The sequence below is a fragment of the Danaus plexippus genome, chromosome 14, assembly GCF_018135715.1.
Source record: "Danaus plexippus chromosome 14, MEX_DaPlex, whole genome shotgun sequence".
NCBI lineage: Eukaryota > Metazoa > Arthropoda > Insecta > Lepidoptera > Nymphalidae > Danaus > Danaus plexippus.
In genome coordinates, this window is record NC_083546.1 from 5,164,650 (window position 1) to 5,236,738 (window position 72,089).

At 29.2% G+C, this 72,089-nt stretch overlaps 2 protein-coding genes across 2 annotated transcripts; one reads left to right on the forward strand and one right to left on the reverse strand.

Moving 5' to 3' along the window:
* Positions 1–2,931: 2,931 nt before the first annotated feature.
* Positions 2,932–10,963, reverse strand: LOC116769736 (circadian clock-controlled protein daywake-like). Its single transcript, XM_061522651.1, has 10 exons — positions 10,810–10,963; positions 8,806–9,025; positions 7,269–7,402; positions 6,860–7,015; positions 6,516–6,661; positions 5,034–5,097; positions 4,668–4,887; positions 4,081–4,211; positions 3,336–3,491; positions 2,932–3,140 (listed from the first exon to the last, which is right to left on the reverse strand). The coding sequence occupies exons 1-10, from the start codon at positions 10,862–10,864 to the stop codon at positions 2,989–2,991; spliced, it is 1,434 nt and encodes a 477-aa protein (XP_061378635.1). The 5' UTR covers positions 10,865–10,963; the 3' UTR covers positions 2,932–2,988.
* Positions 10,964–43,699: 32,736 nt separating this feature from the next.
* LOC116769515 (toll-like receptor 7) lies at positions 43,700–48,159 on the forward strand. The gene has a single exon (XM_032660635.2). The coding sequence runs from the start codon at positions 43,988–43,990 to the stop codon at positions 47,873–47,875; it is 3,888 nt and encodes a 1,295-aa protein (XP_032516526.2). The 5' UTR covers positions 43,700–43,987; the 3' UTR covers positions 47,876–48,159.
* The last annotated feature ends 23,930 nt before the right edge of the window (positions 48,160–72,089 follow it).

A 72,089-nucleotide genomic window follows, 5' to 3' on the forward strand; every position in this document is an offset into this window, starting at 1 on the left:
TATGAATTTGCATAAAATAAAACCTTTACAAAATAACATGACAAAAAAAAAATGTTCTTTAGAAAGCTTTTCTTGTCCGATTTAAAATGTCTTTGCTAATTAATAATAATAATAATAAAAATAATGTTGTGTGTTTTAGTAATCAGATAAAATCCATGAACATATTTGATTTAAACTAGCGTGCTCTTAATTAATTATGCAATAACTCATGCAATTTGCTGAATCGCGTCAAGTTACTTAAGATAATTATAATATTCACACGAAAAGTAACGTGACGAGCTGTTGGTTCGGTGGTCATTTGTTCGTAAACAATATACCATGCATGCGAGTTATTTTTCAACATAAAACTTAAACAATTTCTAACAATATTTCACAGTTTGATTTTAATAACAAGGCTCATGCGACATGGAATGGTTTTCTCTGACAACCACCAATCATCGTTTAAAATGAAATAACATTGTTTGTTACGGTTACTGTATGTTTAATAATACATTTTATGAAGGTGTAATAGAGTCTTCAATTCGATGGCGTCCGTTTTTGAGTAAAGCTGTCGAATCTGATTTCGAATAGGCAAGTCAAATTGAAGTTCAAAATGCATATGGAATAAATTGCCGTAAAAATAACTGAGCTTGCAGGAAACAATTTAACAACCTAATTAATGACAATGTAATACAGAGTAGAATATTTTACAAAGATAAAATTATATGGTAACAAAAGATATAATGTTTTTTTACGTATCAAGAAAAAGTTAACGTGACGGGCATTTGGTGGTCAGTTTTTTTCCTTTATGACTCGACACATTTCTCTCGTCTCACTTTGATGTAATTTGAGAGGGTTCCAGGCTCCAGACGACAACAGGCTTATACGATCATAGATAAGGCTAATTGAACTAAGTGATCAGGGAAAACAAACAGCCCCGTCATTCTGTACCTCAAAAATAAATTACTATTCATTCAAAATCCATTTTTCAAATTAAAATTCTTCAATATTAAAAAAAAACCCTAAAACGAATTATATTAGTTCCATTTGATCTATTAGTTTTTTTGACAATAGCGGAATAAAATGTGGCACGTCCAACTAAAACTCCCCTTCATGTAAACCGCAGGGAGATTCGTTAGTAGTTTTACATGAGGAATCCTGGCAGAAGTCGCACAAATGGCCGTGGCACGTGCCGAAACGCCCTGTGATACCAACGATACATTTTGTTATATCAAAATGTGCAAATGGAGCTTACCGCTAAAATCTGTTTTAAGTGAAGTGAATAAATATTCTACGATTGCAATATCGAATAATCACTGTTCTTGTAATCATTTACAAGAACAGTGATTATTCGATATATAAGACTATTTTACTGGTTCTATTAATGTTATATCTAAATGTCAGAGTACGTAAGGATGACTAAACATAAGTTAATCAGAAACCCTTGAACGTGTTTTCAGAAATCTAACAGTAAAATACTTATACATCAAAATAGCGTATGTATATAGTAATATCATTTATATTATAATTATATGGAGACAGTATTAAATGGAAAGTGTCTTCTATGTCATTAAATGAAATTAAATCTATACAATCATATTGAGGAAACCGTAAAGACTGTTTTGGCACTTATTAACTAATTCTTCATAATAATTATCTGAATAACAAAAAAATTTTCGAAAAGTTAACATAGAATAGGGGGTACAATTTAATTCTCATATGTTTAAGTAAATTTATAATTTCCTTGAAATTGAATAGTTATATATATATATATATATATATAGAAATTGCATATATATATATATACATCAACTATAATAACACATTTGTTGACTATTTCATATAATTTATTTAAACATATATCTTCTGATTTACTTGATTTCAAAAAAAGACAAAGAATACGTGACACATATTCGACATTTATTCTATTAGTTGTAGTAAAAAAGTTTTACGATCTAAAAGTATCTGAGACAAATAACAAAATATAGCTTTAGTAAGCGTTTTGCAAAATACTATCACGTGTCGTACCAGTATATGTGCTTAAAGAACGTTGCACCCGGATAAGTGGTTTGTTTTTAGAGATTCCTTCCAGCACATAGAGTAACGTTTTTTTAAAATTAAATTGAAGTATTTAAATTGTATTTTTACATATACAGTATATTACAATTAAAACAAATATTCGGAAAGACGTTAAGGTATAACAAAAATGACAGTATTTTTGCAAGAATTAGCGAGTAGTTATTTTCAGGGGTCATTAATATAGCGTTATTCACATCTCAAAATAAGTAACAAGCTATTTGCGGGGCCAATAAATCGCATGTATTCGATTGACACTATTGTTAGGACCCTAGCCGATAAATCAGATTCATATTGATTGGCAGTTAGCGACGCCCTGTATAAATTGTTTGGTTGCCAAGGGTTCTTGATATTCATGGGGTCACATTCTTTATCATGTTAATGAATTTGGGAGGTAGTTTGAGCACATGTATCAGTTTCGTAATTTTTTTTAAGTAACTTAATCTATAACGCATCGAAAACTCAATGCAAATTTATACATATTATACAATATTTTGTATCGAGTTTAATCAATTAAGCTGTTTTAAACTATAAGTTTGGTTGATACGAAACTTAGTTTCAAAAGCAACATTAATTTATTAGTTTTTTTGTAACCACTATAAGACTCAGCTTTATCCCGTGTCACGGGAGGTTTGTTCCAACCATATGTTAAGAATATTCTCATTTGTGTTGACATTTTTATGCGTTTGTCTGCGTGTGAAGATCCGATATAATTGTTCTTTTATGACCCAACTTGATGCCAACGCACAGCGTTTAGTTCACGTTGACAGTTTCATGCTCGGTAATGTAATTTACTGCAGAGAGTTTTATGTCCGTAATCAAATTTAAGGAAATGTTTTTATGTCTATTTTAAACATATTCAATTAAATACGCCCATTATCTTGATGGATATAGTATATTAGCAATGAACACATATTATCACATATTTTTATTTTAATTTTGAACTAATTCCTCAACAGGTACTGCTGTATAGAATTGTCTCATGCTGTCAACGACTTTGCCAATAATGTATTCAATGATAGGTTCTCCAACTTCTTGGATTATTTCGTTGCCATTGTCTTTTATAACTTCTTCAGCGGCTTTACCTATAGGAAAATATGATATTTGTAATAATTGCAATAAATTAATGTTATATATTTTTCCGCAAACAAAATAAATGTAGGGTAACCAAAATATCAATAATATGATGCTTATATTAAGTTAAGGGAATTAAGTTTAAAACGTTTACAACTCGCTGACCTAAGACTGTTTTTAAACTTTATGATTTAGTTCACACTCACTTAAAACCTCGTTTCCATTAAAAAGGTTTTCGAATATAATATTCGATTTTTCTTTGAGTTCATATTTGTAGGACCACTTCGGAATAATCCAATGCTTTTTCCCATCTTCCAAGATATTTTCGGCGACATCAGTTTCAATGACAAACAGGGCCTTATCTGTATAAAAATAAATTATAAGCATATAGTAAGACTTCCCTTCTGAAATTTTAGTTTTGAAGAACCATTTTTTCAAGATAATTATTGTTAAAATATCATTATACGATATTTTATTAAAATTCGTAATATTAAATATAAACATACTTATTTGTAGCACACTAACTTTTATATATTAACTTTTCGTATTTGCAAGATAATCCATTGAAGTAGAGCTTATAAAAATCGTAGGTTTAAAAAAATACTGTATATTAAAATAAAAGAAAGCAAATTTTTCTAAGCTAAAATAATATTCAGAAAATTTAATTGAAGTCTGCCCAGTAGTTCAGCTGTGCTGCGCACTCAACCGTACACCGTTATTATATTTTGTATAGTTTTTTTTAAATATATGATTTTAAGTGTGAACGAAATTTAACTTTAACTTTATTTGAAATAAAAATAAATGTTGGTTTTAAAGGAATGTTCTGTGTAAGTGTTACCGTTATTTGTTGTCGCTGATGTTTAAAAAAAAAAAACAAAATAAAAACTATCGTTCGTGTTCATTGATCATTGAATAATTGTAATATGATTTATACCAGACACTTGAACTTACCTAACGAAACATGATTTCTTCCCTTGCCATTTATCGGAAGAATTAACAGACGACCGTCCATAACATACTGGCCCTCCAAATTTACAGAACACATGAGTTTAAACAAGAACTTATTTTTCTGTAAATCACGTCTGAAATATAATTTGCATTTGTTATACATGAAATCATGTTTATAGAGTATTTACTAATATAGCTTAAAGTATTACATAGAGTATATTTCACAGTTCATGCATGTTTAAGCAAAAACGTTATAAATGGTATAGTGTAAATTGTTTTGTACATACAAAATAAGATTCTAAACATGAAAAATTTTTATGTTTTTTATTACTGGTAACAAAATATTCATTGAAATGTTAAGTGTTAGAGGAATATTCTAACAAAGAACTAAAAGAACAAAATCCCATTAAAATATATCACGGGAATAACAACTGTAGTTTGAAATAGTTTGTGTTTGCTATACAACAATACCAAACAATATTTGTTGAAGTACTACAATTTGTAAGCGAAAGAAAATTTAACACATACATCAACAAACAGTAGTTTGGCTATAAAATGTTTAAGATAATCGTATAAAAGAAATTACTCACTTGGCTTTTTTAACAACACAATCTTTAAGACCTGTTAGTGATATATCATTCAAAACAAGCTTAAGATTAGGAGAACTCGCATTTATTGTTTTAACGAAAATTGGATCGATTGGATCTACTTTCATAGATGGGTCTCCCTTGGCGAATAGTGGTATCAAATTTTGAGTGAAGTCTTTCAGACATTTTGTGTCTTCATCCGAGCATTTCGTTATTACAGACGCTGAAAAATGCAATGCAAACCTAAATTATATAATTACACAAGAAACGAATTTAAATAAAATAAAAATTAATTTTTATTTTGTAAAATTTGATAAAGAATTTGTAAAAATATTGTTTAGTTAATATAATATTTTCATAGCTACTCACCAAGATTAGCTGTTGCGTAGGAAGTGAAAAAAAACAAAGCGACAAGGCGGAGATACATTATCATCTAAATATTAAAACACACTAAAATCATTCTAGCAAAATTTATGTATATATATACAGTCAGCGATGATATCACAAATATTGATTTAAACACTCAATCTCGACAAACATGTTGGTTTGGTCAACAAAAGCGGACACACAAGTATTTTACTGTTTTATTATTGCAATGTTAAAAATTAAACAATCACGGTATAATAATTAATTTACTGCATGTTTTAACATTAATACTTAAATTTAATAATGAAATCAACTGATGTGTATTGGAAACCTTACTCGGGTGAGTTATGTGTAATAAATATAAGTTTTGTACTTGAAATAAAACAATAGTATAATTAATATTGACATACTCTTGAATGAAAGAAAACAACAAAGTCAATAAAATATTAAATAAATAATAAATTGTTTATTGTTTTCTATATTAATAAGAAAAATTGTGTTATGATTTTTGATATTATTGATTAGGTATTTTGTATGACTGGTCGTCCGAGTGATATTTCTTTTAAACACCAATCCTTTCAAGCAACAATACGGTTTGAAAATATTTCAATTATATTTACTCAATAAAAAATAACTGATAATTTTTGAACCTAGATTAATCGAGATATTAAATTATGAAATGAATTTAATAGATTTACGGAACCTTTTTTTGTTATGCGAACACAATTTTTTATAAGACACTCGAAGGATTTTTTGTCTTCAAACAAATTGGGGACTTATAACTATGTAAGTGATAATTATATTTCGAAACATTAGGTGATAATTATAGTTATTTCGAAGAAAATCGTGGATTAATATCCTATTTCTTTGTTAATGAAAACTTTAAAAACTAGTTTTAATTTGCATTTAAAGTATACTAAATCTTAACCATGGATTCAATTTTAACGCAAAATTTTCTCTGCACAAAAAGTAGCCTTCAAGAAATAAAAATTCTGATAAACACAAAAACTTGCGCATGATATTAAATGACTTTTTTTATTATGAGTATTATATAAAAAAAACGGAACACGTTACTTGTTTGACAACAATTTTTTAAGCTTTTTATGTAAAATATGAACATTTAAATTGTTTATATTAACAATTCCTTATTATGAGAAAAAATAAATATGTATATTGCATATTTTTTTGAAATTTAATTCGTTTTTTTGTCGTCAAGAATAATGATGCCTTGTAGGTGTTAAGTAGAAAAATAAACATTTCATTAACAAAGATTGTTCAGATAATAAATAAGGATATAAAATTGATTGTAAGATTTAATTATTTATAAAATTATTTTTATTATCTTTTTTGGCCGACGATGGGTGAATGTTAGCAAGATTCTTTATCAAAAGAAGGAAAATAAATAAAAAAATGTTTCTTGTATCTAACCTTTATTTAAACGATATTTTTGATCGTAACATTTATAAAATCTTATGATATTTAGGCAATCTTTAGGTCGTCTAGGGGTACAGATTTGAGGTATTTATTGACGTTGCTTATAACCTTCTTCTGTGTAGCATACCATGTGGGATCCTGTACTAGTTCAGCCACCTCTTGCCAGTTCTCATGAGCAAATTTGTGAACGGCATCAGCTAAAAAAAACATTGTTTATTTTCATTTATTAACTGCGTGATTTTTGCGTTGGTATGTGATGTTAAAATAAAAAAAAGAGAAATATTTACCAGAAAAACCATTTTTTTAAGTTAAACTTATGTATATTTAAGTAGTATTTAAGTGGTTTATTATTATAAGTATATTATGGTTGCTAATTATAAAACTAAATAACTTACATAGATCTTTTTGTCCGTTAAAAAGATTTCTGAAGTCGTATTTAGTTGGAGATAGAGATTTGCACTTCAACTTAAAATTTTTGATCTGCAAGTGGACTTTTCCATCTTTACCAGAGGATGTTTTTAATTCAGCGTCAATATCGATATGGTATTTGCCTAGATAAAACGAGAATCAAAATTACTTAATTTATAATATTTGTAATATTGTTTGAGCATTATCTGTCATGGACATAATTCTTTAAATAAACAAAACTTATGGTTAAAGAATAAACTTCTTTTATGCAATAGTACTTATTTCGTACGACATTTGGGATTTTGATTTTTGTCCCAATATTTAGTCAAAATTATTAAAAATGTTGTCTATCATAAACTATTATAAAATTCTATTATACATAATCAATGTGTTTACCTGTAATTAACTCATAGTCTCCAGATCCTTCTACCGGCAATATGACGAGACGGCCACTAACATCGTATTTGCCAGACAGTTTAAGTCTATCACAGTCAAGTTCGTAGTGCAAATTGGTCACGTCTGGTGATACCCTGTAATACATGAATATTTATTTTACCTAACAGTTTTATAGTAGGGTTTTATTAAAGTAATAAAAAAATGTAATTTTATTAAAAATTTAGAATAAATACTGCAGAGAAAACATGTCTCGTAGAATAATAAGGGCAGCCCAAAATAAAAATTTCATTAATAAAGTTTTTCAAATGTTATATCATTATTAAGTTAAGTATATTAATATTATGTACGAATATTATAAATGCAGAAGTTTATAAAGATGTATGGTTGTATGTATATATAATTAAAAGTATGTTTGTTACTCTTTTACAAAAAACATATTAAACGGATTTTGATAAACGCTACGGTATTTTAAGTTAGACATCAGAGTAAGACATATAAATAATATAATTTATGCCGGAATGCTGAGTACTTCACGCGGTATCACGGCTTGTCAGTTTTATTTTGCATGAAACCACGTCACACACTCTAGATGTATATCTCATTTCTATTGTTTTTTTTTTTTTAAGTCACGCGTACGAAGACGAGGACAAAAACTGGTATGTCCATAATTTATAATAAATGATAAAAATTCTCATATTTAACCTCTGAAAAGTCGAGTTCCAGTTGCATTATCATTTGAGTTTCAAATTGGCCTCGGGTCAATCCTTTTTCATTTTATACTTTTTATTCAATAATTAGCTAAACATAGCATTAGTGTTAAAAATATTTATGCAATGTTTCATTCATTTATTTCATTACGAAAAAGTATTTTTTTGTCCGCAGAAAATCGTTTCATATGAAAGGCGAATATTAACTGACATACAATTATATTTGGCGCTACATTTAACATGCGAGGCTATTTCGACGCTTCCGCACAAAATAAGTAATTAAATGAACAAAATCTGTATTAACGTATAATTTGACATTTTTCAGCTTAAATTAATGAATGTCCTCAAAATATATTAATAAATCTTAAGGACTCTTAATTACATAAAAGGTAAATAATTATGATGAATAATTAATTTTAATTTTAATTTTCCTACATATTAACTGGTTATTATCTTGTTGTCTTTTGTGATGAATGAAATGAATTGCAATAGTAGTTTAATTTTAAGTTAACAATAATTAGTTGCTACAATTTTTAAGCAAAAGCAAATCTATCAGAATATATATAAATAATTAGAACTAGATAGACTTTGAAGTCTCTTTTGCCATAATAATAGGTAATGACATCACATGTGTTTGTAAATGTACTAGTGGTACTATCGACGAAGAGCAAAAAGACAAGTCATCTTGTGTTGTTTTCACAGTTTTTTTTTCATATATATGAATATATATATGAAAAAATAACTATGAAGTTTAAAACTATATATATATATAACTTACAATCTTACTCAATAAAGGATGTAAAATGTATAATATATTGGGCGTTACTTACTTGATGTTACTAATTTTGCATTGTTTATAGCCTTCGACGGTGGTGTTGTAGAAAATATATTTAATTATAGACAAATTTCCTTCAATTTTTTCAACAAAGAGTGGATCCGAACTTTCTACTCCCAGCTCAGGAATCCCAGATAAAAGAGCTGGTATAACGGCTTGGGTAGATTTGGTTATACAATCTCCGTCTGTCACTTTACATGGTGTAAATAAACTACCTAAAATATGGATTGTTGAATGAAAATTTCGTATCCTCTATCGATAAGTATTTGCATCTTTCATTATTTTTTAAATACAATTTATTTCAAGTTTTGGTTTATTATACAGGATGTCCCAAAACGACCACGACAAAAAAAATTAAAAAGTGCGAATATCTCGAAAACCGTGACATTTTTACTGAGGTCAAATTGTGATTTTCTGATAGATCTCGAGCTCATCTAACTCCTGTGTCAATGGGACGTGGTCATTTTGGGACACCCTGTATACTTAAGCTGTATCAGTCTTTTGATCTAACTTTATAACTCCATGTTTTTCTTTAAGGAAATCAGCTAATCAAACTTTTATTTCAGGCACTGATTTATTCAGAATTGGCTTAAATTTGTATTTTAAGCACCTGAATATTAAATGACTACATGCAAAATGAGAAGGCTATTTGCAAATTTTATTATGCTCTTTTAAAAAATACATAAGTCATAACATATATACTATTACGACAAGTTGGACTGGTTTGGTAACCTTGGATTTTAGGAGGAAAAACTTTTTATCACAGCATTACTTAACCTAAGATTATAAAGTACAGACTTTGTGCGCTCAAAATTTTGATATTATTAAAAGTTTGACTCAGTTACTATTGATTTGGACACAAACAAAAAGATTAATCTTTTAATAAAGATTAATCTTTTATAAATGCATATTTCTCCGTATCGCTGATATCATCTACATATTTTTTAATAATTTTTAAAGATTATTTATATTATATATTTAAATTAAACTATAATTTTCGCTGATACTTTGCTTTTTTTTAGTTTACGTTTTTTCGCAATATCTTGTCTTCAGTCTTGCCTGCCTTTGATTACGTTTACTCTTAAGAAGTTGAAACATCGGGAATAAATATAATTTAATAATATCGGGAAGAGAACTACAATAATCATAGTTTTATTTGAATGTGAACTAGTTCTTTCATGAGCCTTTATTTTTAAGGTCTTTGTGCATCGTTAGTCTACCTATAAAGACTGAAAGCCTTTTATGCCTACAACCTCAAGAAATCTGCAGTCATCAATTAAATATCATATAAGAATCGATTAGGTTGTTATAAATAGATATATGGATATTCTTAACTTGTAATTAGATATCTCCAGATTAGTGTATTCAGTTGGAAATCTACGGAATGATATAAAAGGCCAAATATAGGAGTATAAGAGTGAAAAATATGGCAAAAAAAAATTGTACAACACAAAGTTACGTCATCTTCTCCCACATTTCTAAATTATTGTCATCCTTTTTCTTTGTACCAATAACATAAAAAAATTTAACGCGTAAAATCATCGACTTACAGTATCAAATATTTTTTTTTTTTGTGAATAACGATACATTAAACAAGAACGTATAATTACAATATAATATTCTTAAATATTCTATAAAAAATATGCGCCACAGTACCTATTATATAATGAAATAATAAAATTCTACTGTCATTCTGACATCAAATAATGTCTCTAAATTAAGATTAACTAATATTTTAATTTATTATTTCCTTATTTTTATTATCATAATTTTTTTAAATTTTATTATAAGGGAATTAAATTATATAACAAAAATAGAAAAAAATAATGAGGTGTTATAGTTCATAAAAATGTATAATAACACAAAGAATCTCTTTTTTACCTCCAACAAAACAAAATTATTATTAAAATAATTTTAATAATAATTTTGTTTTGTTGGAGGATCAGAGACGTGTAGTTGCCACATTAAAATATACATATAAAATAATAATATAACTTACTTGACAGAACGCTACTTGCAAAGCAAAGGATTAAACACAAAGTTTGTTTATACATGATGTCTTTCTTGTTTTAGTACTGTGTTTACAATGATAAACTAAAGTGAAGAATTCAAACTTATATACTGCAAATATCTAACTACAGCCAAGAGTGAGATTAACTTTTATACAGCGGGTTCTAAATTATTATGTTTTTATGACATTGCACATATATGATTAGTTTTGTTTGAATTAAAAATTTAATATAATTAATACATTTAAGTTTTGTTGCCCTAAAAATCAATGCAACAAACTCAGTAACAAAAAAAATATGATATATATTGAGATTAATAAAAATTTTTTTTTTGATGTAGTTTTTTGGTGTAGTTTATTTCTTACCCCTTTCAATAAATATCTTCTTCTAATATTCCTGACTTGTATTCCAAGGGTGATCCTTATTACCTAAATCTAATAACGTAATAACCTCGTTTTAGAACCCTACACCAAAAAAGATATTTTCGGACAAATACTCGTCAAACTTGTCTTTTTAAAACAACAAAACTTTTATGCAGAAACTTAAAAGACTCGGCGGTCATGGGTTCATTGTAACCAGTGTACATATTAAGCAATTATTAGCAAAATGAAATAAATAAGGTTGTAAAAAAAATTGGTATGAAATATGCTTCAATTAAAGACGTTTTGGGCACAAATCGCAATACAAGTATGTAGATAAGGTACGAGGCTAGTTAAGTGTGTCTTGTTTCGACATTATGTTTCCTCAAGTAAAGTATCGAACCTCTAGCAGGATTTATATATTGTTTCCAGTAAAACTGACTGAATTTTAATAACTATCAGCGATTAATAGGAGTAAATAGAACTTACTGATATAAGCTTGATTTGTATGTATATATAATTTCGATGGTGTTTTAAATAATTTAAAGTCAAATATCTCCAACCTATTTTCTGCGATGATGTCTGATGAATGTCAAAACTTTTTTCATCATTTCATATTTGTTTGAGTTGAAATTCTTCAATTAACTTTTGCTTTTAATAGACTAACACAACAGAAAATGAAACGACGTACTTCTTTGGATTCAGTTTATAAGATTATTGTGTAAAAACTTTTTCAGGTACAAAGAAGAAATGACATTTAACAAAAATAAAAATTAATTTAGATTTTAATTTACTTATATTTATATTTATTTTATATGAAACAATAAAAAAGTTAAAGAAGATGACTGATGAAAAGTAGTAGACAAAATCTAAGCACATTTTTGTGCATTTTATTTGTTAAAAACTTTCAGAGGTCATTTGATGTTGCCGTTATATTTTCCTTAGTTTATTGCATTTTTCATGTTAAAGGGGACAAACGAGCTGATGGAGTTACCGCAGCCCATGGACATCCGCAAAATAGTTTTGTTGATGCGTTGCCAATCTTGATTGGAGAAAAGGGAGAGGAAAGGGTTGGAAAAACGTAAGGGCAGGAAAGGGCAACCGGCTCTCTCACTTATCGGACGAAAGCTTAAGTAACTTAACCAGAGCTAGGTACTACCACCTCTTTTAAGAAAGCAAAACTTTATAGATTTCGAATTAGCAAAGAGCTAGTGTATTAAGTTGACAGAAGTAGCAAAATGGAATAATTTTATTATAAAACTTATGGAAGCTGTCAAAAAAGGTGTTTAAACTTTCTTTTTGAATTATTTTTATATTCAGAACCATTTATTTTCTAAAAATATATGTATACATTAATGTTACTCTAGGTATATATATATATATATATATATATTTATATATATATATATATATATATATATATATATATATATATATATATATTTATATTCTAAATATTGGTTAAGGATCCCTATTGGCTGATATGTCTTTATTATTAGAGGATTACCTTCATTACTATTACTTATATAAATTACAATATATTATTATTATTACCATATATTTTATATTTATATTTTTGAATAGAATATTTTTAAGATTTTAAGACGTCTAGTTTAATATGATTATGTTTGACGCTCCTGCACATTTTATTTCGTAAAATATCTTTAAAAAAAATATTATAAATAAAATCGTTTGGAAAAGGTACATTTATTGGGATGTATCTAGTTCTAATTGGCGCGGACTCACTAGGAAAGTCCTCTTTACAGAAAATCAAAGCCAAGTGACGCTTTCTTCATGTAATACTGTTTTTCTGTGGTAAGTAAGTATTCAGTTATCCTTCTGGAAATGGCTATACTCTCAGTTGGAGGACCAACGTTAATAATGATACGTTTATTGCAAGTGTTAGTCAGGATTGTGGTCGAGACAATGAGGGAGACCCAGATAAATAGTTTGTTTCTGAACTGTTTGTGTCTGAATCCTGGGATGCTAAACCGTTGGCTGGCTTAAAATAACTGGAGTGGGAGCAATACCGTAGTAGGAGACTAGAATGTAGACTACTGCTGCAATAGATAGGAACCAACAGTCCTTCTGTGCTTTCGTTGATGGCAGTTGCAGTGGCAGATCGACCTTAATTTTTGCGTCTCAGAAGTTATAGATATCAATTATGTGTTGTCTATTAAGAACATCCATTACCATACGGACGGTAGTATCGAGGGTATCTTCTATACACGGCGACCTTTCGTCATGTCGTAGTATAAGATTGCAAACTACTTGTGTTTGAAGTCTAGAGTATTCTATCCAGAGTCAGCTATTAAGTTTAGGACAACTTGATCCATTTAAAGCTCTGAAATTAACCAGTATATTTATTCAACTTTTTGAAAACCCTATTTACTGTTGTACTACAGTTCCAGGACACTTTTTTCGAGAGGATTCGACCCCGGGATTTTTTTAAATTTCGGGATTTAATACAAATAATCCCGAGAAAGTCTCTGGATTGTAATAGTAATGGAAGGTGGTAATAAAAATATAGTGAAACATAAAAATCAATTTTTTATGTATTTTTTAGTTTTGTGAAGACAACGAATATTTCAGTTTTAAATCTTCAAAAAGGTAGTGAAACAAAATTATAATTTCTTTTTATAAAAAAAATAAGAACATTTGTAAATAATTTATTTTAGTCACAGTAAACTTTAAAAAAACAACTTCTTTACACTTATTTAGATAAACTATAAGAAACGCTGTATCATAAAGAGGTCAATGTCTATATGAAGATATTTACATTTTTGAATAAAATTTACTAGAAGCTTTATAAATTACTTATTTAAACAACGAAAATAAATAAATAAATCCTGAGATCAGATGATCCCGGACATATTTTAGACCTCTACTCCCTTCACTTATTTCTGGTATCGCAAGCGTTCATAAATTCAGGTACTGTTTAACGTGAAGAGGCCCCTTTGTACGGATATTGTTTATAACATTTGTGCCCACATAGGTAATGCGTTAGTATACAAATAATATCGTTAAAATAACTTGTATTTCTAATTTTTTACTTTAAAACTTTTTCCGATTGCCACAGAATAGAAAACTTATTTAAAGAACCACCTTCATCAAAATTAGAGCAAGGATTATTAACTACAATAACTATAAGCCATTTAAACACAGTGTTTTTATGAAAAATATAGATTTATTAAATATATTTATTGCTGCTTTTAATCCTCCATATATTTATATTCCATGTTCCTGTATTATGTACTCATTATGTAGTTTAAAAAAAAAAAACATAATATTAACAATATTTTTAAGACACATACATATTTCATTTAAAATTATTTTGTAGTAAGTAGTGATTTCAATGTAGCCGCTGTGTCAAGGACAGCTACGTCAATTAAATAGAAACATAATAATCCTAATTATAAACACGATAAATATTTAATGTTCCGTACACAAGATGAGTATTACCAGGTACATTTCTTAAATACAAGTGACATATGCGTTTAATTTTAAATGCAAGAGGCTGCGTTTACTTTAATTTATTCTGTATGTTTAATAATAACTAGTTCTTCAAGTTGTTTTCAATAAATCATTTATTAGTTTTGAATACTTTAACACACAGAGAAAAACAACTATCAAGTAAGTGGTGCCTACTATAATTGCCATTAATTAATGCATCGAGGAAAATATAACATCATTAGGTATAAGTCCTTTACAACTCCTTCATATCGTAAAAAATACTAAATTGAATGTATAATTCTTATAAAATTATGATTGTATATTAATATTTTTGTATAAGAGTATTTAGAATACATAGAAAGAGTGGAATCTTTTTATAACCCTATTAATGTTTAGTCCTATACTATGAGAAAGCAACAAAGATTATATGTACATAAAACCAGTAGAGGGTATTAAAATTTCTGTTAGTTGATATTTTAATTAATTATAATTTAAGCAATATCGTTCTACTTATACGTATATTTGAATTAACTCTATCATAGCTTATTATAAATCGATAAATTAAAACATTATCTTTATAAAGTATCTTAAAATTCATTGCCTAATATTTATTTTGAAAAAATAAAATAAACGTCTCTATAGTAGCTCTGTAATATTCTTAACTTTTTTCGACAAGAGATTTCTGTTATTTTATCTAGTATACCTCATTCTTTTTAAGGTCAAGTATCAAAGGGCTTTTTAATTATACAATAAGTTGTTCATCATATATATTTTTTTATCAAAATGACTTAAGCGACATTAAATAATTTAATTGTCGCTTGACATCAATTCAATCAGGATATAAAACAAAAGTTGGGCTTTGACTTGACTAAATCAGAAATATACTTAGATTTTCTTTATAATTCAATCATCACTGTGATATGGTTTCTAAAAGACGAAAATTCGAAGATTAATTACTTATGCTTCAAAGACTTTTCTGTCGCAAAGTACGTCACCCTATAATAAAAAAGATTTCATACCCTGAACGTATTTACAAGACTTTTTTTAATCCTTTTCTATCCCATCCTTTCGCTTAGTTAATAAAAAGATAAAAAGTTTCAATCATTAAACAGTTTAATTTAAAAAGTCTCTTTTACCATTTTTGTTTGACTTGTATATATATGTTTATACTGAGATTGAGGTAGAAATACCTTATTAGGTTTTTTATAATTGACAGACAGATTGAAATTAAAAATATTATTTTAAAATAATATTTTATGTTTTCTTAATTAAGTTTTGAATATATGTTGTAACATATGTTGTTCGTTAAAGGCTTTAAAAAATGAGACCGTTTTATTTGGGATGTCTAATTTTAGTCTATCTTAATAATAGAAGAGCTTTCGTTTTGAATTATTTTTCTAGTTTTCATTAAAGTTTATTGTACAATGACTTTATATAATCTTAGTAAAAAGTATTTTGCAAAGATAAAAAAAATATCTTTTCAGTTATAATATGATTACATTAAAAATAAATTCCGATTGGTACTGGTCTCTGACCAACAAAAAAAAAAAATAACATCTCTTTTGAAAAAGAAACGTTATGGGAGTAAGAAAAATAAATTACGTTTTATATTCGTAATAAATAAATTTTAATGTCAGAAGAAATTATAATATCGGTTGGACATCAAAGACTTTAATTTGTCAGAATTAATTAACCTATCACTAAGACAAAAATACATGAAAAACATAACGGTATTCTTGTCTTTATTTCAGTAAATAAAATATAATATAATGTACATGTATATTTTTTTATATAAATAAATAGTGATTAAATCCTTTAAAATTAAAAAAAAATTAGGACTACTAAAATCTTCTTCACTATTGAGCAAAGGGTTTCAACGTCAAGCCAAATATACAAATTTGAGATTTTACTTTCGGTATCCAGTGATAAAAGGAAAGTTTGAACAAAATGGATCAAGACCGAGTTTTATCAGATTTTGGGCGAATTTGCTCGCAGAAATATACATTAAGGGATGTTATCGCTCTCAAACTTTCCTCTTTATGTGAGTTTTTTAATTAAATTGGTTTTCTAGAAACGCTGGATCTTCATTTAAAAATGAGGGCATGATATTATTTTGAATTTGTTAAAACAATATTGAATAATTATCATATTTTTATTTATTATATTAGTATATGTTTAATTACAAATCTTTTTCGACTAAATGAAATAATACTAATATTCTATCCACACAATTTGATGTTATAAAGCTGTCATGATTAAAAATTATTCTTATGATCGCATTTTATAAACCGTCTCAATGTCCAACACGGTTTTGATTGAATTATTTTAATAAAAAAATGTTTAAACTGTGTAAATTACAATTATTTTCAGGTGTGTCTGTTTAAACCTCTAATTGTCTTTATTTAAGTTCATTTAAAATAAGGAAATATCATACACTGGAATTAATGTGTTTCTTTGATTTCGTTTCGAATGTTCGTGTATTAAAGATTTAATTTTGTTTTCAATCTGATCCCGTAAAAATCTAATTCAATGTTAACATTTATATAATATATTAATCTCTGGTACTATATTTAGGTTTAGTAAAAGGATGTATTTACAAAACCACGTCATTTTAAGAAACATTTAGCATCAATAACCATCTAATAATAATAATGAAAAATATATATTTTCTTAATCTCTCCTTTTTTAAATATAGCATTAAATATTAAAAATTCTACAAACTTATGAGAATAAAAAGTTATTTGTCTTGCTTGATGATACTTCAAGTAATTTTATAAAAGATTGTGTTGTTGTTGCTATTTTATTAAGACTGGAAATTATCGCATGCATCTGTACTTATTACAGTTTCCCATGGCGTAAAACAATAACTTATTAAAGAATGCGTTTTCTTGTTTTTATATTGATAATATCAAGAGTATTGCAGGCCTTAGAAAAAAATTAAGTATTATATACAATGATTACTAAAGAGATATTCAAATCTTATGACTCTACGATAACCTTGATTATTGAATAAATTTTTTATGATCTCGTAATAGATGTTTTAATATTTAAAGATGTATAATATTATTGAACAATTTAACAGAATGATATTTTTTTTTTATTTTAAATCAGGAATATGTTTTGAATTTGCTATGACATCAATTATTCTTTTTGATTAGTTATCAATTTTTATTTTTCAAGTTGAATATATAAAAAATGAATGCAATGAAATTTAAATTTAAACATTCATAGGAATATCAATAGCTTAACTAGATACAAATGTATAAATGTATAAATTAATGTATAAATCAAACTAGATAGTTGAGTTCCAATATTCCAATATGCTAACGCAACGCATTTCGACTAGATCACTCTTCGCTTACTTACTGAGCTCTTGACATTACTCTTGAAGGATGCGATGTTAAAGTAGCCTTGATTAAAATTCATGTTTTGAAATATTTCCAGTTAGTTAATAAGAATATTATAAAGACATGAATCCTAGATTTTCTAACGAAATCTAAAATACGGAATATTAAAATAATACATTACATTCATAGAAAAAAAAACCTATTTCTAAAAATGGCAGTGAAACAGCTTGTATAAATATTTATAAAAATAAACATAGTCGTTATCTACATTACTCATAAGTATATTCAAAGATATAACGTGATTTTCAAACACTTAAACATACATATAAAAAGTAAAAAAATTTTTTTTTCTTCTTTTATTTTGTATTGAATTTTATAAAGCTGATGTATTTAATCTACTGAGATTAAATATATTGATGCATACTAAGGAGATTATTCTTACATAACTTGTTACCCGATCGTCATAAATTCAACAGCGCAATGGATGAAATTTTCAAAATTTTTATTAAAATATGTATAAAGATCTTTCTTATAACTGGTTACATATGAAAAAAATTATAAGACGTTTATTTACTGCTTATACATACATATTTATACTTAAAATTGCTGATTTTAATTATACAAATATTTATTTTCCATTCTTCCTTATATTATAAATCTAAAAAATGTAAACAAATATGTACGTAAATAGGTACACGATAAACATACAATTTAAGGTTAAAAAAGATCAGGAAATAAATAGTATAATAGGAACTTAAACATCTATTAAAATACGCGTATATTGTTATAAAAATGAATATGTAGAATGTTTTACCTCAACGCATGTTTACTAATTTATTATAAATACGTACCTAAACATTTTATTCAATGGTAAGACTCGATCTAGTAATCACACATAGTCATTAATAGAAAATATCCTTGCAAAAATAAGAAGTTATAAACGATAAAGTGCACTTTTTTGTTTGTGAAAAAAATATGGCATAAAATAAGCCTAGAGTGATTTGCATAATATTTTTCTTCATAAGCGTCGCATTCATTTTAGGGTTGCCAGGGTAGACTAGCAAACTATTTTGCACAATAGTATTTAAATTTTTTGGTTATGAAGTGACCAATTCTACAGTGTTGACCAGCCTCAGAATGATCTTCCTTGATGAGAATCCTTTTCCTAGTTGTTAGTACGGACAGAAGCTAATAGAAACCAGTTTCTTTAACATTGTGCCCGATCTAAATATGAAACTATAAGAATTGTTTGAGAGAACTTGTAATAATAATTGAAATCATTACCTATTATTATTTACAATTACAAGTCATTTATTATAACAAGCCACTTAGAATTGATTAAATAATTATAATTTCCTTATTTCCTCATTAATACCGAAGAGTTGTAGTTGTAACCAAAAAGTTAATCAAAGTTCTTAGAATCTAGTCACCTAAAACGTAAAGAATTTATGAGAGTTATTAATATGCTTCATTCAAGACAGTACATGTTCTTGGATAATAATTTTATTATGCTCAACGGTTAACGACTACAATTATTCCGTTAAAATGAAAGTTTAATTATTGATTGTATTTAATGTCTAAATAATATGGCTACTGGCATATAACTTTGTTAGTATGTCTTCTTTAAATTCTTTAAATCGTCGTTTTAACATCAATTTTTTATATAAAATTCCTCTAGATTTTATCTGTGTTATGCGAAAAGCTACAAGTCACGCCATCTGTGTAAAAGTGAGAGAACTAACAAGTGTGGAAGCCTTCTACAGGTTGTAAGTTATTCATGAAGCTTGAAGAGGTTCCATTGTAAAGTTATGTTCTCGCTGCTAGGTATTTTTTATTTCTTTATATATACTTAACTACATAATTTTATTATCACTTTAAGTGTAAACAGATAATTATTCTAAACCTAATAGTGCACCCGGATAAAATATAAATATGTTTAAAATATATTTCTTTTTTAATTTTCAACTTGTCAAGGAAAACAATTTTAATGCGACGATCATTTCTTATCAGCCTTTCTGTCTACTATTTTTTTCAGATGCGCTAGACTATTTTATTGTATATGCTTCTAGCTATCAAGAAAAAAATAAAAATGTCTTAATGTTGAAAATTTTATGAAATTGTCGCAGCCTAACTGTATTTTACAAAGGTTTTTTTTATGGTACTTGTGACTAGACAATTATTTTGAAACTTATTTGGATAAGATCGGTAATTATTTCTTAAACATACCGAGTTCCCCCGATTTCAACTAAATTTTGGGAAGGAATATAAAAGAATAATTTAAATCTTGAGTTGTTGCAAAGATTTGATTATGGTTTTTCATAAATTTGAAATGACTAAATGAATGTAACTAGTGTTATCCTAAATAAGTATGATATTTTGTTGTGGTTTAAATATATAGTTAAAGAAAATGTCAGAACTGAGTACAATAATAGGTTACGGTTTTAGTTATATATACATTAAGAAATCCAAAACGTCAGGATGGACTACTGCCGATGGCGAAACGGAGATACAAAATAGCCATTGGCATCATGTCAAATAATATCTCGGAAAACATCCGTATCCTTAGGCGGTGGAGTACACACAGTGAGGCAAGATAGCTTCTGAGACGTAATATAGTTCAATTACGCCTGCGAATATGGGATCACGAATAATACGGACGGCAAATTTTTGAAAAAAATTAAAAAATCTAAATTGTAAGGCGAGTCATCAACCCAAAAATGGAAGCAGAACTTAGTCTAGATTTGAAATTACTCTATATGTATACCAATAATGTTGTAATGAGTGAGGTATCGGCTTTCTCTGTTCCTCAAGCAATTTTCTCTGAAGTCTACTTGGTCTTGGTAAATTTTGCTGGAGATTTCAAAACAGGGATTCAAAAACTCGTAAAGACGATTAAGGCAATGAGGGACTGTCGTGAATGGTTTTTTTTTACGTAAAACGTACAAACTAGTATCTTGATGAGGTTAAATCAGAACAAGTTCTCACGGCAATGGAAGATCTTGGATAAAGTTCTTTCGATTTCAGACACAAGTTATTCGGGACTTCCTTCCAACAATATTTTCTCTGACTGTATAAAAGAGTTGCTATCGTTCGCATAACAGTGAGTGCTATCAATATGAGACGAAACCTCTTCGCATTCAATGGAAACACCGTGCGGCTGCTGGGTCCATCGCGTTGCAGGGAGAGGAGCTTCAACAATGCCTGGTCTTGCGACCCAGGTGTAGGTTTAAGGGGCCCTTATCTAACGCGCGTTAAACGCTCACCTCACGCGAAATAATGACGAAGATGGCACCGAATTTTGTTCTAAGACAGTATTTAAGTCCACATCTTCCGATCACCTGCCTTCAACAGCGATCTTTATAGATCTTCTTTACAGAAAACGAGAAATCCATTTGCAAAGCCCCTCTTTCAAATCGTAATACGGGGCCTCCGTTAGAAAGTTCCAGTACCAGATCCTTTAAACGCCCTGAGTGTGACTGTCGCTTTGAATCTCAAGCTTCAATGACTGAAGTTCGGATATGAGTGAGATGTAATATAAAGTCAGTGAACATGAGTGATCGTGGTGACGGCAGTATTAACAAACGCTCAGGAAATGGTGCCTTTGCAAATATCTCAGGACGTCCATGTTGTCATGTCATGAAAACTTCTCTCTGACGTGATGGTACAGATACATATATGTACATATGTATGTAGGTCTGTAATTTGAAGAATCTAATCTGTTATCTTTTTATGCACAGAGTTACGTAGGTAGCCTTCCATGAGAAGAAAAAATTTGTCTTATAAAGTAAGTAAGCATAAAATGACGTGTTACTGCAACGAATAATTATGTGTGTTACCGCTATAGTCTAAAGATGACTTCGAGACAAAGAGAGTATCCAGTATATCAACTCTTTCTTTAGTACTGTAGGTCAAGTTACCGGCTGTTTGATGTAGTGATCAAAAAAAATAATTTCTCCGTTTGCTTAAATTTTTTTTATATATTGCCTCACTATAAATGATATTATATGTAAGGACGTTGGCCATTAAAGCATACAGGTTACTAGGATTGTTAACAGGGGACAGAGCGACAAATAGCAATATTAAGTGAACTATTTTTTCTCATATATCTTCCATATACAAAAAGCGATCCGTTTCATATTTATTGTATATATTTATTATCTTTATTGATACATTACATAAACTTTTTCAATTCTTCATCTCAAATAATTTAAAAATATTATTGCGTTCAAAAAAAAAACTAGAGCTAATGAAGTTTCTTTCATGTCTATGATTCATATTTATAAAACAGAGTGATATATCCAATGAAATATTTAAAAAAATTACACGATATTATGTCAGCCCATAAAATTGAAATCGTTTTATTTATAAACGCATTTTACAATATATTGCGGATACCATTAAATGTAACTGCAAAAAGTAGTTGCGAGATGATGTGTGGCCCTGCGCGTACGCATTGTTTGGTAATCCCGTCGGGGAGTCGCAAAAAATGTGGGAACTATGATTGTTATAGTGATGGATTTGCAGACGTTATAGCCACAGTCGATTACTATAAACAACAATAATTTTTGTTGTATATAATTAATTATAAACATAACTAATACGGCCTTTTAATGTAAAAAAAAAATTACAATTTTTAACTGCAATTAGTGGAAAATTATGGACTTTTAAAATTTCCCTTATTTAATCCAGAGATTATTACAGATTTTTAATAATATTAAAGAATATACATATGCTTCATTTTGTTTTCTTCATATTTATAAAATAATTAGCAATGTAATATTTGAGTGATATAAATAGAAACTATATCGATACATGCTAACATCACTACTCTAATTCAAAAAGCTACGTATAGATTTGGCTGTCAGGATGACGACGCGCCTACCTCCGTTTGCCTTTGAAAGCCACATTGACAAAAGCATCGCAAATAGCCGTTATTATTAACATTGCAAGCCCTATTAATATGATAGTGGAAGACCATTATTGATAGCACTATTATCGACTGTAGTGAAGTCGCGATAATAGGGACTCGTGACAAATAACGTTAGACTATCTTGTAAAATAATAACACTATGCCTTCTAAGGAAAGTACATAGATCTAGGAGTATATTCGTTTATTACAGATTGCCTATAAGAAGTTTTGGTCTTTTACACCCGTATAAGCTGTTGGTTTTTAGAAATAGAACCAGAATTAGTTTGTTCGTGTATGATTAATTATTTATTACTTTAATTATTTATTACTTTATTGATCTAATAATGTTTCCACATCAAAGTTCTATATATTTTTCATTATTATCATTACACACATTTGTCATATAATATCAATGCTCTCTATTTAAGCGACACAGAATGTATTCAAGAAGCCAACTATTATTTCTCTCTTCATAAAACATCTTTTCAAATACACAATTGTATAGCGATCACAACACAACATAAAACACGCCTTTATCATAAAATAGCATTATGATTTTAGTTCAAAGTATTATAGATTTTAATATAAGGAGTTTAAAAAAAACTTTTGTTTAAAATACTGTAACTATTTCATGTATTGAGTAGATTGCTTTTGCAATGTTTTATGTGATACGTTTATAAAGTTGTACACAATAAAGTTTTTTGTAATTTTTGCAAAGGATTAATTCAAGTTTGAGCTTAGTATGCATAATAGGTTTCTTAATTGACGATCTATTAAACTATTTTTTATATAGAGAAAAGCCTAATATTACGCGTCTTTTATAGTATAGTCTTTTATAGTAATAGTTTTAAATACTATTTTTTAGATATATAAGTAAAAATGTTACTATTTATGTAATCTTCACATACATATATGTACATAGAATAATATGGTTGGTTTTTTTACCTGTTTTCAAATTGAGCTTTAATTAAATGTTATTGATTTCATTGAGAGTTGCTTGGCATTATTATTGAATATCCTATGTCTTCAATAAAGGTAAATGTCCGAAAAAATTCGGAGGTAAGTTTGTTTATGTAAAAAAATTGCGGTCGGGACACAAGGCTTTCATAGATTAATCCGGACGATAAGGACACAAAGACGTACAAATGTGTACCGAACAGATTCCAGATCAAAAGCGGATAAACTCAAATTTAAAGTACGAAAACTTTTTTGTTATGTTTATCAGATTTTCGTATAGCACGTGTTGCGACTGGAGATATTTTTAAGACTTTTGCTTGTATCTAATGGCCTATTTATTGGCGCTAAATTTGAATGACAGTTTACATAAATATCAGGTTATATCATGAGAGCGCCTCATAAAAATATCGTGTAAGTAGTTTGCGTGTCTTGTCGCAAAACGACGGTAACGTTATGAACAAGGCGATTTTATTATTGTACGGTAGTTTTTTTTTTGTTATTTAATATTATTGACACATTGATCTCACAACTAAATGTTAAAGTTTATCTTTGCATTAAATTTTATTGAAATCTGTTTTATTATAAGTTATAAACACATGCAAAACTGATCACGCTATTCTTATATTAATACGATTTTAAATATGTGCTCATATTTTGTATCTGAATTAAATGTAAAATACTATTGTTGGTTGTAAAAGTAAAAAAATAAAAGTCTATATATTTGCACCAGCTATATTTTGCTTCAAACATGGCCTTAAAGTGGAAAATTATTGCGGGTAATATTTTAAATTTCAACATTAATTACTCATAAGGACATCGTGTGTGGCTTGATGCATCGCTGATCAAAATCACGATAATGGCCTAAAAGTTGGTGAGCGTTATAAAATTCCTAGAAGGTTACGTCACGACATCATTATACGCTCTGTCCTTTGCTTGATTATCTAAATGTTCTGTACAATGGTTTTAAGGCAAGTTTGGTTAGTAATTGTTCGTTATGACGGCAAAGATTAGTCCTAAGAGATGAGAGATTTGGGATTACGACCCGCGCATTATAGATACTGAAACAATAAATATAAATATCTAGTTTCACCTTTTTCATTAAAATTATAGGTTTCGCTGGTATTGTAATGTAAATTTTATTTAAAATCACACATATTAATGAATATTCTAAAATTTTATTTGAAATAATTAGTAGTTGGTTTCAAAGTTCCTAGAAAAAAATTCAATTGCAATTACCAAAAATTATATTGATCGTATAAAAAGGAAATATATACACATATACCAATGAGTTTTAACTTGATGGTGACATTATTTTCTAAGATTCATTATGTTATCTTATGCCATTGAATAAATAATGGTAGATGAGTTTGACGTTAAGATTTCCTGTTCGTAGACAGACCAAACAATTAAAACCTGCGCAAATAGAATTGCGAAGGTTTTCCTTGATGCTCAATTCGCGTATTAAGACCTTATTGTTACAAAGCAAACATGATATTTGGTTGAAAAGGAAGCCTCATTGTCATGATATCTGTGCGGTTGACAGACTCTCATACAAACAGACTTAAGGCCTATTGTGGTGAGTATTAGAGACCTCCTTTAATCCGTTCAAAACAATTTCGCACGAATTGTTTGTATCACATTGTTTGTTCTTTGTTGAATCGTTCGCTCAATTTGGAGGATTTCATTGGTTAGAGTTACGAACTCTTCAAATGGTTTGGATTCCTAAAAACCTTTGAATTTCATCATCAAAGTATATTAAATATGTTAAAAATATATGTTTAAATAGACTATTATATAATATAATAATAGGATTAAGAAATTTGATAGAATTTGATCATGACAATAGATATTAAATTCTTAGACTTGTTTATGGTTTAGTAAAGTAAAAAATAAATCTTAATTTTTTTACAATATACACATAGATGTTGCACTTCTACTCAAAAGCTACGGAAAAAAAATTACAATGAAATGCATAGTTTTCATATAAAATCGTAAGGTTATATTTCTTTCTTTCTGAACATAAAAAATAATGTACAATCTACGAAAGGAACCCACTACAAAATTATAGATATAAACGGTTTTCATAAAAACTAGTGTAGAAAATAGTAATTAAATATTTAGATTCCTTATTGGAAATAAAAGGAAATTGATGGACCAAGCTATATTTATAATGAAATATTTTAAATAGATGCCAAAAGAAATAAATGGCATACATTATAGTTTTAAGTACCAACTAAACAAGGAGTACATAAGAATAGGAATTTTTTAACGATATGTATACATATAAATTGTACATGTAATCACAAAAATTACTGGAAATCTCATAGTTTTGAAATTGTGTACTTTTGAAGCTTTCGGGTTAAAAGTAGCTGCTGAAAATTCGTTACGAGAACCAAATTGACCTATTTTTTCGTGGAGGTGCTCTTGTACTAAGTTGCCTTCACGTGATACAGAAATTGTTACAAATAAAACAAAAGCCATGAATAATTTTATTGTTCAACCCTTGTTTTTGTTTAAAATATACATATTATACTATGGTTATACAGTTATATGTTCTCATTTTAAAATGACTGATTTAACTGCAGCATTTGTTCGGGTTTCATTGGTGGAAAACCTCAGATACAGCCATTCATAATAACATTTGCAATCTAGCATTTGTTTGGTCTCTGCTATTGTCACATATCTAATCACTTATTCAATCGGCTGTTATTCTCAAGACACATAAGCATGTGTATTGAGATACCATTGAAGGGTTCTAATTAGAATGGACAAGTTTATACGCGAAGCACGTTTGGCTATTAATTGGAGCGACTGGACGGTTCATTAGAGAGCACAATTGCTCTGCACTGCCATTCAGTAAGTTAATTAATTGTTCATGCATATTTTGTATATAAGGCTATGTTGTTCACAACCAGCTTACTTTGATTCGCTAGTAGTTTTTATTTCGTTTTCTTAAAATAAAATTTGGTTTTCCATTTCTTTGCTATTTTTTCTATGTTGGAGCCCGTAAGTATCTAAGTAGAAAAAGTAATGTTGAGCACTTTTCATATTAGTCCTTTGGTAGCCTTTAAAAGTATCATTTGTAAATGTTTTTAGTTAAGCGTTGCAATCTTTTGAAAAGAGCCTAAATTAAAACTTAGTTCTAACAACGAAAATGGCTTTGGAAATCTCATATTTAAAAGGTTGGAATTGGTAATCTGTAAAGGGATAAACCAAAAAATAACATTTAAGGTTTCGCTAAAAGATGTGAAAAATAATACCATGCAACATTTTCGTAAAGGTTTATATTTTAATTAAAAAGAATGAGAGCAATGTCCGCTGTTTAGTCAAATAAAATAAAAAATAAAGCTATTAGTATAATGATTATAAGAACCTCAGTTAACTTCAAATATTTTACTTTAAAATTACACGGAGAGATGACAAAATTCAGGACGTTAGAGTCAGTTATTTGCTTTGGACACACATGAACAATTCTCTAATGAAAGTAGTTAGGGAGTTTTCTTTCTTGTTTCATCTTATTACAAAAGTTCCGATTGCTTAGCTCGTAATAAGATATAAGTGTTTATGTTTTAGTTTTCTTTTGTCTTCGTTATTTTGTGGGTAAAGTAATAAACACAAAGTCTTTATCAACTATTCTTGCACACATCATTACTTCTACGGAAAAAAATTTTTGTACATACGTAATTTGTTAACAAAAAAATAATAATTAAAGGTGTACAAAAAGTAACAAAGGAATTTGATTCACAAATTACTATTCCCACGTAACTCATTGAAAACACAACATTTAAAAGAATGGATTTCAATCTAACGCTCTATTAAGCGGTACGAGGAAGATGATCTGTCTATGTTCAAGCTTATTGTTACTATTTGAAAGCCCCGAATATTGTCACAATGGACCCCGGAGTTGGGACAAAGCACCACGTATAATTAATGATAGAGACCACGAAATGTCGCTCTCTTACTTGACAATGAAGAACAACGACGCTATAGATACGGCAGATGAAACGTTTGTTTTATAATAATAATAACCAAAACTAAATTGAAATAAGTTTTACGTTACTATAATTTATAAAATAAAGATGTAATGATTATTATTTTGCTATGATTTCCTTTGATAGACTGTTGGTTAGATAAACAGTTTATCTCCTTATATTTCCGAAAGCGAAACATCAAATGCGTCTCTATATATTTGTTCTGTGGATGTCCAAAGCGACGTTATATCGTTAGATTAAGATAAAACAAAAACAATAATCCTTTTCATTACGTCTACACTCCTTTATTTCAAGTTTGAATGGCAATGTCTTCATATCTTTCAATAAGAATCATAGCTTGTGTGGGACGGGCTTTAGAGAACTTTGATATCTTTTATACTATTCTTAGTGATTAAAACAGCAATATTATATGGTTTTTGTTGGTAAGGTCTAAAGATTATTGTTATATTGTTACTGTTTTTGGAAACAATTGACCCGAATTGATTTATAAAGCAAAATTGTTTGCTTCAAATAAGCTACTTTGGAATATTCTATAAATCAATAAAAATACTCTAGACTGTAATTGTGATATGTGATAGTTTGCATATATTTTGTAATTTTTTTTAAATTTTAAAAAGTGAAATACAAAAATTTGAACGTATTATCAGGGTTAATGGCAATCTACGACATTACAGGTTTTAACTGGTATACATAGAGACAAACTTAAAAAGAATAAGGTTAAAATATTTTGACAATTCCAAAGCACGTTAAAACGAATTTTTAATATAAATAACATACTTTGTTCAAAAATGTTTATGAGATTATAGAATAGTTTATTTTAGAAAAAGTATAAGTAATGTATATTTAGCGAATTGTGAATAAAAAGTGCATGCAAAACTGTAAAACAACTCTAACCGAAAACCATAATTTGACTTAAATAGGAATTGAAGTTAACAGCTCTGTATCTGAGAATACAGTTTTCGTAAATATAGAATTAGAAATTGCAGTGAAGCTTTACGATTTTGATATTCACCGGATCTCACTGCGGCTTCTTAATAAAGCAAAGGTGTTTAATTGGCTGGCAAACTGCTTGCGAAGTAATTACGACGCGGTTGGCAACCGTTCAAACGACCCGTCAATCTACACATAGAGGTGGGACCACTTGCTTCATCAGTGTATTGATATATTTTATAATTCGTAATAAACAACTGCGTTTGTTTTTATATTTATGTATTTAGTTTAGTCCGTTATTTTATTCAAATGTTGAAACTGTGACTGTTTCGACTTATGAGTCATATAATAGAAGAGCGACCAACTAGATTTTAAAAGGTTAAGCGATAATCAGATTATAAAAACAATTTTTTTTCGTATATTTTAAACATATTATATTAACTAATCATGAAATTAACATACAACGTTCGAGCAGTCGCTCTACCTCATAACCAATTAAATAATTCTGTTACATTTTGTCACGATTTCATTGTTTTTTTTTACTTTCAATACAAGACGTGACCGAATGGATGTTTGATACAAAGGTTTTTTCTACAATAGGTTATTTTGATTAATGTATACCTTTACTTAGTAGATAAATCGTATTTAAATTAAATAATAAACTGAATGACATCAGAAAAATATATACCTTTAAGAGTTGAGTTCGTTTCTACATTTGAATAAAAATTATCGAAAATCCTCTGAGGTTTAAATTTATTGATATTATATATTAATTTTTAACAGGTTTTTAAAAACCTTTCAATTTTAATATGCTCCAAACATATGTATTCCAAGTTTTTTGTAGTGCTTATTAATTTTATGTGTCATTTTTGTGTAAACAATGCTACAAAATGATGTTTAATTATTAAATAAAATATAAGGCAAACACTAGGTTTGGAGATTTTAGCGGTGTGTTATAGTACAACTCTATAAGTAGCGTGCTCTACCGCGGTGTTGTAAGCAATCGTTCGTGCTGATGTTCGCAGACTCGATTACTGTTTTACCGCATGATAGCTCAGTTAAGACCCTATTTTAGACTCATCAACTCCTTTGAAATGTAATTAATTCTTCGGACTTCCCACTTGATTTAATACGACGTTTGATTTATGAATAGAGAAGTCAAATAAAATTTAAGTTTTTGTTTTGTTATAAAAAAATAACTGCCTATAACTATCAATATAATTATTTTTATTCTTTTCCGTCTGTCTGTTTGTTTCCGCTAACCTTTGAAACGGCAAAACAGATTTTGATGAGAATTTCACTCTCATATAGCTGATATCATAAAAAAATATTTAAGCTATTAAAACTAATTAATGTTAATATTGATATTAATATTAAAAAAATACTACCCCACTATACAATATGAAATTTGAAGATCCAAGAGTTTTTGTCTTAACCTGCCTTATTTAACCTGCCTTCATCAAATATATTTTGGTACTAATTTTAGATTATTAATTACCGTAATCTTTTTATCTGTTTGTTCAACCATTTTTTATCTGTTTACAGTTCATAATAATGTTATAATTTATATTAGGTTTTCCTTTAAGTTATATTTAATTTCAACACATGTACGTATATCTTATGAATTACTAAAAAACAGGTTCTACAAGAAAGTATTTACCTAAAATATATACAAATATTATGTAATAAATGAAAGCTTACGTACTTTAACTTCTTTTTGATAACTTAATATATTTAAAACACAACAAGAATATTTAGTTACTTGTAACAATAATTTAAATTAAAAATATATTCAACCGAATAGATGTTATGAGTGTAATCGATTTGCATCGATAAACTTATTGTTAGCATCAACGTATTGAGGCTCTTCTCCCATTCCATAAATCATTAAGTTATGGTCTAGTAATTACGAGATGTGGAACACATTCAAAATGTTTTTAAATCCTTTTCCACATTAACATAGAACTTAATCATAGTTACTGGAAATATCAAATAACATATATATATGTAATAGTACGTTTAATTATATAATTTATTTTACTACATAGTAAATTTTACATGTAATAATTGTTATGACAAGTACAGTAGTTACAAAAATTAGCATTTCTATTACGTAACATGTGAAAATATTTTAAATAAGTACAAATTATATAAATAAATGAAATTAATATTCTATGAAATAAAGGGATTCAATTTAGATAAAATTCAATAATCATCAAAAACCAACGGACGTTCTAAATTAATATTGTTATAAAGTTTATGAAACCATCATTCAGTTTCCAATAATCGAACGGCAGATGTCAACAAAGAGGGCAAACTTCCGAAAGAGTTGGAAAGTAATATCGTTCTCCCTGGTAGCGAGTCAATAATAAACAAGGGGGCGTTTGATACACTTGTAAACTAATAACCTTCCCTAGACGGTGTATTAATGTAGAAGGTAACGTACTATTGTTTGGGTATCACATTCATTTGATTTCTGTGCAGCGATGTTTGTAGAGCTCTGTTGTTTTTGCGTTTTTGTAAAGAGGAATTCTTTGGGTTATTTCACTTTTAGGTTGAGTATGATAATGTGAAATATATATAACAGATATTAAAAAATTACACACACAATAATATGTCATTATACATTTGACGGAATTCAAGATAAATTTTGATATGTTTTTAGTCAGTTTTTAGCATTATCGAAATAAAGAAATTACACTAAATTTATTAATGTCAAAATGGGAATAGAAAGATAAATACAATGTGTAACTGTTATCCTTCCATAAATAACTACTTCATTGATTTTGAGGAAACCTTGCAATATTATATCAAATATATTAGAATAGCATATAGCCTATTATATATTTTTACTGATTATGACTCAGAGTTTCTTCAGGAACACGTCATAGCAGTTGTATTTTATATCACGTGGAACAGATGTCGCTGCCAGTCAGTTTTTTTTAATAACCAGCAAAATCTTTTCTTTTCAATACCAATTCGAATACCTCTTGGACGAAGTTACGAACAACAGTCAACTATAATTTAAAAAAAAATCACTCGTCTAAATTATTGGTGTGAAAAAAACATAAGTTTTTGAAAAGCATGACTTGCGGTGTATCTTCAATTAATGTTAGTCTATATATGAACCAATAAATTTCCTTTGCCGAAAGCTAGATCCCAGTCCTGCTTGTATCACAAGACCGGTCAGTACAACTCGTTTTCGTATCGTTTGACAACATCGTGTGAACAATTTTGTTTTTGTTTTAACACCGATATAGTGCTAATTGATTAAAGAAAAATACTGCTTCTGTTAACATGGCACTGTGAAGTTTAATTAATTCAAACTAAATTAATCTCCTGAATGGGTTATTTTTTAATATCTAAAATATTGAAGATGTATTACAATTCCACAATAATTTGAGCATGTTTCCAATGTGCAATTTAAGATCGTAAATTTTCATTTAATTTCTAACGGTAGTTATATTGTAATAGTCAGGGGCGTACATTTTCATTTAAAATATATTAGTGTGATTGCTTCTAAAATTAATAACATCAATTTAGTTGTTATAACGAACGCCAATAAAACCTATAGCTGTATAGAAACGTAAATAATCTTATTACAAATCACTATACCACAGCAGGTGTCGAACTCAGAACTAATAACGTTTACTAGAAACAGATTGGATTAATATTAGCTTCCGTTGTGTTACTACATAAACCATATTATAGCATTCGGAGCTTACATGCAAATATAATATATTATTTTCTATATATTAAGGTTCAAATTTATTTCCTTAGCCAAATGTTTTAATGACAGTTTTAATTTTTATTTAAAATCAATGTTTATGGGAAGCGAGGAAAACTAGTACATTTATCAAAATAGGTGGAGGGTAATGGAGGTTTACCTTTAAAATTCTTTTTATGTGTATTACAGCCCTGAGCTTAGTAACTTGAATCTGTGCTTGCTTTTTCTCTCATATAAAAGTTATATGTATGGGTGAATAGCTTTACCTTGTAAATAATAAAATAAAAATTCGAAAAACATTTATTCAAAAAAATGCTTAAAACTTCATTTAATTCACTGAAATGTAACAATTAATAAATATTTTGGTAATCTGTATCGGAAAAACTTCAGACTAAATGCTTTTTAATAACTGCTACTTTAAAATATTAAATAGTTACAAATGCTAAGGCGACTTTATTACTCAATTTGGCTGTCGTACTAGAAAGCACTATATTTAATAAGTTTATAATTGCTTCATTTATTGACACAGTTTCGTTTATGTTTTTATAGGGAGTATCGTTTTAAGGGGCAATAGTTCATCTATTTAATTATTGTGGCCGATGTGTATATGGTAAATTGTAATGCTTCAGAAGAAAAAAATAGCAGAATCGGTAATTTTTGGTACACTTATTTATGATAAAACGAAACGAAAACTATTTGAAACTGATATCCCTATTGAACTCGCCTGAATACGATCTGGAGCTCAATGATTATAAGTGTATGAATCATAAGGTTTAAATTTATCCTCGTATGATTAGGTACATATGTAAATTTTCTTAACATTTTAAAATATAAAAAAATATATATATTTTCTTGTTAAATCAAAAGAAAGACATCATTTTTAAAAATTAACTCTTGAACAAACAATGGTATTATGACCCAGGAGGCACGGCTGAATGGGCTAATTATTCACGATTTGACACGCAACAAAAGTTTGTTTGTAAAAACTATGACGTGAAATCTTATTTCCTGTATTCCGAATTCTATTACAACCCTCCTCTCCTGTGTCTGATTGCCAAGAACTGATTGAATGATAACTTTATATGTCCTAAAAAGTAATTATTTATAAAATAAATCTTTTCTAATTAGGAATATTATAAATCTATTTTTTTTATATAAATTTCTACATATAAACTTTGTAATAAAACGCACAAGCCAATTTATTTAATTTAAAAAGTCACTGGAAGCTTGTAGCTTCTGATACAGAGATAGTAGGAATAATAAAAGGAAATATACATTTAAAATTCTTATGTGCTGTAGTGACCTACAGTGCGTTCGGTCGCGTGATCGGCTCGCGTGTCTCATGCCAGACTCAAATTAAAATCGAGTCGATAAGACACAACGCGCCTCACGACCGTCGCGAGGCGTCTCTTTTAATTACGCACCCTACACCATGTCAACTTATCTACCCCTTACAATTCAAATTATTTAAAAACCCATTATTTGGTTTGTTTCAAAATCGAGTAAACTGTTAATTTAGGCAATTGAAGGGTGAAAAATTTGGACATATTAAAGTTAAATTTTGTCTTATTTTGGTAAAAACGTAAAACTTCACCTTTATTTATGGTATACTCACATCTGTAAAAGTATAATTATAATATTTATCCTTCTGCTGATGCGGGTAATATAGCGATCACAAAAATATATGTACCCATTTTCATCTTTTAACTTAAAGCATAACTTAACTTTATGCTTAACATAAGTAAGATACTACAAGCATAAATACTAGAACCTATAAAAATATACGTTCTTTTGGAGCAGGCGCCATTAACGGGATACCTGTAAATCTTTTAGCAACTTTTATGATATTTGTTAAAAATCAGACTTTCAGCAAATGCAAGTGATGGAAATATTTAAGGTGCTTTAGGAAGAGAATGAAATTAACACTATCTATATACCGTCGAAGAGATTGCGTGCGAATGATTCAACTGACACTGTCTGAAAGCTGTTCAATTTTAATTGGGCCAGCTTTGCTCCTGTACAGATGGAACCGATTGTCTTATTTATATAGGGTCACGGACCATATTATAAATTAATTGTGTTTAAATATTGGTTTTTGCAGCGATAAATCAGTTCATTAAATGAGAAAAAGTGACACAGAAAACAGATTACTGATAATATGTTATAAGTCTCAAAAACTGTTTTCAATTTAGCTAGACTTACTAAATAATGTTAACATAGCTTCGTATCACAAAATTTTATACTAATAGCTTGAAGTTTATTCTTTATAAGTCGGTGATGACACGTCAGTGGCATATATTGAATGTGTATATCGACAGCTGACGTAGCAGATTCATTAGAATCCCTCGTTTCTTTTCAAATGTAACACCAGAATTATGAAAAAGATAACATGAAATTAGCTAGAAAAATAATATTTGAAATAAACCCTTACGATTTATTATCTTTATTCCAGAACCATTATTACAATTTATATCGTTAGAATATACCAAGAAGCAATCTAATTTCATGCCGCTAGATCCATTCGCCGCTCGATTAAGGAAGAGCAAATTGGACCATCAATTTCATTCTCTAGTCTTTAGAGTCTTTTTAAGGACCTCTTACACAATAGTACCTACTGTCTCAATGAGATTATTTTATTGTTATTATACTGACCGACTTTGTAATGAGAATACCTCCAATAACAACGAGTTGAAATACGAGAATGCTTTACTTTAATATCAACGACTGCATTGTCTTTTTAAATAAGAGCAGACGTTTATATTCCAATTTAATATTTTAAGGCGATTAAAATTCAATTTTAATGCAATGTTTTTGAAGATATCTGAAGTTTCATGGATTTGGTTTGTAAAAAGGTTTTAGTTTTAAATTATACGAATAATTGTTATAGATATGAATATGAGGTAATTTAAATATGATTAATAAGTGCTTTAAATTTAATATGAAATTATTTTAGATAATTTTGTTAAATGTATTCAAGACTAAAAACTTTTCATTTGCAAATCAGTCTGTTATGTTAGATACAAGTTAGAATAAACAGAGCTCTCAAGCCCTCGGGATTTCAGAATGACATCAATTCTGATAGTTGTAAATTTTAGACGACCCAGCTTATAAAGTATTACTTTTATAATAATAAGTAAATAGTGCAAATATATAGTTTATTATTTTTATCATGTAAAGAAGGAAATAAAACCAGAAACTAAAGGATTCCAATAAGAGTTTAGTCGGCAACAATATGTTATATTAAAAAATAAACATACCTGTCTTGATTACGTAAAAACATTTTTTTATTATAATAACGATTATAATCAACAAAAATATTAATTACTGTTTTAAGTGACTGACAAACTAACGTGTCCAAATATAGTTATCAGATGATTTAATTAAGTTAATTATATAAACATTTAATAACTTCGTGTAAAGCCATCAATCAAATCAATAAAAAACGCCAATTCGAAATTAAAAAAGAGCCACAAAATAAACTTGTTTCGGTCAAATCGATTTATGACACTTTAATAGATAGCGTGGCATGGCATTGCATTTACATGATAATTAAAAAAAAAACATTGGAGTTGTATAGAACTAATAAATTCATGGTTATAAACAAACATACTATAGACGTCTTCGATATGTCTTAATAACGAACGAATTCCTCTTTAATTGGCGCTCTATCAGTCAAACGCCAGGTTCATTATAAATAAAATATCGAAAGCAGAAAAATTATTTAACTCAGTTGAATGAATAAACTCACCGTTCTTTAAGATTTTATTCTGAGATTTAATGATCGGTTAAGCTAGATAAATAAGTCACATGCGAATTATGATAGAATATTAAAATAGTTTATTATTGGTATACGAGTATGTGATTTAGGAACAGCAAACACAAAGGATGCAAGTTTTGATAACCATTTAAACAGAATTTTGGACACTTTGAATTGAAAGTTTTTATTTTTAGCAGCGAAAGAATAATTACTGTTTTTTTAAAATTCTTAATATCTTTCTTTTTTAGACTAATGACAATTCAGAGAGCATTGATTTTTTGTGAAATCTATACAACTCTTTCTAGACTAAGTAAATGCAGCTTAGAAAGTGTATCATTTAAAGCCACGAACGGCTTTTGTACTAGGTTTTTTTAATGAAACTATTTTTTTCGGATTACTACGTGTATTTTATTATTTTTAAAAATTACATACTACCGACGAGATTCACAGGTCGTCTGCCCGTGATCATGGTTGCTGCAAAGTAAGCGTAACGTCGGGAGTATGTAGTTTTTAAAAATAATAAAATACGCGTACCAACCTAAAAATATTAGTTTCATTTAAATGAATACTCGCGAAAGACTTAGATCTCATTAAGTATTTTGTTATTTTTATTTCATACGGGTCTAAATCAAGAAAAAAATTACTCACATACCTACATTAAATACACTTTATACTAAGTACTTTCAGCGGTACAGACACTTAAACCAAAATCTTGATTTTAATTATAATGTTAAGATCGAATGCCTATCCATAAGATATTAAAAAAAAATGATAATGCTTCAACAATAATAGTAATGAGTTTTTATACAAGGATATATATTTAGATCCGGCTAGCGTCGTTAACGAACATCCTACCTACCACGACGTTTGTCACTCAAAACCCTTGTCGTCTTTCATCGAGGGTGAATATAATATAAAACTTCATTAGCGCATCTGTGGACGGCGCTTCACAGATTATCATCGGAGTAATGAAAGCGTGACGTGTAATTCAGCTTATTTTGTGGCCATGTTTGTTTTAATATTCATTTGTAAAAAAACATTAAAAGTGTTTTAGGGAATATTCTGAATATATAACTGGAACATGACTTTGACAATAGTTTTAAATTAATAAATCATTTCTAAAGTAATTGGTTTATTATACAATAAATATAAAGAGAATTGAGTTACCAAAGTTATCCGCAAGATGTCAAATCTAATTACATGTTGCGTGACGGATCCGACGTGATTGCGGCACGAGCGACGTGCGTAGCAAGTCTAGTATCAGATAAATACGTATGACCTAACAAATTAGCTCTATTAACGTTGCCATCTGAAGTTTATGTTACTTGAAAAGTTTTGAAAGAGACCGTATAATGTTGCCATTATCATAATTATAAAGTACTTACTATATATATACATATTTACTTAGATAAGGAAACGGCATGGTATCTTTTAATAACATAGGATATTATAAATGTTATACTTATTACCTACTATCAAACAATATCTGTTCCTAATTTCCATAATGATTTATTATTCATGGCTACTTTTATCGAGTTCCTAAAAAATAAAATATATTTGATAACCAGTACCTAGGCTATTCATACAGGGAATTCGTCTAATTATTACTCATAAGCATATAATTATTTAATTAAACCGTTAAAAATATTCCATAAATAATCATACCCTTACGAGAAAAGCGTAGCAAATTTAAAGGGATAAACCACGAGATGGCCAGATTGTACATTTAATTAGTATAAATGTCAGTGAGATTAACAGACGAGATATTGTTACTATACTCGCGATGAACGTGACTCAACTTCGTGAACTTCTGATACACATTCTTTTAACGATTGTATATTTTATTAATAGGACATTGTATTTTAAAATATAATTCATTGTATTCTTTGAACATCGTTTATGAAACAATCGAAATTCAATTTAATATAATTTCCTTATAAACTCGAAAGCCGCTTTTAACCAACAATGGACTCTCAGTAATACCTTTAGGAGGAAGAAAAAATGTTTCAATTAATCAAATAGTCACGGAATGACTTGAAGATTCATCCGATCTGAATTGACGACATTATTACTCCCTCGTAACAACATTGAGAGGGAATTTCAATTTCACCTAATGCAAATTTAATTCACCCCCTACACTCAGAGAAGGGTTCCTGTCTATTGTTTAGATAACGTTTTTTTATCCTAAAATTCCAATGTTCTGTTATATCTAAGTTAAAACTAAGAAAGTATATAAGAATAAATGAATATTTGTACAAACAGAAAGACTTTTGGATTTTTTTTACTTTAAAGTAATTTATACAAAATAATATAAATATTGAAGGTATGGTTAATATGCTTAAAAAAGGTTTGCATCACAACTTATTTATGAAATACTAGGAATTAACTGCTTAATAACAATGTGCAATCTATAAAACACTAAAACAAATATTAGTTTACTATATTTTATAACATAAAGTATGAAATTATATAAGACTCTGATCAACAATATTTATATAAAATAACATAATTTAAAATGATACTTACTCCACAACAGCAAGAAACTTTTATGTAATTTTACCACAAAACCTAATACCACAAACCCAAGAAAGATCCAGTCATTATACAAGGAATTCTAGAAAGTATTGTCACTATTAAACATCAAATTACGATCCCTAAGCCTCCAGAGTTTGTCTATTAATCTTGATTATTTAAGGCTTTGGGGCGAATTCCCCTCACTTAAATTAGAACAAACATTTGTAGTAATTAGTTTATTATGAAAAATAATTTGTTAAACTTTTAATTTATAATAGGCTGGAAAAAAGTTCGAAATTTGAGACATTCTCATTCAATAAAAACTTTTTTACGTAATCAACATTTTTTATAGATAACCATAAAATTTTTATATATAAAATATTTTTATCGTTTAATTTTTTTAAAAGTAGCTCGTAAGTTAACGAAACTTATTCTTTGTTAAACGAGATAGTCTTAAAATTATGTTCTTTAAAAGGAATCAATTTCGTATTCTTAACAACATTTCATGGAACAAATTAGAAAATGTGAATCGGTATTTATTATATTTCAAATAAGGAAATGCACAACCCGAATAAGTACAAACAACAAGAGAGAAAACATTATATAATGGCGATTATAATACGAGACTAGAATCCAAAAATATATTCATATATTGGTTTTATTTAAAAATGTACAACTCTCGTTAATCTAAGATATTTTTATAACAGAATAGTTTTAGTTCATTGATTGTGAAATATAATTCTGCTATTAAAGAAAAAGAGCAAATGACACGACAAATGTGCGTAGGTTAGGGATAAGGAAATATGTAGTTGGAACAAACAACACCCTTACACGACATTATGCATGTTTTCCCATCATTACGTCTTATCGTATTCATTAAGACACGCCACAGTGCAAATATGATCACTTAGTTCCAAACACTGCTCTCAGTAGAAGCTGGTATCTGAGTTAAACAGATGTTAGGACAATGACTTAAAAGTTACAATTATTACTTTAGACTTACAATTTTACTTCATCTTGCATTGGCAGTTAGCGGTATATTGTTTAAATAATAACAGCAAATATTTCAAATATTAATTTTTATGATTTACTCTTAAAGTAACATGAATAATTCCGTCTAAACTAAGCAACCGAATAAAGTTTCACGACCCACTTTTAAACAACATCCCAACTAATATGGTTTTCAATTGTTACATAAGTTTTTTTTTTTGTTCAGTTTCACGATTGTTTTATAAACACAAATATATTTTTAAACTTTGTTATGACGTACATTCCAGTTATTTCGACCTCGGGAAAATGAAGTGCTATATTATTTTGGAAACACTCGTAATTTTTTGATAAAAAGAATGAAAAACAATATTAAAACCCTCGGGCGTTACGCTTTTAGATTCGTTTGGGTCCAGGAATTGCAGGCGGTATTTAAAAATCTATGCAAGATTTAACATAAGATAACTATAGCCTTTATTTTGGTGAAAAGGCGGGTTGAGATCCGTCTTTAAATACAGTTTTTATATATTATAAAAGGTACGGACGATTCTACCTGTGTCCTTTCTTATAAACGATAGTTGGCACGGATTAAATTTACGAATGGTAAATATTATTTGTACAAGTAAAGTTAGATTTTCTAAGACAATATCAAACTGGTTTGTTTTTTTATATTTTTAATTACTCTCTTTGATTACATTTTGTATTTCTTTTTAGTATTATTTTTGAGAAATTATATATAAAACAAATATGTCATTTCCAATACAGCAGAAATACCCCTTTGATTAGTACAAAAATTAAAAACATGTAATTTAATATTCTTGTAGTTTAGAAAGTGTATTCATACGAACTTATCTATTTTATAGTTTAACCCTTTAACATGGGAAACAAGGATCCTATCTGCATTGTCAGGCACTTATTGCGGTCATATAACGATATAAACACATTACTAGCGCTCGCATAATGTCAGCAGGGCTATGAAATTTGTTTATCCAATGGCGCTACGTAGTTTCCTTTTGTTTGCTTATAAATAAAATCAAAAACTGTTAATATTTTATTAGTAGTGTAACAATTACTTCAAAAATATATATCTCTTATATCTACCTACATTTTTAATATAATCAGTAATTATGACACTATTATTTTAAGGTTTTAGAAATAGCGGAAGTACTACACAAGATTTTACTTTCTTCGAGAAAAATCTTATCTTTAAAAGTGGTAATGCTCTAGGAAGTGTGAGATAGTGTGGGAAAAAAACTGGTGAAGCTTAACCGAGGATTATCTCGTACTCCGTGTATACGTTATCTGCACAACGCCTGCAAAATTGCGATAAGGATTAAAAATACCCCGAATGTCGGATGACGCATGAAGACTGAAGTAAATATTTTGCTAAAACCATTTTGTTTCGGCGAAGTGTTAATGGATGCTAAGATAAACCGATTTACCTGCACATATAATTGAAGATAAAGCTACTAATGAAGGGTTCCGGAATACTTAATCTAAGTAATTTTTATCACCTTTTTTTATATCTTATACGGGTTTTAGTTTTAATAATTTTCCGATAACAATATTTTTCTAGAATTAATAATAAGATAAGGCGTTGTAGGTAATGAGTGTAAAATTCATTTATTTAGGTCACAACACCCAAGAGGTGGTTGAAAGTTAAATGAGCTTAAGTTTCAAACCTCCACGTTTGCGGTGTAGAGCAAAACGTTTTGTTCTCGGTTTGATCATGACTTTATGGGAACTATAAAAATTACATGTTTTTTGCTTGTTTTGCTGGTGATTATTAAAAAAAATGCTAAACAACAATTCATCCAAAGTTTCACTCAATGACAGTACTTTACATATTTTAGTACAAAAGTAACAAATTTCGCCTAAATCTAGTTTTACGAGATTTTGTTACAAATGCACTCTTACATTTCTCTCATATTAGGTAAACTATCCCATTTTCAACATTACATTCATAATAAGATTCAAACACGTTACTGATTTACTAGTGTTTATGTATTTTGAATTCTTTGTTATCTTTTTCAAATCTTATTTAAGTAAACATATCTGTGACAATAATTTTATTTTTAATTAATTCACGTTATGTACAAAATAAATCCTGAATTTATTCAATGTCCCCAATTTACAGTTTCCGTACACCTCAATTAGCTTACAAACTAAGGCTAATTAGCTATCTTAAATGTACCTAAAAAAACAATAACAATTCTCATGCAAATGAAACAACTTCTTTTAATTTTCGTCGCATACATTTTAAACAAATGGTCCACGAATTAATTGTTCACTATCACGGAATTATTTAATGTTTTTATCTTAAGAATTAAGTGATTACGACTTGCATATATTTTTTTGGTTTATAGAAAACTACAAATATGGGTAATAAAGTTTTGGATATTTTATTTTATAAATCTATAAGGCGTATAGAGGATGCTAATATATAGTCGACGATGATAGGGATCTAAATCTTGGGATTTTGTTAATAGATACTATCTGTAAAAAAAAAAAAAACAGTCTGACAACTGCACTTCTTGAGAGAAAATCTATAAGAGGCGAAACAACTTCCTTCAGAACAGGATTTAACTTCAAACATTCTACATTTGTATTGAAGTACTGATCATGTTATGTATAGTGGAAATACTTTTTTAGTTTTATTTTATTATTTATATTGCATATGTTTTACTTAAGAAAACATATGCAATATAAATAATAGTCATAAAGTAAGTTATATTACATACAATTTATATATAACTACTACTGGAACTAGAATACTGATGCTATAATTATTTTTCTTAACCTATTTATTGATACAATAGACATTTTTTGAATACCAGAGAAACACAAAAACACAGACAATGAAATAATATATTTTTTTTAATTTAATCTTTTTGATTTCACTTTAATTTTGTCTTTCATTTTATCTTCGTTTTTATATAAAATCACTGAAGCCTTAGTTATATAATTATGGTTATGTAAATGTTACAAAAATAAATCTGCATTGTATTGTAAATATATTGTCACGCAACAGGCAAAAGAATTTCAACACATTGTCAAAAGCTACCTTATGCTTGAGGCATAGGTTTGGAAATCATACATTATGATTTTATATTTGCAGTGGATAGGAGGATGATTGTATACAAAAGACACGACTTTTCCATTTTTCTCCCGCTGCTTGTCCCACTTTTCGGCATCCAAAACATTAGAAATGAAACATTCGAATTTGGAATTTTATTTGTTGGGAAAGTTAGACGTTAACACGGGCGTCAGTGGAGCCGGAGTGTTCCTTTACGAAATAGATTTGATTTATGTAAATAGCATGTCAGTTCTCCAAAACTGTCTTGGGATTCAAATTATATAGCGTGATTTTTAAAATATTGATATCCATGATGTCATTTGCATACTACACATTTACGCACTTACTCTTGTAATGAACATAAAAAATATAATTTCAAGCGTACATAGAAGAATATATAAATATTGACTTTGTATTTTTATTGTCCAATCAAGTGCAGCATTTATTCGCTATCATAACATAATGCGAAAAACCAGCGCCACCTGTGTTACGAAGAGTATTTCACATTTTTTGTCACATTCAAACTTCAAAAGTTCTTAAATGTCTTTTATGTATAAATTTTTTTTGTTACTTTTCTATATCAAAACCAAGATATAATGTAATAACCATAATAGAGGGTCATATTCAAATAATAAAATAGCATTATATATTTCTCTATATTTAGGTGGTTTTTACTTTAAAAAAATATGTTTGGTTCAAATATTACAAAATTTTATTTAACCTACGCTACTACTCACTAGATGGCTCTAGTTGTTCACAAAGTTTAAAGAGCTTACTTAGGTTGCGGGGTGCAGGAGAGGGGCTACTCGCCCGACCCCGTTACCACTTCCACAAGTCAAACGCTCCGCTTGACAGTCACAACGAAACCGCTCTGAGAGGCGGACGCGCATCAAATCTCGTGAATATCTTAAACACGTTATACATAATTAATGACAGAAAATTGTTAAACTCATTGCTGGATACGATCGAAGGATATATGAGTTCAAATTATTTATTTTCTGAAGACTAACTTATTACTTGATGGATTTAAGTGAAGCGAAATGCTTAAAAGTTTTTCTGTAAAGCTAAACTGTGTTATGTACTTTGTTTCGGAAATGTTGATATCGACCCACGGGGAGTGTTTATGAGACATTTTAAAGTGAAATGAAATATCTGTGATAATGTATGCTGTTACGACTGTGTTTTGTGTGCTGCTGCACTTTGTGTGGTCTGTTCCGTCGTACGGTTTGGACAAATGTGTGCGACAGGATTCTGGAAACAGTATAATTTGTAGAATTCGTACTCTGGATAGCGATGGGAGTAGTATCTCTACTGTGAATTCAGAAACATATGCACTTAATATTGAGTGCAATCATCTGCTATTATTTGAAAGTACTCTCAGAGCACACTACTTCAGTACCGTTGGTAGTTTAACCGATCTTACAATTAATAACTGCAAGCTACTATCTGTTCCCGACAACACCTTTCAAGATTTAAATAAATTAAGAAGACTAAAGATTCGTTCCAAAAATTCAGAGTGGAGTCCTACCAAGAATTTGGAATTAACTTTAAACTCTTTCAATGGATTATCGGAAATGCAGTCATTAGATCTGGCTCAAAATAACATCAAGTTCATTTCTTCTGGTATATTTTGCTCTCTAGAGAACTTGAATACATTAAATGTAACACGTAATAGAATAAGAACTGTGGGGCAGATTGGTTTCGGACAAGGGTGTGGATCTGGTTTACATACACTAGATTTGAGTCATAATGAAATCAAGACGCTATCCGAAGAATCAGAACTTGTAAAATTGCGTAGTTTGCAATATATATACTTACAACATAATAATATCTCTGACATATCAAGTGAAGCATTTAAAGGACTTGGTTCTTTGAGAGTTTTGAACATATCACATAACCGTCTTCATACCCTACCGGAAGGCTTATTTGCTTATGCTAGAGAATTAAGAGAAATCTACCTAAACGATAACTCAATATTTGAACTTGCTCGAGGTATATTTCATCGACTTGAACAGTTAATAGTGTTGGATCTGTCGAGTAATCAACTTACGAGCAATCATATAGACGACGGGACGTTTCTTGGTTTAATAAGATTGATTGTTTTAAACTTATCAAACAATGCCCTGACAAGAATTGATGGAAAAACATTTAAAGATTTATTTGTTCTTCAAATATTGAACTTGAAAAATAATTCCATTGGATATATTGAGGAAAATGCTTTTTTGCCTCTGTATAATCTTCACACATTGAACTTGGCAGAAAACCGTCTTCATACGGTAGATGAAAACTTATTCAACGGATTATTTGTTCTTAGTAAATTGACCCTCAATAACAATTTACTTGTAAATATTGACAGAAAAGCTTTTAAAAATTGTTCTGACTTGAAGGAATTAGATTTGAGTTCAAATCAATTAATAGAAATCCCTGATGCACTGTGGGAGCTTCCTTTTCTTAAAACCCTTGATTTGGGAGAGAATCAAATATCAGATTTTAAAAATGGATCTTTTAAAAATTTAAATCAATTGACTGGATTGAGATTGATTGATAATCAAATCGGAAATTTAAGTGCTGGTATGTTTTGGGATTTGCCAAGTTTACAAGTATTGAATATTGCAAAAAATAAGATTCAATCTATTGAACGAGGAACATTTAGTCGAAACTCTCAACTGGAGGCCATTAGATTAGATGGAAACTTCTTGTCGGACATTAATGGAGTTTTTTCAACACTTGCAAGTCTATTGTGGCTTAACCTATCGGAAAATCATTTAGTGTGGTTCGACTATGCGTTTGTGCCTAGTAATTTAAAGTGGTTGGACGTTCACGGCAATTTTATTGAACATTTAGGTAACTATTACAAATTACAGGATGAAATTCGCATAAAAACTTTAGATGTAAGTCATAACAGAATTGTAGAAATATCACCAATGTCTATACCTAATAGTGTTGAATTATTGTTTATAAATAATAATTTCTTGAATAATATTCATGTTAATACGTTTTTCGATAAAAAAAATCTTACTCGTGTGGATATGTATGCTAATGAAATTGTGCATTTAGAACTTAATAGTTTACGTTTGGCTAATGTGCCCATGAATAAAAGTTTACCTGAATTTTATATTGGTGGGAATCCTTTTAAATGTGATTGTACAATGGAGTGGTTACCGATTGTAAACAATATGACTGCTATGCGGCAGTATCCGCGCGTAATGGACATAGAAAACGTGTTGTGTAAAATGACGAACACTCGTAGCGGGACCCAGGTACCCCTAACCAATCTTAAGAAATCGGACTTTCTATGTGCGTATGAGACTCATTGTTTTGCTATCTGTCATTGCTGCGATTACGACGCGTGTGACTGTGAAATGACCTGTCCACAAAATTGTACTTGCTACCACGACCCGTTATGGAACACTAACGTCGTTGATTGCTCCGGACAATCGTCGATGGAAATCCCACACAAGATACCAATGGATGCCACTGAAGTATTTTTAGATGGAAATAACATAAGAGAACTACAAAATCACGTTTTTATTGGACGACAAAAGATGCGGTCTCTTTATGTGAATAATAGCAACGTAGACAGTATTCAAAATAGAACTTTTGCTGGCCTTAATGCTTTAGAAATTCTTCACCTGGGAAACAATAAGTTACGAGAATTAAAAGGATATGAGTTTCACCAATTAAGTAATTTAAAAGAGTTGTTTTTACAAAACAACCTCATTAGTCATATCGCGAACATATCATTCTTGTCACTAAAATCTCTAGAAACTTTACGCTTAGACGGCAATAGATTAGTTGACTTCGGAGTATGGAGTTTCGCCGATAACTCGAATCTAAAAGCATTATCACTCGGCAATAATTTATGGTCATGCAAATGCCGTTATCTACAAGAATTAACAGCGTATTTAGCCGAAAACGCTCAAAAAATAATAGATATAACTGATGTGTGGTGTTGGAATGGAGACGCAAAGCCGCCACAGAAAAAAGAGCTTAATTTAAATGGAACAGCCTGCAGCGATTATTACGCCGATAATTCAGTCATCGGAAATATGTTGGTGTCAAACTATGTTCCCATGATGGTCTCAACTCTTACCGGTTTTATGTTAATTTTATTAGCTCTTGTGGTACTATTTCTTTTTAGAGATTCGTTACGAGTTTGGCTTTATACAAATTGTGGTATTCGAGTATTTTCTCTCTCCAATGGATACGAAGAAAACGAGAAATTATATGATGCATATGTTTGCTATAGTCCAAAGGACGAAGAATTGGTATTACAAATTTTTGCCAATGAACTAGAAAACGGAAATTCATCATATAATCTTTGCCTACATTATAGAGATATCCCGCATCATGGCGCACAATACATGCAATATGCTCCACCAGTCCTTGATTTTGCTGAAGCATCTAAACGGATTATATTAGTCTTGACACGAAATTTTATGCAAACAGAGTGGTCCCGCTTTGATTATCGAAAAGAATTCCATGAAGTTTTAAAAGGATATGTTTATAAGTTAGTTTTAATCGAAGACTATTCAGTAGTTCAAGAAGCGATGTGTGACGAAGAATTAAGACCCTATCTGAAAACTGGGTCAAGATTAAGATATGGTCAAAAAAATTTCATGGAGCGCCTTAAGTTTATGCTCCCAGACTCAACGCAGTCACACCATAAAAAAAGAAACTCATCTAATTGTAGAAAAAATATTAATACCTATACTTTAGACTCATCTGTCCCTAATGGAGGCAATAGAACTTTAAGTTATCCTGATAAGTCACCTGTATTGGGAAATAGCGGACAAGGCGCTAGTGCCCCCCCAGAGTATAGTACAGAAGTAAGGCAATCGCCTTCAACCATACGACAAATGCAAGGAGTCTCCTACGGTCCAGATGGTAGACCAATATCCGATCATATTTATTCCTCAATAGACTCTGATTACTCATCCTTAGAGCAAGGCATGGCACCAGGCAGACGAAGAGATATGCGGCAATGGCCACCCCCGCCACCCATTGTAGATACAGGTAGCGGTGGCGTACAAGCTTACCTAGTCTAGAAAGGGTTCCGACCCAATTCCAGTCATATTGTATATATGTAGATGTTAAATTAAAATGCTGTAAATATTGTAATTATTAGTTGTAAGTGCTATACCAAAACGTATGTAAGTAAACTTACTATTGCCTGTTCGTTATCCTGTGTATAGGTTTTGTATTAAAATTTTAAAGACTGCTGTAGCATTACTATTGTAAATAGCAAAGACAAGTGATCATACTATATAAATATCATGAATATGGCGTTATTTATACATTATAAAAATAAAGTGATGAAGATTTATAAAAAGGCATTTTAATGTGAATTATTCCTGTTAAAACTCTATCAAAACGAAATCTTAAACTTTAAAAAATTAAAAAGGTTACAAAATAATATAAAGGTGTAGAAAAATAATGAACTTTTAGAAATAAAAACAAGTAAATTGTTGTATCCTTCACAAATGTAATTATTAAGTTTGATACAAATGATACTAGCAATTAAACAATCAAATGGATACATTTAATCAAAGTATAATTATGATGACGATTGCTTTATCAAGTTACTAAAAACAAATGAACCAGTATTTAAAGTCGAAAATAATTTTATTATCCTTTTAAACACATTTGATTCAATTTTCCTAATTGAAATATAATACACGAATACAAATAGTTTTATTTGAGTATAAATCCTTATTAATTGAATGTTACAATATTTTAGAAACTTAGTAGTGTATTTAATTATAACATTGGTATTTATTAATACATTATATTATAAAACAAATTAATTAATGATTATTTTGGGCAGAAAACGTGTTTTTGGACTTCTAATTGCAATTATGTGAATAGTTGAATTAAAAATGTTTTGATACAAAATTTCGATCAAAAATAATAGTTTTTAGAAACGTTCGAAATAATTTAAATTAGAATAAAAAACAGATTTTATGATAGCATCTGGTATATTTTTATGTAATTCAACCATCAGTAAACAATAATATTAGTCATATTACATAAAATTTAAATAACCTTCCCAATTTTCAGACACAATTAATCATTATTTATTTTGCTTTCGGTGCTTTATTGTACTGTTCTGATTTTATACAATTTAGTCGTATGTTTTCTATTTAAATTTTAAATATTTTTTTTTATGTAACAGAAAGTAAATTCGCCGTCATCTTGTTTCTACGGTGCGTCTAAAAAGGTTAGCTTCAATGAGTTTTTTTGTTATCCGTAAACCGGACGCGGTATCCGCCATAGCACGTGATCAGCGTTAGCTTGCCGTCGGCTTAATACAAACTTGGTTCTCTCTTGAATACCAACATCCACAACTATAACTGACCACGACTTTACTCTACGAAATCTTATATTTATCTGAATGTGTTTCAGAAACACGTTACTTCCAGTATTAGAAATATATATTTTGTTCATACGTATTATTTTAATATTTCTATCCTTTTCGTAAAATATAAAAATAAATGAATTATCACAGTTAATCGCGTACTAGTAAGTTTTAAGATGGTGTAATTAAAATTTGTTCCTTAACCGTATGAACTGTTAAGACTTTAACAGTTAATATATATATATATCATGCACATTTTTATTATGATAATGGCTAACGTACAGACCAATATGTGATATCCTATTAAAGTGCTTGACACGTGTTAATTTCTACCGTTACAATATTTAAAATTCTGTCCATACAAATTTACATTATCATGACTCACTCGATATGGTTATTAAAAAAATAAAATTTGACTGGCAACGTTTTGTCAATATATGCAATATAATTGTCACACAATGTAAAGAAAACAAAATGGTTACTTGATAGATTAAAACAATTTTTTATGGAAATTAAAATTACTAGTGCATTGACTTTAAGGTTCACCAGTTTAATTTTAACTCGATTCATAACGTATCGAATACTATTTGAAAATAAGCAGGATTCAGTTTATTTAAACACAAGCCTTAGATACCCATTGTTCTTAGTCACTTGTAGAGAAATATTAGAAAAAAATGTATAGTATCTTGTTATGATTGTAACTTAATTCTTAAGTGCCCTGGTCTATAACTAAACATGTGTTCTCCGACACTCACAGATGCTACTTGATGTAAATCTTAGAAGTTAATTATAATAACAACTGATTTTCACTGACGAATAAATCAAATAATAGTTAGAAATAATATGAAATAGATGGATAGATCATAAAAATATGCTTTAAAATTACGAAGAACAACGTTATATAAATTTTAATATTAATTATGCAAATTTAAATGTAATTTTATACATTATTATTTCAATGCTTCGATATCGATACTGGATTAAAAAGGTTTATGTTATAATGCCGTTTTGTGTTGCCGGTCATTAATATTCTGTGACAGGCCGATCTCAAATGTTTGTTTTGTATTACGAGTGTTTTATGCAACAATATGTTTAGTTTATGTTTTATGATGTTATATATGACATATATATGGATGTTCTACAGTTTGTTACCTTTTAAATTATGTTTTATATTATGTTTTTTTTTTATTAGAATTATGAAAATTAGACTAAATTCTCTTAAAAAGTAAATAAAAGTAGGGAAAGTTGCGTTTGATACGCTACATTAAGAATTCACATGTAACTAAAATCATCACGTGAAAATTATGCATACTTTCATTTGAAATACTTTACACCATTCATTTAAAACTAAATCTGACACGCACGTAATGGTTTGTCTCAAAGCTTTCACTTAATGACACGGTCTAATAACATTTATTGATTGTTTCATACTTCCTAAATTATATCAATCATATAAACTAAGTATAAAGTATGTTATAACTAAAAAGCTTTCATCAAATAGCAATACTTTTATTATAGTACCACAAAACTTGATAAGGTACGACAAATCGTCACAGATCACGCTTCATTATAGGCAGAATTGTCGGATGTCAAGTATTGATACAGTGCATTCAATCGAGACGCGAACCAAAAAACTCTTAAAAGGTTCACCTTAAATTGGACAATCTGTAACTCTCTTAAAGTTAAACTGAGTGTTAAGGGCTCTTTTAATGTTACATGAAAATTACTTTGATGTCTGAAAAAAATGTGTAAATAGTACAAATCGGTGTAAATACGTTTTGTTGAACTTATTACTAAGTTTTAAAACAAAATACAGCAATTTATTGTATTAGTATGTATAAAAGTCTTATTATTTTACAAGTGTAAAATTTGATTTTATGAAGAAGTTTTTTATTTGTAATATATTTAAGTTCTAACATTATTAATTTATTTCTTCAATTTATTAAAATGAAACAAACTAAGTTCATTTTTCGTCTATTGCTTCGTTGATGATGTTTAAAAAAAATTATACAAAATAATTTTATAAGTAACATAAGATATCTACATTGTTTTGGTTTTTCCTTAGAATTGTCTTACTAAATTAAAACCTTATTAATTACCGAGTCCCTTATTATTTGCGTTTTTATTTTATGTCTGCCGTAATTTTTAAGCAAATTAAAATTTCTCATTGCCTTATTACGCTATTTTTGTTTATAGCATAACCGTTTGATTGTTACGTAAAAATTTATTCTTTTTTTGACCGCTTATAAAATACGATCTTACCCGGTCGTGTAGGATCGGGCAAGATCGTATTATTTGTGCATTGCCTAGAGGCAATATGAATGTTGAAATAGTTTATTATAACTACTGTTTGTTGTCAATTAGTGATAATCTAGTTAAAAATTATTATTAATATATAAAATTACTATCTCATTGACGAGTAATTAAATTGATTTTAAAGCATATTTTTCATTTGTTGCTCGTTTAAGTTCATTTGGAACAACTTGCTTACAACTTACATTGAATTAGTATTTTGTGTTTTTTATTTCATGTAATTTGAATATAGATAAGATTTCTGTGATGAAAATTTTCTTAATTAAAAAATATATATATTCTCATGAAAATAAAATCAGTTGTTTTTAAATGATTTAATTACAAGAGACTGATAATTCAATGGCTTTTTTCTAATCGCTTAGACGGTGCAGATAGTTGCAGTATTGTGTCACATTTGTAGCGCTTATTCTGTAACAAATTAAGATTAAACTCTTTTAATTTATGGTTCGGGTGTATAAAATACTTCATATATGTAACTAGACCGTTTTACACTGATAAAATTATGAAAGAAGTACAAATTTTACACAAACAAAAATATGACACAAAAACCTTTTTTATTCATTACAATAAATTCCAATAACTTCATTTAAAATGTATAAATTCAGGCAAACAAAGCATGAATTTTTGTTATAATTAAATCAACCTTTGACTTTCATCGATTAATATGATCAGTTTACGTAGAGCGACACAAAAGAACTTATGAACCGTGAACACGTTTGATTAACAATCCGTTTAACCTACACGGTTCTAAATCAACTATGGTATATATATTTTTTTGCCTTGTCGACGACTAAGTAAAACAATTGACCATAAAATCCGTCGTACGTGTCCCTCAAAAAAGAGAAAGCCTTTAGTCCATTCTAATGTTCCGTTTCTAAGAACATTACGTCTTATTTAAGATACTACAAAAAAGTAAATAGCTCGCGCCGTAAAAGCATAAGGCGAAATGGGCCATAAAGGCCATAGCCGGCTGATCTAAACAAAAGTCATATAATATAGCTACCGGGGGTTAAAATATTTGGGACGTTGTAAACGTTTTTAAGTTTATTGCGACATTGTTACGATTTTTTTCTTATCCAATGAGTTTTGACAGCGAGATAATGGTAATTCTAGCTTCTGTTTTATCATAATAAGAAGGACAGTAGCCTGTATTGTTAAGGAACTTATTGTAATTTTATACTTGTTTTGCATTATATTCTCTTGTGTACGTTTTAAGACACTGCAGAAACAAATTCATAGTAAATTCTTTTAGTTCTTTGTTTAGAGATATTTAATTTAGATATTTGTAAATAATGCTCGTTTTTGCTAAATTATTTATTTAAATTTGGAAAAGAAATTGTGTATGAAGGACTTAATTACTAGATTTATAATTTATATTAAACGAAAGAATCTTAATAAATCTTGTCATAATACTTTTAAAAGATCTTCTAAAAATATATCTTCTATAAATATTTTTAATAACGTCTATTATTCGCAATCATAAATAATAAATACAATATCTCACTGCTATTAAACAACGTCAACAGCTACTCTTTTTTTACTTACATCCTAACATTAAAGATGCCGCCACAGAGTCGGCAAAAAACTAAAGAAGGGTTGTTTTAATCAGTTTTTTTGTATTAGCCGGTGCATTTCACATACGGAATCGACAGACCAGAACCAATTCCACAGAAGCATTCAAATACAGAGTTTTACTGCGCAGTAGCGAACTTCGTGACATCCTGTTTATGCTGCATCTCTACCACGCTTCAATGGGAGCTGTCACCATCAAATAAAACTAATTTAAGCATTGTCTCTTCCCTCCATTGTCTATAATTATGTGCTTACACTACATCATTAAAGAGAGAACTTATCTCAAGACACATGTTTCTATTCATAGCTAGTTTATTTGAAAAGTTTGAAGCAATTGTGTCCCAGATATGTCGTAAATCATTGAAGCAGTGTTGCTTGCTACCAAAGTTGGGACATTTGTTTTATGATTCTTTTGTTTAAAACTTTTATTGGCTCGGCCGTTTCGAAAACTAATTTATTCAGGGGCCGAAAGGCCTTGGAACTTGCTCCTACTTACTAAAGGACGAGTTGGTTTAGTGTTCAATTCACTTCTTATTTTACGATATTTTCTGTTTTCTAAGAAAATCTGTTTGTGATCGTTTACCAATAGCTTAAATAGACTACTGGCTTAAATTAAAAAAGTACTTGGTTTTTTTATCGTTAGATACTTTGAATAAATGAGTTGAAAAAAAAAGAAACAATTTACTAGAATTACTCTTTTACTTAAGTATAGTTGACTTAAAATAACTTTTTTATTCCTTTTTTTTAAATAAAAGATTTTTTTTCCATTTTCAGTCCTACGACTAAACTATTTTTGAATTCAATTTTATAATACATCGTAAGAACTTTAAATATTCCAATATTTCGCTTCTGAAATTTTGAGAGCTGTGGAGCAAATTACCTTTGAAGTGAAACCATCAATATGTGTAATATGTTGCTGATGGCTGGCTACTACAAATGATTGAGGCTTCCGTTTAGACGATTAGATTTGATTTAGTGCGTCCGATCCTTAGGAATCCGTTCACGTTTTGTTTGTTTTCAATATTATGTTAATGGTTTAAGTTGTTATTATATGAAGCTTATTGAAAATCATTATCACAAAGAGGATCATTAAAGGGGTATTTATTATATTTAAATATTTTTTATTTGTATTGTAATACAATACAATTGTATTATAATGTCTTCTGAAATTTTTAAGTTTCAGACTTTTATTTAATTTCCTTAATTTTATTTCGTATACAAGGTCGTGATTGAGCCTATACACTGTGAACTTATATAACTTTAAGTTGGCGGTGTGATTAATATTCTATTCTGTTAAGGATAGAAATAGAAATAATTTTAATTGCATATGATTTATTATGATCGACAACTTTATAATTTAAATACTATCAAACAGTCAAAATTAGTAAACAATTTAAAGCTATTTGTATAGAGAGAATAGATAATAAGTTTTTTTTGTGAATATACCTGAATGACAAATGAACTTAATGAACCGTAAATTTATATACTTAACATAATAAATTAAATTTAAAAGCGAATGTTACTGTAATGAATATGAGTAAAAATTAACTACATATAATTTAATTTACAATGAGTATTTATTGAAAATGTAGTTATAATATAGGAGGCTTTTTAAAGGTAATGTTACGATAAATATTTAACAAAAACAATTGAAATGAAATCATGATAAGTTATAGATTAGAGGACAATAAATTTTGGAATTCAGGTAGTACTTTTCCAAAAATTATATGAAGGGTCATATTAATTTATAGCTGCTGTATACGGTTTAAGTACCACGTTGTTTCGAAAAATAATATTTATATTATATTAATACTACAATCAATCATCGGACGATTCAACTGATTTATGTTTAAAAATACACCTAAGCCTTTATCGATCATCGTTTAGTGTGACCCTAGAATGGTTATTTAATGTGAAAAAATTATAAGACTTATTCTTATATTATAACCGTCTTAATTACCGGTTCACTATGATTTATTTTAAAACGTTGGAATAATTTTTGAGTCGGTCAAATGACGTATGACCGTTGGGAAACAGGTTGGTTAGCCGGCGGCGTAATGTTGAAGTGAAGTAGAAGGAATGCGTAGCCATCTTTACAATTTAATTGTTTGAAGTTGTGTTTCAAATGTAATTTAAATGTTTTTATGGCATATCAATAAGGGTTTGAACAGTAATTACAGCGAGATTTTAAAAGTAAGTGAGAAATAATTATGTAAGTTTTGTTAAAAGTATAAATTATTATTTGGTTGAATCTACATCTAATTCAAAGATGCACTGTTTTTAATAAAAATAAATATATTATTATATTCATTGTGCACCAATTGCTATACAACGGTGCCTCCTATGTTATAAATTCTAATTACATATTCAACAAAATCCTCAACCAGCGTAGTACCTACATCTATTCAATTTATCAAATTGTATGCGCGGGCGCATGCAACTTACCACAGAGTTATAAATAATATTATAATGACAAGAAATTATCTCGCTTCGATCCCCTTGCATGCTATTCCAGCAACAGCCTTAGGACCTATTTATTAATACAACTGGATTGTTAATTGAAGTTTTAATGTATTGAAATTACAGCTCGATGAGTTAATTATATGATATCTACAGCTTTTATTTAAATTTTATCCTGAGCTCTTAATGTTACTACTACTTAACATGCAAATAAAATAAAATAATTATACAAGTAGCAAAAGTATTTCTATCGTTGGTGATGCACATTATTTTGTGGTACTTAATTAGTGACAATTTAAAACTCTGTCATAACACTTAGTATTAAAACAGTATTTTGTATTTAATTATAGTAAAAACTTTATACCATACAGTGTAAGTGTTTAAAAATATTAAACAATATATAACAGAAACAACGACTCCTTAATATATTAAAAGAAACCGGGTGGTCAATAAATACCGACAAAATAAAACATCAATATCGAACATGTTTGTACAATTACCGATTGTTCGCTTCTTAACACAGCTCAACTTACAAACTATGACGTCACACCGCACAAGTGGATTACATTATTTATTGTAGAAGCTTAAACAATGTACCGGAGGAGTGCATGCCGTTAATTACACCGGCACACAAAAAAAAAAAAAGTTGTCTGCGCATTTGACGAGACCCATATATTTTTATGTATTTTGACCCGCTGAATCCGAATATGAGGTCCATTTTACCCCTACACGTCCAAAATTTGAGAAAACTTCAAAAAACCGTAAAAAATGACAAAAATCAGCGTTTCTGGTGATATAAAATTTTTTTTTGTGCTGAACTAAGTATGATTTTCATATTTTTCAATCTTCTCAATACTTACACAAAGTTTATTCAGACCATTAGCAGTTTTAAGTATAGAAAAATCGCACAAAACTCTCAAAAATTGCAAAAAATGCGATTTTAATCAAAAAAAAAAAATTGTTTCTCTAATTCAAGTACGATTTATATGTATTTTGATATCTTGAAATCACATTTAAATTTTTTTGGTTCATTATTCCTTTTAAACTTGAAAAGATAAAAAAATTGTAAAAAAATTGTCATTGTACATAAAAAAAATTGACTGAACACGATTTGATGCCTGAAATAAAATCTTTACAATGAAGAAGTGTTGAACATTTCAAAATCTGTTAAAAACACAATACATAGAAAGATTGGGGAAAATGATTTCCCAGAACTCTAAACTTTTCTTCGTTTATATCGTACTCTCTTATCCTCAAATGATCTACGCAGTGGATTCCTCTTCCGTTTTCGACTATCTTCAGGTACATCTCTTTTTAACATCCAGCAAAAATCTGCCATCATGTTAACATTCCAATTCCTTTGGTATCTACTCTCCATTTCACTTATGTCTTGGTGGAATCTTTAAAGACTAGATCGCTTGTGCCTGTGACCAGGGCACCTCCACGTGGTGACGGTGGACAACCGAACTATCTGACAGAGTCCCTGGGTTAACGGCGTGTGTGCCGTCATGGCAGGTACAAGTGATAAGTACTTTACGATGCAGGGATTCGGAACCCCAGTATCATTTTTTACGGTTGTTGTCGTCATTTTTTACGGTTTTTTGAAGTTTTCTCAAATTTTGGACGTGTAGGGGTAAAATGGACCTCATATTCGGATTCAGCGGGTCAAAATACATAAAAATATATGGGTCTCGTCAAATGCGCAGACAACTTTTTTTTTTTGTGTGCCGGTGTTATAATCAAACATGACGCACTATCATGTTTTCGAGTCTGATATGAAAACCAGCTTAGTATTGCGTAGTTATGGAGATCGTACGCGTGGGTAAAAGTCCACAAGAGCCAATAAAAATCAATGGACTGAAAAAATGGGACTCCAGTCGCGTTAACATAGTTGGGACGTTATCCACTTACTTTTGTCATCCCAAATATCGACATTATGATACTGTCTTTATAATAAACCATACAATTAAATGTTATTATGGGTTATTGAGTCTCGTAAGTTAATTTTGGTCTTGGATCAATAGTTTGGTAATGAAACTAGAATTCATTTAACTCTTTGCATGTAAAAAACATAAAAAAAATTAAGCTATGTTACATAGATATCTAGTAAAATATATTATGGCTTATCTACACACCATTGCCTTAATTTCGCTTAGTATCAACATTGCATTGTTTTTATTACGTAGGTAGCCTCCGAGCGATAAAACAAATTCAATTTGTTTTAAGTTACAAAGATAATAGAATTGCTTGGATAGAATGTAAAATGGTCGGTAAATTCGAAACTATCACACAATAGGATATAAACCTTACACAGAACCTATTGTTTTATTTATTGGCGAGCAATGAACAAACTGGTGTCAAAGATTTACATTCATTTAATGCTTGGGTTTAAGGTTTAATGTTAAGCGACGTTTGAATTTACATGGAGCTAGATTGCTGATCTCAGATTGTCGTTTATAGTATTCACATACGAGTATGTAAGTTCGAAACGTCGGAAGCAATGCGTAGTTAAAACAGATTTACCTACAAGTACTTTTACATATTTAATTCCTATTAAAAAAACTTTGACATGATTGAAATTTTGTGTCACAGTGTGAAATGCACTTTATTTCAAATATATACATATATAATATGCTTATGAATAGAAGCAGTTCTTATTGTATATTTAACACTTCACAAAACGCGACAGCAAATTGAACAGAAATAGCCGACCATAATAATCTATAGAATCGTGATCCTGACAACGTAAATGGAAATGGTTGCTTGGTGGAACAGAACAACCTTTTATGAGAAAAGGAATGTCTCTTAAATAATTTTGCGATCGAATTGAGATTGCACTCAATCGAGTTTCCGATATGGACAACTTGAAACTTATGTCTTTGTGTGAGAATGCCCTTATGTTTAGATACTCCTTGTTGAATTGCTTGAAGGTGATAAACACAAAAACAATGTTATAGACATTTAACTTCTCATTAACTTAACAATTACTTAATGTTTTCAGTAATTACTTCAGCAAGCTTAATTTCTTTGATTAAATTCGTTCAAAAAATTTATAAATTACAAGTTACTGAAATCCACAGGCATTGAAGTTAAAAAATCCAAAACATCTTTCAGGATATCGTTATAGTTATAAAATATATAAAAAAGCATATTAAATAGAAGCTTATGATAAAATTTTTGAATTTAGCTTATGTGGAGTGTTATTATGAAGAAAATAATTTAGTTTAAACTTCAAATGCTCTGCGTCTTAGTAGTTTCCAGCTAGTGTCTCTTTAGTAATCCGTTATGATGCAGGCTGCAATTTGCGAACGGTCACCAGCTATAACGGTGCAAAAATACCGTATATGAGGGAAATGGAGGCATGTTTTATGAATATTGACTCACATTAGACTGGAATGTCTTATTTATAGAATTTGACGAGTTATTCGATTTCACAAAGCTGTTTCTTAATTAGAATGATTAATTTAGAAGTTATTTGCAAGGTTATATATTAAAAAAATATATTTGTTTAATTTTTTATGAGTAAATAAAGTAATATTTCCATTTCATCTCAAACCACTACAATTTTTTTTAATATTCATTAAAATTTTTGGTGGTCTGTCTGTTTGTACAAAATAATCGTTGAAATGGATTGGTTCTTATTTAACATTAACTTTCAATTAAATATTAGTAACCAATCCTTTGTTTTACAAAACTATACAGTATACTAATATATAACAGTGACATACTTGAAACAGATTTAATATTTGTTCACATTTCATTATTCAGTCATAGAATCCGGGCGCACTTGTAAAGTTGTGACTAGCGAATAGTATTTGCAAACAGTTTTGCCTGCTCTTGAATTTTGATGAATATTTGATTCTATCATTGTCACTTGTGTGGCCAGTCTATGCTAGAAGTTATACCAGTGAAATGGTAATATGATATAGCCAAATGTGATAGAATTTGATTATGTTGACAATCAATTGCTAGAAGACAAATAAGCAAATTGACACCGTACATAAATGAAAATAGGATGTCAAAACATTAGGCAAGTTAAAATTTCAATGAATAGTAACTGCGTATGCAGCTAATATTTTTAAATTGTTTGAAGGTTTAATTATTGTAATTAATGTGATTTAAATCGAATGTATGATGCAACAAATACGGATCTGTAGGATATTTAAAGAGGCCTTCAAAATTAAGCGTCCAATTTACGTAAGTTGTGGCTTGAATGGCAAAGAGCAAATTAAACAAAGTGGCGGTGTTTGGACACTTAGAGTAGCACACAAGTAAATTTTATTCAACAGTAGTATAATATTTTGTTTGTATTTAAAATTAAAGATACTTTTCCAATTAACTTTGTACACATTTCTCTCTCGCGGTAGTTACTTATATTTTATAAATAAAATGAACATTTTAAAATAGTTAATAATTTTGAATTTTATGAATAGATTCCACTTAAGGGAAATTAGTTCCATGTTTTCTGATAAGGTTCTTAATGTAAAATAATTATTGGATTATTCATAAATGACGAGAAAAAGCACTCTTATCTATCATGCCTAAGGGTAAGCTACTTCAGTTGATTGCAAATATAGTTCAATGTAATCGTAATAGTCTATTCTATAATGCCTCTATTAAGTATCTGGTCTAGATTACAAGGTTTTAAGATATAACAGGGTTCCAACAGTTTATACATAAAACATGAGTAAAATAGTATTTTTGTAATTTTAGAAAGTTCATATCAACTGATAGTAAAATTATGGATTATATGCATAAAGTTTAATTTCTATTAAGATAACATCTTTATTATGATCCATGTTTTCCATTTTTATTAAGATATTAATATTATAAACTAACACTTTGAGTACAATGATCTTCGACGAGTAAACAAAAATCTCTTAACAACTATTCCTTTAACTGTGGATAGATAAAACATTAATTCACAAATTCAACTTTTACAAGAGAACGATAAGCATATTTAGTAGTCAACATTGTTCCGATTCTCACGCCTGTATTCTATTAGGTTAAAAGTTTTAAGTGAGATAAGGAGACATTGTTTTAATGAATGCACATTGACATAACATTTCTTTAGAAACAATTCGGACATTTAACATGGGATCTTCCGAAAGACCGCATTCTGTTGAGAGGGTGGAAAACTAACATGGCTAGTCAATATATTATTTTTCTCTTATAATATTATGCAAATATGAAAGTTTTTAATCTTAAAAGTATTTGTTGTGAGTGCTAACATTAGTGACATCGAAGGGTGTTGGTATATTTGTTGCTCTGTTACATGTCTTAATATATTATTTAAAATTAAAACGGCGTATGGAGTACAGAACAGACTGAAAAGATTTTTGTGTGTCCAGTAACTATTTAAAAATAGATCCATATTTAATTTATATTATAAAGTAGTATTTGTAAAAAGAAAAATAATTCCTTACTTCGTCTTACTTTTTTTTACTAATTGTTGTTTATCTACCATTCTGAAAAATATAATTAAGAAATTAAAAGTAACAGATCTTTTGAAATAGAGATTTCATTGCCTATTCTTCAAATTAAAAAAATATATATTTTTATAAGTATATTGTTTAATTTCATCGTGGCATTCAAGTTCTGAGGCAAATTAGTGTGAAATAGGTAGTCCACAATAAAATTAAGCTAATAAAATATTTGAAGTGAAATAAGTAGATGGCCATTGTTTCAAAGTAATATTATGTAAAACATTTTAAAACTTCAACAACAAAGAGCTTAGTTTATTTTTCGTAAGACTGAATTCCATTTAGAGAGAAGTTTTTATTAATAATAAAAACATAGGAATTGTAATCTCAGTAGCTGGGTGGCGTGCGCGCGGCACGAGCGTTCTCTCGGCCCGCCTCTTTCACAGTACACCATAGATTATTATGCAGACGATTAACTGTTCGCTTATTTGGAATATTTGTGTATTACTTATATGTATTATTTAGAAAGAAATTAATAAATATATTGAAATAAATAAAAAAGTGTTGAAAAGTCAAAGAAGATATAGAAATGGAATTAGTTATTAATATTAATATTGAGGGTTTCATACTGAAACAGTTTCTATAAATAAAAAAAACTAACGTCTGTTATTTTGGTGTTAATGAACTGCGATTCTGTGCTTCAACACTTCACGGAGGCCACCCTCTACCAATGCGCGGACGCAGAGTAGTTCGTCTACATAATTACTCAGAGCTCATTGGTGACTATTAACCTCGTGATAATTCATGAGGCCGGCGTGTTTAATTAATAACGTATCATGTGGGCTGTCAGATAAGACATAATGAAACTTGTTGGTTTTTGTTTGTAAATATTAAAACAAGACTTTTCTGAGGAAGTCTCTCATATATAGTAAATAGATTACATGAAAAAAATTATTTATTGTATATTATAATATTTTTATCCTTTTGGAATTTGATTTGGATATCTACGTGAGCTCTCTAAATTTTATATTTTTAATTATATAATAACTGGGCAATGATAAACCAGTTATTCAAATAGGTTTCAGAGCACGTGCTTGTAAATGTCAAATAAAATAAGCTGTATTGCAGTCAATCAAAAAGTTGCAGTAATATTATTGATTCCACCTTTATAAAGTTTATTAATAGCAAGAGCAGCTAATCTTTTGCAAGTGTAACAAACGCTCAATTAAAAGCAATTGTAGAAAGAGTCATATCAATAGAGGTCTCACATTAAATATTTCTTCAATTCTAAATGCATAAAGAATAATAAAGTATAAAGTTTCATCAAGTTAAATTGACCAATAGAAGTAGTTTTTATAGCATTCTTATAAGCTATAGCTTTATCTCATTAAGATAAAACTGAGACATTTAAATCAGACGTGGTTAAGATTCATTGATTTACTTGTTAAATGTTTTGTGTATGTTAACGTACAGAATGTCTGTTCACTGGCACAGTATTGTATATCGCTATTGAAGTGGTTGGAACAGATTATTCAGTACCTTATTTAAAGTTGTATAGGGACTGCAATTGCTTGCAATCTCTATAAGAGATGGCATTGAATATTTTGCTCATTGTACCGGAATATTTGATGAGTACACAAGTATAAAACCTAAGCACACATAATATTAATTCTTCACGGGAAATGAGATGAAACGTAAGTCAACATAAAACAAATTGACTTTATGCAGTTCAAGAAAGTGGTTAAAACGACTTTAAACTTTATTGACTGGAATTATTGTTTAAATTATATAAACGAATTCTATGTATGGCCTTCGAGAGGTATGAAAGACTTTGTTTTGATAACTAAAATATTTTTTGTTTTGAATTCGGTGAGAACTCTTTTTTGAAGGATTGGTTGTTTATTTGTAGTTTACTGAATTAATTTTTTCTATACAACACTATAACTGGCCATATAGTTCAAACAAGCAAAAAATTCAATTTAGTTATGATTTTCTAAGATTAATGACACTACTAAATTGCATATCGTTTGTTTGTTTGTCTTGGCAACCTCTGCTCAGTAGAAAGTTTTTGACGAAGTACTGTTTTAAATGACAACTGATGTTGAAGATATAAGTTTGTAAGAATACATATCTTGGACATCTACATATCATCGTCGCGAGTATGGTCAGTGCCTTTGTCGGCATCAAGACAGCATAGGTTGTAATTAGATAACGAACCGCCTACAATGGGCTTTTTTCTTTGAGAACCCACGCGCTGTTCTTGTTCTGCGTGTAAAAACGATTGAATTTTAAAACTATAAAAGATTTTTATACCATTTCTCATAGTTTATTGTTTTTATAAAAGAGAAAAAATGAGCAAAATAAATGTACTCTACTTATATTATTCATTATTAACGTTACGTTAATTTCTAACAAATAATTGAGAGAGAAGAAAAAATGAAAATCTACAAAATATAACAAATGACAAAGTATATTTACATTTCATATTAAACCTCCTTTCGTTAAATCCAATATGAAAACATGGATGAATTTGTTTTTGTGTGGCTTCCTTCATCCCAAATCAAAATTATACAGGTTTAATTAAATCGACATTAATCCGGGACTATTCGGGATAGAAGTCGCTTTCCGTCATTATGTCGTTACCGTAAGTTTTTGGAACTTGAGTAGAATTCTATCGGAATTTGTTGGATTAGTGTCAGGGTTGTCAAACCTGATTTTTTATAGGAAATTGTGGTCGGCTCTTTTTAAATGACGACCCATTTAAATTATAGTGTCTGTTCTTAAATTGTTCTTTTAATTTTGACCCGACTAAATTGTTTCTTGTTTATTGATTTAAATTTAAATTACATTTGGTACTTTGAATCAAAAATTCTTTATTTGTGACTACATTTTCAATTAATAAATATATTATTTTAAGCTAATAACATTTACTTGTTGTAAACGTAAGCAGACTTAAACACTGTAAATAACAATTCATAGAAGTTTAAATATTGCAGTTGTAAAAAAAATAATTAAATTATTTTTGTAGCATGAGAACATACTGCTAAAAAAAACTACACAATAACAGTACCTTCTATAATTCAAGTTACAAAGGTTAAAAATATAATGCCTAATACCCAAACTAAGCTTGTATTTATTATAATACGTGTCACAATAAATGTATTAAATTTTTGAAGGGCTTTTATAACAATATTTTAACATAACAATAAAGTGAATTAATTTACATTCCCAACCGTTCGTATCTGCATATCTCGAGCAAACACTAATCTGTTTTTAATCGTTAGAATAACAATCTTATCTTGAGAAATTTTGTTTATTTAAAAAAAGTTAAATGTAGCTTAGGAGAAGTCATTAGCAAACATTGAACAGGTAAAGTCGAATATATTGGAACTCGGCGAATTAGGATCATTATTATAATTACAGAGCAAACACACTTTCGGCGCCAATGTTAAAATTATACGCTATAGTTTTTAATTTATTATTGAATTATTTACGTCCTCTACCTGCGACTAAAGGGAACTTGATTTTATTTCCGTTTCTAAATACACCTTCAAGATTGTTTAATTAGCCGTAATTTGAAACAGTCGTAAAGCACGGCCATGAAATTATATAGCCGATATAATAGCTAAGTTTAAAGTTGGTATGCTTCTTATTAATAAAGATTACACATATTTTAATAACACCTATAATTAAAATTTAAAAACGTAATTTAAACAAATATAATAGGAGAAGTTACCCATAGTATATAGTGTAACTCCTAATATAGTGTAACACTATGAAATTAAATTTTATAACTGTATTATCTGTGTTTGGTTACAGGATGCTTTATTTTATGGATAAAGTCATGAGAGCCGCAACAAGAAACATATTAATTATTTAATATAGATAAATGTAACTCCTGTTTTGGATTAAAAATTTAATAAGCTATTACTCTCATATTAACTGTAACTGTTATCCTTATTAGTCATAAGCAATGTCTTAAAGAAATGTAAACTGCAAAATCAGTTTCAATAAAGGTTTGTATTTCTGAATGAAATGCAGACGTCTTTTTACAGCTAAATAGAGGGAGAATAAAGGGTGCAAATATGATTACCTTATTTAGATGAATAGGAAGAAAACAAGTTGCAATAGCCTGAGAAAATCATAAGCCTGTTGGAATTGCACATCGAGATTCTTAAAATTAATGAGATAGCCGTGGTTCAATAAGTGTCTACGCTGCAGCGCTTTATTAGCTATCTCATTGGTTTTGTATGAAATTGAAAGAGACAGCGGCTGCTATTAGATAGGAAATGGGATAGTAAAGGATTACTAAGCTCGACATAATAAAAAGTTTGACGCTACACGCACTCCAATATGCTATTACTCACACACTCGTACATTGTGGGATTACCTCCGACAACCCGTTTCCTGTTACCTGCTCCAGAGCAAAAAGTGGCTCAACTAATTAGAATTAATTTCACATTTTTCATCGAGGCTCGGAGCCCACAGGTTATTGAGTTAAAAATAGGTATACGACATTAGAATACATATTTTGAAACATTTAAATTATCAATATTTTGATAAGTAAAATGTAATATACTTAATACAGAAAACTTTAACACTATTTCAGTTAAATTATTATTATTAGATTCATTTTTATTCTTTTATAAATAGCGAAAAGTATGTTCTCTTTAAAATCAAAATCAGTGAACCGTTTTGAAGTCTTTATTTTCTATATAGTGAACGTCTGTAACGAATCCACAGTAGACGCAATCTACAGACTTAAAACAAACAATTACTTTGGTTTATTTGAAAACAAGCAAAAAGTGGAGCAATCAAATTGCTGCTACTGGGACAAAAACCGCTACACTCAACGTTACGGATCATGTGTAATACGGAAGCTGGGACCAGTTAGTTATTCGATATTTGAAGATTTTATGGGCTATTTAGTGAATTTTGTTAATAAATGTTATTTTTTTTAAATATACTTTAATATTTATTCTATTAAAACTAATTTCTTTTGTCTTTAAAATAGGCCTATGATTTGTTTTAGTGATACGGTATTATTTAAAAATTATTATCAGTTAAATTGAAATACATAATGTATATATACCCAAAGGAAAAAATTATATGCGAATATTTAAAATTTTGTTCACACCGCATTTGAGCTTTAATAATAAAAACAGCGTGAATAATGCAACGCAAGGTGTCGAACTATGAAGAAAAGATTTTAAAAATTTCATTGATAACGCATAGATATTTATGATAAATAAAGAGATTAGATTCGCTCGAAGCAGCTGCGTTAAGGAGCGAAATGAATCGTACGATTTGATACGCGCCTCCATCAAATAATCTTTGTCAAAAGGCAAGCTAATAAAGTTTAGCAGATGTGATTTTCTAAACAAGACGCTAACAAATGGGAGCTGGTTGGTACTATCGTAAGGAATCACCGTTGATCGTGGACGGCAATTTTCTCTTTTATCAAAAAGATTAATGTTCGCTTCATAAACACAGCTATCGGAAGAGTAATTTTCCAGACGCTAGATTTCTACATAAATATGGTCTTACAATAATATTGCATTATTTTAGATATGAATATTTCATACGGATATTATAATTTTTCCTCCTTTATGCAACTAGAATGGAAGTTTTCAAGTTTCGAACCTGCATAAACTAGCAAGTAAAAAAACAAATACCCCAACAAAGAACACATTAATTTAAATTATGCCATGATGTTAGCAAAAATTTGTAATTCAAACAGATATTCTCTCATTGGTATGGGAATTATTTAGCAACGCAGATTTTGTAAAAACTACAGTCCATTTAGTTTGTGTTATCTCCACACGATCACAAATTTTTTAAACTATGTTTTAAAAGCCATGCGTCGGATTCTTCGAGTCTACATTTGATTTGGACAAAGAAACTGACCTGCGTCATTAAAGTCTATTGTAGCGAATTTTAAAATTTCGAAAAGCGAATTCGTCAATCGTAAAACAATTCGATACGCGTTTGAATTTGTTGTTCGGGCTGACTTCAATTCAATTTCTTCTTCCAAACCGTTCGCGTGAATTGGGTCGCATAAACGGGCCCGCCCTTTTGGGACCAAAACGTTATTTTTTTTCACACAGATTGCGCGTTCTTTGATGTTCAGAATGTGTGCGTTAAGTATTTCCTACGCTTTATGATGTTTCTGTGTGTGTTATATGTTCAGAATTTTATAAAATACTCCCAGCGGGATGTAAAAGTAAAGTGAATCAAGAGTTTTTAAAATAATTTTATATTTATTTCCTTGTCTTTAATATATTTTTTAAGATTCTTATAAAAGTGTACATAACGAATGAAGATCCTAAACCTCGATATTAGTCAAAATAGATCTCATTAAAACGATTCCGTTGGTGTGTATAAAATTCTTCCAATATTAGTCTTTGAATCAAACATGGTTATTAAATATATTACACTATTTTTTGGTCTCATAGCTGCCACTTATATATGAATGTAAATATTTATATATGCGTGTGTAAATTACCGTCGCTATAAGTAAATAGTGACATAGGATGTAAAAAGTCCCGAGAAAGCCATACAGTTGAGATGGAAGCTCTTCATAAAAACTAGTTCAGTAATTATTAAAAATCTTAATGGTGATATAGGATCAAATATAAACACAGCAAGTATTGTTATTTTAAGAAAGAACTGGTTAAAAATAAGATAAAAACAATATGATGTGTGTACACTATAAATACACATGAATCTAAGATCCCACTACTCCAACATATGTTTACATGCGCATTTATAAAAAAACAATAATGAAGTCCATAGTACTTGACGACGAGAAGTCAAGACTACGAACGAGTTTCTTCCTAGACACGTTTGTGCTCTCACAACGAATTAGGACCGACGCCTTCAAATTTGGCACAAAGCTGTTTGCTTTAGTTTCGGAACTTAGTTTAACTTAAGTTCTAGCGGAATGTAAATGCAGTTTTGTAATACAATCTCGTCTATTCAAGAAGTTTGCTCCGTTAGCTCCTAAATGGTTTTGATGGGCCAATGATCGCAAGTGGATGAAATGCATATTGTTTACAGGATTAATAGAAAAATTAATTTAACTTTATGTTTCTGATAACAGACAAAAATTTTGAAGTTATAATAAATTATTCAAGGTACATCATATATTTTAATTATAAACGAGACTAGAACGGAACTTCAAATGGGTCCCAACGAACTGTGGGGTCGAATAATAATTCATTATATTTAGTAAATGGTCACTATTGGATACCAAAATATGTACCTTTGTTGCGCGTGAGGTCCACCTTTCGGCTCAGGTGACATTACGGCGTTACTAATTTGGATACAGAACCCATAAGGTCTATTGAAATATTTTAAAGAAATCTATAAAAATGAACAATAAACATGAAACTCGATTTGATTCGCTTGTACCTACTCTAAAGATAGATTACTATTTTTATGTATAATTTTGTTTTTCAAAATTTTAGAATCTTGCTAAACTAGTAATATTATTTATGAACTCTGCAGTTTAATTAAAAACACTGATAAAGGAAAGTTTTATAGTTATGGTTAGGTACCTTTGTAGTTGTTTTTATTCTGTTGTCTCACATACCTTCCTACCAAGAGTTAAACTAAAGTACACACGAGTTCTTTTGATATTGTTATAGAAATAGTTATAAATATTTATGAAACAGATACATTTTGTGAATGTGTTTTCTTTTAAGTCTTATATGCGAATAGTATTTATTAAAAATAAGAACAGTTGTATAAAAAAGCAGCGATCAAATTTAAAATCAAGTGTGAAAATCTTTAGTTTCTTCGATACACTGTAACTGACAGCTCACACGCTGCGCGCTAATTTTTCGCCTCCACGAACGAAAAGCGTACCAGAATCATTCACTCACAAAGGATGCACCGTTACAAATGTCAAAAGCGTTAAAATTAATGACGACAACCTTTTATTTGGCTCTATTGTCTTGAAAAACTCTGCTTTGTCTATTATATACTCCATAATGTCAGTGTTTAGCGTCAAATCTTTTGTAACGATACCGAAAAGGAATCAGTGAATAGAGCGCGTGGCGCGTGACATACGCGATTTTCCCAGTTTGAAATAAATTGAAAACAACAGTCCGTTTTAGTCCAGAACAATTTTAAACAGCAAGAAACTATTGTTAAATTATTTATAATTTCAAAAGATAATATGTTTTATTTACTGTGTCGCACGAACAATGACAATATTGTAGAATTTTTTCAATGTAAATATTGTATTTTGAAAGTAATTAAAAAAGGAAGTTAGATAATTACAAAAGGTTTGGTTCAATGTCTTAAGTAGACGAGTAATTATATACGTTTGTTTCTTATTACTACAAATTAAGTAATTTACTTAAAATAGTTTAAAACCACAAATTTGTTTTTAAAAATTTGTAAATTCTAAGCTGTCGTGATACTAAGAATTCATTTAAAAGCCGTTAAATATTAAATCACTTTTATAGTACAGCATAGGCGGTATACTTGTAAGTAATAAATAACGCCAACCTGATAGGTGCAGGTTAAGCAATGGAAATGTAAATTAAATATATTACATTAAAAACAGGTTGCTAAGGAAGTGCGGGCTTTGAATACGAAGCATCATGCGCAATAATATTCGCAATGAATTTCCTATTTAATTAAAATAATTTATACTTACTTTTTTAACGTTCAATTGATATTCTAATTAGATTATTTCTAGATAATTCTTTTTTTATTATTCTAGATAATTAAACTATTTCCAGATTACCAATTCTAAACTTTAATTTTTCTATTAAATATAAAGGTTTATTTATTGAAAACCTATCTTAGACAACTATATCTGTTGAATGTGTAATAACATTGTGTATAGTATTTCTATATAATAAATCAAGAGTTTAAATGAGAATTCATAACCTCCTGCCTTATGGTTAAAAAAGTCCTATCTGATAAAATTTATAGTAACATTTTTTATATCTGGATCTATTATCTTATTAGTATGCAGCCATGAACCAACCAAGCGATTAAAATAACAATAAGAATGAATAATAGCATTTTATTTTAAATAATATTTAATTTTCTGTGAAAAAAAAAACCAAGATGATAACTTAAACCAGATTTCGTAGAAAGACTCGCGAGAACAAGATAAGTGGAATCCTTAATTAATTGCCTTGAAAAGCGACACTTCTTGATAAGTTCTGTATATATTTAAAACCAAAAGTAACGTTTTCATCTCTTTTTTGGTGCGACACTGTTTTATACTGTTTGGAAATTTATTACCGTTACATTTCTTATTCTTCTTCTTCCTGGCAATTATCCCAGCTGTAGCAAGGGTCTGCCTTCCTGCTCAAACTTCTCCACTTTGCAAGGTCTTTGGCATCCTTGGTGGTAAGTCCATGGGCTCTCATATCCTGCTTCACGGTGTCCAGCCATCGCTTCCTTGGGCGCCCTGGGGGTCTTGCTCCAGGGACAGACATATCAAAGCAAATTTTTCCGACGCAGTTCTCAGGCCGGCCCGCAATGTGGCCATACCATCTCAGGCGACTCTCTTGAAGCTTATCCGCTACGTCACGGACTTCAAGACTACCTCGGATAATTGTGTTACGTATGCGGTCAGCCCGCGTAACGCTACACATCCACCTGCCATATAAGAGAACCGGTCAGTTAAAGCTCTTGTATCTTCGTCCCTTGAGCTTGGGCGGTATTCTGCGGTCGCAGACCACACCGGTGACCTCACGCCATTTCACCCAAGTAGCGCTGATCCGGGCTTAGAGATCGTGATCGATGCCTCCGGACTCATGCAGAATAGGTCCAAGGTACCTGAACTATTCTGACTTGATGGCTGGTTCAGGATCTATATGGATAGAGCAAGAGTCCCGGCTCCCGCAAGCTATGTACTTGGTCTTCGTCACATTTAGTTTAAGACCACCGTTCTCTCACTCTCATTAAAGAGCGCTATGTCATCAGCATACATCATCAGCCATGGAGGCTGGTCCTGGATGTTAGCCAAGACAGTGTCCAGCACTACATTGAACTAGAACGGACTAAGAGCCAAGCCTTGGTGCACCCCTACTGAGATTGGGAAGGGTTTTGTACCGCCAACAGCAGTCCTAACCATTGAACGGAATCGCGGTACAATTTTATTATGCCAATTAATTATTTAAGACAAATCTAATTGTTTAAGAAGTTAAGTTTTAAGTTATATAAGGTATACCTTTTTAGACAATAGATTTAAAAGTGGCATAACATATTGGTAATAAATTATTAAAAACAAACTTTATTACAACTGTCGAAATTTGTTTTTGAAACTTTGTTTCATCTCGCACAATAAATTATATATGGTTATAACGAATATCAAAAAAGTTATCAGACAATTCCTAGAAAAAAACAATCGTCACTCACGCAAGGAATTTAGCCTGTTCGGACCTTTTAACAGGAAATCAGAGTATTAGCATAATGCAGCTGACGATTAACTAAAATACTGGTTTAAATATTTTATGAGCAGATCGGCGCCGTCGGATAAAAACAACTTCATGAGAACTTAAATAGGGGTGTCCATATGAACAATATGCTTCCTGTTTAGATAATCATGGTATTCTTTTCCGTAAGTGGACATAAAAGCTTCAGCATTTGTAAATTCAAATTTAAGTTAATTATATTTCATGATGAATATACTATCACTTGATCATCGACTACATAAATGAAGAGAAAATCTAAGATTTAACAGAAAATGCCTAGGTCTATTTATGCGACTGGGAAATACGGTTCTACATTGGTTCTATATCAAATTGAACCATCCTGTGTGTGAATTAAAATGATCAGAATTTGAAGAAAATATTTTATGAGAACATTTTCAGCTATCACTGTATATAAATATGAAAATTGAAATAATCATAAGTATTTCAAGCAAAAACCATTAATCTTTCATATTTAAAATATATATATTTTTATTAAAATATAGAGGATTAGATATTAATAAACAATTTTGTAATGAAAGTCAATTCTCTCATGTGTTAGCAGTTACATCATCAAAGCGACTTTAAAGAAATAAATTTAATAATTAATGGTATTTTGTTTTAATTCGTATCTACTTTTGCAAATATTTCGCAACACTTTTTTTCGGTTTTAACCTTCTAACTTAGATTTATA

Excerpts from the sequence above, each read along its gene's own strand:
- LOC116769736 (XM_061522651.1), bottom strand. The coding sequence starts at position 10,864 with ATGTATAAACAAACTTTGTGTTTAATCCTTTGCTTTGCAAGTAGCGTT. Across the intron at positions 7,403-8,805 it reads TGCAAAATTAGTAACATCAA|GGTATCACCAGACGTGACCA; the intron begins GTAAGTAACGCC and ends CATGTATTACAG. Across the intron at positions 5,098-6,515 it reads CCCTAGACGACCTAAAGATT|ATGATAATGTATCTCCGCCT; the intron begins GCCTAAATATCA and ends TTTAATATTTAG.
- LOC116769515 (XM_032660635.2), top strand. The coding sequence starts at position 43,988 with ATGTATGCTGTTACGACTGTGTTTTGTGTGCTGCTGCACTTTGTGTGG.